This window comes from Halichoerus grypus, chromosome 8, assembly GCF_964656455.1.
Source record: "Halichoerus grypus chromosome 8, mHalGry1.hap1.1, whole genome shotgun sequence".
In the NCBI taxonomy this organism is placed as follows: Eukaryota; Metazoa; Chordata; class Mammalia; order Carnivora; family Phocidae; genus Halichoerus; species Halichoerus grypus.
Genome location: NC_135719.1, coordinates 131,107,743 through 131,179,831, shown reverse-complemented (window position 1 = coordinate 131,179,831; position 72,089 = coordinate 131,107,743).

Below are 72,089 nucleotides of genomic sequence, written 5' to 3'. Positions count from 1 at the left end.
CCTGACCACCACAAAGCTGAAAAGATTTACTTAAGGAAACTTCAATACTACTAAGTTTGTGGTACTCATTCTAGCTTCTGAAAGCTCTGTAGAATTTTTCTTTCCCGGTGTGGTTCTCTTTTTCTACTTGCTGGTGGGGGGAATCTGATTTTAAAGGTACAATTGAAAGGAGCACAGTTGAAAGGACTAATAATTCTACTATTTCAAGTAACATTGAGAATTTGCTCCATAAAAACTCTCCACCAAGATTGACTCAAGAATCTGCTTATAGAGAACACAGCTAAGGTTTTTCGTAATTCTACCTGGTTGGTTTTGAAATATTTGCAGCATTTTGTAAAGATGTTGTTGAACAAAAAGTGGTGGGAATACCTTCTGTGAACCTATCTTTAGCCATTAACTACAGACAACACAACCACTTCTTGAACAAATTCTGCTTCAGTGAGAAAGTCAGATTTCTTTCTCATTTAGCTACAAACCACTGATTTTCTTGTTCTAGGGAGAGATAAATGAGAAAGGTGAAAGTCAAAACAGCATTGTCTCTTCTGTAGTTTGGTGCTAGATCTTTTGAGCTATAAAGATCCTAGGGAGAAACTTAGACCTACTTCACCCCCCAAAAAGGAGAAAAGAGCAAGAGAATGGAGTATAAAAATCACAGAAGAGAGTAAAGCTGTTAATCATTTTTATTGTTCTTACCTGAGTTGTTCTAAAGGGTCACATTGAATGGTTATCTAAGCAAAGTAGCTTATTTTTGATGTTTAAAATAGAATAAAATGTAGATACTGACTGGCTACTGCAATGGGACATCTGAAATTGCCCAAAGGGTGATAAAACGCATCTGAAGAAGGACCCAGGAGAAGTAGCACTAATGTTGGTATTTGACACTCAGACCGATACACACACCAACGGCTTGAAAATGAGGTTGAAGTCAGAAAATGAAAATAGCAAGTTAAAACATGAAGGATAAGGAATGAGGAAGCTTAGAGAGGCTGAACTTTTTGTTTGCTTTGTCTGAATTTATAGTGTGGATTTATATATTGCTCTGAAAGAAAACCAGATTGGAAAAACTTTGGAAATCGTCTCCATACATACCTCAGTGTTCTGATGCCTTTCCAATGCACACAAGCTGGGTGCTAATGGCTCATTATAGCATGCAAGGCACATGTATGCTCTCACGATCCACAGGCAGTTACTCCACACTTGTCTGTAGATGGTGAACTTCCATCACATTTAATCGCCAGTTTTGTCAACCCCGGCTGGTTACATTCCCAGATGTTGACTAACTGTGAGGATTGATTGTCTTCCAGATGTGTTAGGTTTTCACACATCTCTCTCAACTCCAAGAGAGTATGTGAACGCTTGTTTGCATCAGTGACCACTGATGGATCTCTCCCAGATGTCTCCTGGCAGAAGTGCCCCCTTTTCTGAGAAATCAAGTTGAGCAGTGGCTTCTATAAACATTAAAACACATTCACCACCATTCTCCCCAATGTCACCAGTTGGTTTTAAAAAATGAAAAACAGATGCAAATCAGCATACCTGATATAAATGATGACTTGATGATGTTATAAACTAAAAAATAAACAAGCCTCAAACTTAAACCCAAAGGAAGTAATATCAGCAACACAGAGAGCTGTAGGGAATGGAATACAATGTTTCCCAAAACTGTGCAACTACTGTAGTTCGGACCTAGAGATTTCATAAAATGTTGATTGTTTTTTGTTTAAAAATCACTTTTTGATTTCTATTTGCCTTTGATTTTTTTTAATTTTATGTGAAAATACCAAGTACTTTCATAGAGGAGGCTTGCGATGTCCCAAACCAGACAAAAAGTTTGAACAAGTTTCAATTAAGCATCCAAGTTTAACCATTCTAAACTTGGTTAGAACTCTGGGCTATTGCAAATCCTCCATTTTTGATAAATCTGACAATGTCCCCACCGAGACAACATAAACAGTCAAAGGATAAACCAAAACTTGGAATAATCCCAAAGTAAGATTTCAAGAGTTTTTCTTTTCCAAAGCAGGAAGGCATTTTTGTTTTGTTTTGTTTTTTCCTCTGCCATAGAGACTTCTTTTCAATCCATGATAAAAATGAAGACACCAAAATGTTATTTGGTAATTACTCTTACAGGTCATTAATATGGAATCAAGCAATTATACTACAACCAGCTTGCCACTGTAACAACTGAACTAATCCACTCTGTGATGCAGAATATCTGGATGGACAATGAACATCTCAATTAATTCTAAGCCTTTCCTAACATTCTGGATATCTAGAAAATTCATCATTTTCCCATTTTCTTTAGGACATTAAGCATCAAATACATAGCAACTTACTGTGAACTAACTTCAGGTAGCCATCAAAAAAGAGTTCCCAAACTCTATGTGTTTGACCCAAAGCATTTTTCTCATCCTGATATTTATTAACACAGAGTTAAAACAGAGTTTTATTAACAAAGAGTTATTAACACAGAGTTTTTAGCTCAGAGTCTGCATTTACACCCAGTTAACACAGAGTCTTCAGAATAATTTATGATGGGATCTCATATAGAAATGCCATAACTTGACTGAATAAAACATCAAAAACCAAAGTTTTAAAGAAAGATGTGCAAGAACAGACCTAATCACTACACCACATCACTGGGGAGAAAAAAGCAGAAATCAAAACACAAGTTTATATATTCTTGGCCAAAACATTTGCCCAGCAATCTACAAGCTCTTCTAAAACCATTTGACTGGCTTCTTTATCAAATAATTTAATTTAACTCAAAGAGAGAGAGAGAGACCCATAAAGAAAACTATAAAATTGTGGAACCAGATTTTCCTCTAGATTCATGATTTCCATAAAAATGTTTCAGGAGCAACCACTGGGAATGAGCCAGAGGGCAGAGAGTAAGGTACCTTGCAACCACCTCCACTTTTGTCTGTTTTATACATGAACATTCTATATAAGATTTCACATAAGAAAGGGGTGATGCTGCCTGCAATGAAAACCATTTTGAAAGTGGTCCTCAAATTATGGTCCCTGGACCAAGAGCACAGCATTACCTGGGAATTTGTTAGAAATGCAAATTCTCCGTCTCCATCTCAAATCAACAGAATCAGAAACTCAGGAGGTAGGGCGCAGCAATCTGTGTTTTAATAAGCCCTCCAGACAATTTGATGCATGCTAAGGTTTGAGAGTCACTGTGTCATATGATCCTCAGGCATCACCTCCTCCCAGAAGCCTTTTGTAACCAAACACTTTACCTGCTTCTTCAGCCACACCCCACATACGCTCACTCTACATGCTCACACAAATGCTAGGTTAGGTGTATATTTTAGTCTGTTTGAGCTTCTATAAAAATACCATAGACTGGGTGACTTACACAACAAACATTTGTCTCACAGTTCTGTTGCCTGGGAAGTCCAAGATCAAGGCACTAACAGATGTGGTATCTGGCGAGAGACTGCTTCCTGGGTCATAGATGGCCATTTTTCTCTTGTATCCTCACATGGCAGAAACAGAGTTCTCTAGGGTCCCTTCTATAAGGGCACTAATTCCATTCATGAGGGCTCCACCCTCATGACTTAATCTCTTCCCAAGGTCCCCATCTCCACATACCAATTTTTGGGGATTAAGCATCAATATATGAATTTGAGGGGGACACAAATATACAGTCCATATTGATGCAGTACCCTTCTGGATTTGTATTAATCAAAGCAGGCATAACCTTTTTTAGTGCTGTTATGTTATGTATCTACCTCTCCTACAACAATTTGAACTTATGAAGAACAACCATCATAGAGTACCCATTTTTTTTTCCATTTCTAGCCTTTAGCATAGTGGCTGACACAAAATAGGTGCTCAATAACCATTTCTTAAATGAATGATGGATACATTGATATTTATGTATTTGATTTACTTATTTACATTATACTTTCTCCAAATAAACAATTTGAGGTCTTACACAAGCACACTCACACAAATATAAGATGACTAAAATTAAACCAAGTAACCAAGACAAAGACAATGAAGATCAGAGGGTTTGATCAGTCATCCTAGGAGTCATGCTTCTATGTCTATTAATGTTTGTAGCACCCGAGAGTCTCTGCTCATGACTGTTTAGTCCTTCCAAAAAATTCTCTGACCCTCAGCCTTCTTGTGAGAGCAGACTATGCTGCAGGCTACTGTACTAAGTAACACATAGGGATAGCTGTTTCATTAACAGTAGTAATTCTGAGAAGAGAGGACTGGGCTATGTATTCTAACAAATGGATAGATGGGAGTCAGCAGTACTAAGGAAAACCCTGGGTGTTTTTTATACTCTTTTCACCATAACCCACAATAAAATAATACAATTTCCCTTTTGCCAGAGTACACACATACATGGATATATACACCCATGTTTCCTGAAGCCATTCATCCTTACTCCATACGTTGCCCTCTGGTATTTTCTATTTTATTTTATTCTATTTCACTAAAATTAAAATGTTTGAGATATAATAAAGAAATTTCATGAATCAGTATTGGGTTGCAAACAACAGTTTAAAAAGTACTATATTTTATTATATAATGTATTGGATGATTTTAATGTAATTAAGTGGTTTTTGATTTGTTTTCATTTGCTTTTAAGTAGATCATTGTTTTTCAAATTATCTCTTCTCTTCTCATACTTAATCTCTTCTTTATCTTTCAAATATAGAGAACATTAATGGGTCCCCCAGTATGGCCAACTCTGCAGGTGAATTTTCCAGAACTCCCAGGGATAGTTACTAAGCTATCACACCTTGGGTGTACAACCTGAGTGTTGCTTTCCTGAGCTGTAAAGCAAATGTCCTAATACCCCTCTTGTAGGATTGTGATCAGGATCAGGGAAAAAAATACACAAAAAGCATCTGACCATAGGTATTCAATCAATGATAATGATAACTGTTCTTATCATCCCAGACCCCTGAGAGGACCACCAGTTAACTACATTTAAGGCATTCTCAGATTTCCATGTTAAGAGGCACATCAAAATTCTATGCTTCAGATCAAATTGTGCAGAAACAAAAGTTCCTACCCAAACTGTGATTCCATCCCACAGGAACAATCTTTACAACTCCAAAACAAGTCACACCTGTCAGGAGCTGGCAAGGTCTCTTTTGTGATGAATAGAACTTGGATCTCTTAGGCCTTTCCCACTATCACCTTGCATCATCAATAAATGTATGATGCCCTCTCTCCTGAGATTCTTTGGAGTTTAAAGAGCCATGTGCCACACAATCATTTGCTACAGCTACTGGTGCAAATTCCATGTCCTTATTGGTCTCATCAAACCTGGTGCCTAAACATTACTGTTACATTTCATTTTCAGAAAGATAGCTCTGAAAAAAAAATTAATAAAAATTCAGAGGATATATCTGCTCATGTGATCCCAAGATACTGGATATTTAATAACTGAGTAGAATTTAAAATGTCTCCTGTTAAAGCAGACGAAAACAAACAGGAAGCAAATTGTAATACAGGCTAGTCCTTAACTTAAAAACTCAGGTCCTACATTATCAAACAGATGCCCACCAGCACTCTAGTCCTCGATGTTAACTACCCCGTTCCTCCCAACTTTCCCAGAGCTTTGGAACCTTTTTGAGAATATTGAAATAGATAAAATATGTGTTCAGACATTGAAGGAATGGAAAAGGCTATAAAGCAAGCACAGTTTAGAGCAACCAACTACTGGGGCCATGCCCTTAGGCAAAAAAATACACCTAATATCCGAGCAAATATATTGCCCAAATATATTTTCCAGTGTGTCTCCAGATTATGTTCATCCCCTTTTTCACTCTTCTTGAAATTTCCCCATTCAGAGGTTTTATCGGTTTGATGAGCAACATTTATTAAAAAAAAAAAAAATAGGTTGTTGAGCTATCAGTTACACATCAAGGCAAATAAAGTAAATGAGATGATTTTCCTCATAATGCCAGGCTAAAATCAGAAGATGAATTTAGGAAATTATAGAGCATGATGATGCTTCCAAAGAGCTTCTAGAATTAAAATCCCCACAGCACTGAAAGCCTGAAAGTGACTCTTCCTTTCCTAGATCCCTAAAGCAGGACTTGGGGTACACTGATGGGGTGGTGTCAGTTGGAACAAGTTGATTTCCTAGAGCTAGAGTGTTGGGGAGAGTCAGCTAGTGGAAACTGGTTTTCATGAAAACCAAGAACCTCTCAAATGAAAACCAAAACTGAGCTGAGTTCTCAGTACAGCTCTGGTTTTTGGAGACCTTTCTTCTTCTCTGCCTGTGTGCCTTAACAGCTTCCTACTCATAATTAGAAGGGTAGCAGAAATAATAGCCAACATGAATTGAGCATATTCTATGTGAAAGACTCTCCCATAATAAATTTATACATGGTATCTCATTAAATCCTCACTACAGTCCATGAATATGTGTCTTTATCATCTCTACCATACAAATAAAGAAACTGAGGTTTTGAAAGGTTAAGTAACTTGTCCGTCAATACACTGGAGGTTTAATCTAGAACTTGTTGAGCTATACTGCTTCCATTCTTCATTCCCTATGGAAGGATCTGGGAGAGATAATGTAGTGGAAAGATCTAGGAGAGGAGAGAGAAGCAGAAGGGCCAACTCTCAGGAGAACACTTGGGTACTATGTAGGTTGAATGGAACCTCCCATACGGTTAGGAATGCCTCCTAACAATGTCCATGCTCACGTCCTAATCCTCAGAACCTGTGAATATATTACCTTATATGACAAAAGGAACTCTGCAGGTGTGATTAAATTAAGAATCTTGTGATGAGGAGATTATCCTGTATTATCAGGGTAGGTTCAATGGAATCACAAGGGTCTTTTCAGAGGGAGGTGGGAGGGTCAAAGACAGAGAGAGAGAAAGATGGAAAGATGTTACACTGCTTTGAAGATGGAGGAAAGGAGCTGTGAGTCAGGGAATGCAGGCAACCTCTACAAAGTAGGAAAGACAAGGAACAGATTCCCTCCAAGAGCCTTTAAAAGGAGCTCAGCCCTGCTCACACCTTGATTTGGTTTCTTCTGACCTCCAGAATTATGTAATGAATACATGGTGCTTAAAGCCACTAAATTTGTGATAATTTGTTTACAAGAGCAACAGGAAATTAATACAGGTGCCTTTACAAAGAAAATGCATGGTTTTTTGTGGTTTTTTTCACGCAAATAACATTCAGGTTTGTTTGCCTTCCAGCCCCTGGCAGAAGCAACTCAAAGCTGCCTACTTCAGACTCTGGGTGGGAAACACCTAGCCTGCCTCACATGGCAGTCACACCTCTGCCTCCCCCAGCACACGTGGCACAAGTCTGGCACCCAGGATTCTTTTCGAAATTGCTGAGACCTTTAGTTCCTTGGTGCTCCAAGCTTTCACAGCAGTTACTTATTCACATGTATTGTAGTTTCAAGGCCTTGTAACTTTTCTGATTTCACGTCTCCCTCTTCCAGTGACTTACACTCCTCAAGAGAAGGTATCATCTTGTCTTTTTCTCATTTCTGCTTCTCCAGCATACCACCACCCATGGTAGTGGTATCCAAGTATGGGGTGAGGGGGTGGGAGGGGGCCGTGGGAAAAAAGGAGCATGGGAAGATGGCCCAAAGCCCATCCATATTTAATGGTGAATTCCTCAAGCCAAGTATGTGCTTTGCCCTCACATAATCTGCCCTGAGAAACAGAGCTATCTCTACCCCAAGGTGGAAAGTGATTGCTACTTTCCCCACACCATCCTCAGACTTATATCTTCTGTCTCACTGTGACCCATTCTGTATTAAAAAAAACTAAGTCTATAGAGCCTGAATTATGATATTTCTTGTGTAAAAAACAAACAAGATTTGTGGTATCTTTTTGTCTAAGCTTTGAAACTGATTTCTATCCGTGGGATCTGAAATGATTTTGACACTTGGATTTCAGCTGACCCTTGGATTTCAGCCATTTGAAGTAAATGTCCTTTTGTCTGGAAAATCTTACACTATTTCTGCCCAAAGAAAGCCTCCATCTCAGAAGTTCTCTAACAGTTACACTATGCTCACTGATTTGGTACCAATTTTATATATCTTGCATTGGGGGGCATCTTGGTGTCTTCTCTTTTTTTTTTTTTTTTTAAAGATTTTATTTATTTATTTGACAGAGAAAGACACAGTGAGAGAGGGAACACAAGCAGGGGGAGTGGGAGAGGGAGAAGCAGCCTTCCCGCTGAGCAGGGAGCCCGATGTGGGACTTGATCCCAGGACCCTGGGACCATGACCTGAGCCGAAGGCAGATGCTTAACGACTGAGCCGCCCAGGCACCCCCCTTAGTGTCTTTTCTTAATACCTAATGTCTCTCTAACTAGAGACAAAGCCAATTGACATCTCTGGAGGGACTCCTGCATGCAGGCACCGTGGTAGACTCGGGATGCAGTGACTTGAAAAAGCCACTGTTCAGTCTCACACGGAGTTGACAGAAAACAAGAATCAAGGTTTTTTTTTGTCCCTTCGTACCCTTCCCATCCCCTCCACAGAGCCTAGCACACAGAAAGTGCATGACCTATTTGTGTTTGTGGATTGGCTTCTTGACCAAAATAGATAATAGGAGATCTAATCATGGACATATTACACCTCACGTGGTTAACTAAAACCACAAGGATTACAGGTAATCAAGCCCAAATCTTTGATTTTCTAGATAAAGACACTGAAGCACAGATAAATAAAGTTATACAACAAAATACACAACTAGGGACAGGATGAAGGTTGTATCCCTGTCTTCTGGCTCCTAATCCAGTGTGCCTTCTAATTGGACCTGAGGTGACAGTTATACTAAATTCTGGGGACAGCTCAGTTTGACTCAGCCTGAACTTGCCACAAACAGCTCAGTTTGACTCAACCTGAACTTGCTACAAACGTTCACTAAGCTGTGCACATGTCTGATGACACCCCCAGTCCTTACCCACGCCCGTCCCCTCACTGTCATTCTCTTGGCAGTACGAAGCTGCAGCTGGTACTAATGACCTTCAGGGTCCCTGGCAAGCAATTTATTTCATTTTTTAAAAAATAAAGGAAATGTTAATATCACAAGATCTATGTCTAAAATGCCCCTGGGCAAGTTTCCTCTCTGACTTTATTCTCTCTCATTTTCAACTTCCTTTTTTTTTTTTCCTTTCTCCACATCAAGCTGTCAGGATGACTTTGATCTTGGAGACACGTGTCTTCTCCTTCCCTGACTCTGACAGAGCTCCCACCGGCCATCCTGAGACAATTCCACAGAAACCCATTAATTCTTTCACGTCTAAGATCAGTCCCTGTGCTCCGTCCACTGGGGCAGGGAGTGTCCCCAGCACAAAAGATAGGTGTAACTCGAAAGAAAAGTGTAAGTGCATACACATATCAATTGGCCTTAAAAACCTAAAGCAGTTTGTCTTCATAGACCCAAGATCACCATTTCCCACACTTACTATTTTAAGACAACCTTTGGAAACCAACTTTCATATCAAGCCAAAAACATAGCAAATAGAGCTCTGTGTGTTATTCAGAATAGTAGCTGCACATCTGAGCTGTGGCCCAATTACTTCCAGTTGGTAAGAATTGCATTTCAGATTATGAGGACATGGTTTCAGGTTAGGGAAGTCCTTCGGTTACAGGCAAATGGAGCAACTTGAAGGGATATTGTCCCTTTTAACCTTCCATTTTCATAAACAGTATAGTTAATTCTGGGTAATAAAACTGTGAAGTTTAATCAATGGCAAACAAACATTTTGGCAGGAAACTGAAGATGGTTTACTGGTGAGGACTAAGCAAAAAGTATTATCCGTTGACCAGTCGACCCCTGCCAAGTTTTCTTCACACCTTGGTTCTTACCTCTCCTGCTCCACCCCCCTCCCCCCACCCCCTAGCCCTCTCCAACCCTTACTCCTCCACCCCCCTCCCCCATCTGCTCCAGAGGACATGTGAGGACAGGAGAGAAAAGGAGAGAGATGCAGACAAGAATCAGAAGAACTGGATGATTGCCTTACAAATAATGAACTTCTATTTGTAAATTACCTACTTTTTGAGAAATTTCAGTTCATTTAAAATGTTTAATAGATGTGAAGAGCTCTGAGTTCTATAGAAGACAAGCAACTAAGACAAAATATCTTTGAAAACAAACGAGAGGGGAAACATCCATCACATGCTTGCCCTTCCATCTTCCAAGAAGTTGCAGTCCTGGGAGGGGAACCATAATTTTTATTTGAAAACTTCTCAGGATGGTCCTTTTGTATTTTCCCTTTCTTTCTTCACAGATCACAGCAGCAATTTTCTTTTATCATCACCTATTTATAGTTTTCTTTTCTCAAAACCTTGGCCAGAAGGAAACTGGGCAGAAAGCATTTCTTTCAAAAGCCATGTTATTTTGTAGCACTGTTCAAAACTATTAAGTACAATCGTAAGATGCAAAAAAAAAGAAGGAAGAAAGAAAGAAAGAAAAAAGAAAGAACCCCCAAACTTGTTTGACTCTTTTTTTTTATGTAGTCTGTTCTACCTTAAGAAGTGAAAGCCAAACAAATATTCTCCTCCTGCCCCCAGAATGGCTGTAGATAGAAGCACCACTCAAATACTATCTTTCCTATTCAGAAATGAACATGCCCCAGTAAAGGAAAACACTCGGTATAATGAAGTTGGCATAAATCTCACTCCTATTTCCTATATCTCAGACATTTCACTGGAGTTTCAAAATACTCTGGAAAGATTGGGGTGTATATGGTCAAGATTTAGAGACCTGTCAACTAACAACATCCCCCTGGCGTTTAGTCATTTCTTTTGGACCCATGGTAGAGTGGTTAAAAGATTATTTGTAGTCAGACATGTGTGACTCCACATTCTGCCTCTACCTCTTGCTAATTTGGTGACCTTGGGGAAAAATACTTGGCCTCTCTCAAGCTCAGTGCCCCATTCATAAAATAAGGATAATTTAGACCTTAGCAAATAGAAAAGGCTTAGCAGAGTGTGACCACTTGAAGCACAAACAATGCTTATTCCCTGTTGTACTGCCTTGTCCTGGGCTTGCACACAAGAAGGTGATACTTCACAGGCTACTATTAGGTGGGACCATGTGACTGAGTTCTGGACAATGTGATGTGGATAGAGGTCATTTCAGTCACTTCCAGACCTAGCTATAAAAGTTCTCTCTTCCTCCAGATCTCTTCATGACAAGCCTCGAAGTCAGGTACAAGCTTAAGCTCCTGTCAGCTTGGGTACTCAGGAGGCGCAGAGCCCCCCAAAACCTGCATTCATTGAAGGAAATCCCTATGATAGATAAAGAGGAGAGGGAGCAGGAGTATGCAGGCAAACCTTCAGACCATGATGCAGGTCGGGTCTGACACCCAGAAGGGAGAGGGGGAAGGGAGGAAGGCTGGGTTGCAGGAGTCTCACATGGTGGTACAGCTCTGTGAAGATCTAGGTCAGGGGATGCGGAGCTCCCAAGCAAAGAGTGCCCCCCACCACAGAGGAATCCTGTATTGGGCAGAAATATCCCTACTGTCCTCAGTCACTGGCTAGGAGCAACCCAGGAATGGGGCGGCCTCAGCATACATACCACAGTGGATCACACACGTATAGCAGCTGGAGGTCATCAGCTAATATATTCCTTGTCTTGGGATGCCTTTTGAAGGGGGATCTGAGTAGTGCACCTCCAAAGCTGCCACAACCCCTCAATAAGTACTAGCTATTTTTTACCATCCCATAACCCTTTGCCTCTCTCTATCTCCCTTTGATGGCATTAATCCAAGATGTCTGCTCACTAGAAAGTAAGCTTCTTGAGGGCATCATCAATGACTTACTCATCACTATATGTCAGTGTTTGGTTGGTATATAGCAGGCACTTAATAAATGCCAAATGATGGAGTGAGTGACTGAGTGACAGAGTATGAATCCTTGGAGGAGTAGAGGTAAATCTGAGGAGGTTAATGTTGAGGGGAACTAATTCTGAGCATCGTGGGCTACTTCATCCAGAGAGATTATTCCCCCCACCCCACCCCCCCACCTAAAGTCGGGATTTCAGGGCTGGGCCCAGTGGAAGACATTTATATGCTCCAAAGGACCTAAGGTTATGGAGAATGGGCAATGCAGTGACATCCCCATCCCCTCACGCTGAGAAGCTCTATGCAGCTCTCTTGGGGCTTTAGATTTGCTGCATTTGGCTAGGAAAGGTAGGATAAAGTGGGAGAGACAAGAAGAGGAAAGATGAAGAAGCAGATAAAATGGGAGAGAGGGAGCAAGATGGTGGAGGAGTAGGAGACCTGGATTTCGTCTGGTCTCAGGAATTCAGCTGGATAGGGATCAAACCATTCTGAACACCTACAAACTCAACAGGAGATCGAAGAAAAGAATAGCAACAACTCTCTGAACAGAAAAGCGACCACTTTCTGGAAGGTAGGATGTGCGGAGAAGTGAATCCGAGGCGATATTCTGGAGGATAGACGGCGGGGGAGGGGGCCTCCGTCAGCCGCTTCTGGGAAGTGATAGAGCCGCGGAGCACAAAATCGGAACATTTAGAGTCTGCTCCACTGAGGGACGTCGCTCCAGTGGCTAAGCGGGGGGTGGAACCCTCGTGGGACAGTGTGCTCTCAGGACCCTCAGGGTCACAGAAAGACGGGGGGTGCCTGAGTGCGGCAGAGCTCCCAGGTATCGGAGCGGGGAAGCCGGCTGCAGAGACGGAGCCCAGGCGTGGGCTCTCAGCTCGGGGTTGCCATAAACCGTGATCCGCGGCACAGTCGGGCCACTGCTCCTCCAGCAGGGACCCAACAAGCGGCAGATCCGGGCAGACTCACCTTCCTTCCCCGGGAGGAGAGGTGCGGGAGTGCACCGCAGGGATCTGCTGGGTTTGGAGACTCCACACAGGGTCGGGTGCCAGAGATAGAAATGCTCGGTCACAGGCCGGGTGAGCACGGAGTGCGGCCGGAGACCGGGGAGACAGGAGTGACTGACTGCTTTTCTCTGGGGGCTCACTGAGGAGCAGGGCCCCGAGTTCTCGGCTCCTCCGGGGCAGAGATTGGGAGGCCGCCATTTTTACTCTCGGCCTCCAAAGCTGTACGGAAAGCTTGCAGGGAACAAAAGCTCCCGAGAGCAAACCCGAGCGGATTACTTAGCCCGGACCGGGCAAGGGCGGGGCAATTCCGCCTCCGGCAAAGACATTTGGGAACCACGGCAACAGGCCCCTCCCCCAGAAGATCAGCGAGAACAGCCAGCCAAGACCAAGTTTACCGATCAATGAGAACGGCAGAACTCCAGCGCTAGGGGAATAATGCACATAGAATCCATGGCTTTTTTACCATGATTCTTTCGTCTTTCAAAGTTAATTTTTTTTTAAACTGTCTTTTTTTTTTTTTTTTGAATTTTTCTTTTTCCCTTTTTCAACCAACATCTTATCAATCCCTTTTTTAAAAAACATTTTTATTTTTCATTTTTAGAGTCATATTCTATCCCTTCATAGTAGTTACCCTTATTTTTGGCATATATATATAAGTTGTTCTCTCTTTAAAATTTTGAGATAGTTTCTTCTAACAGAGCAAAATATACCCTAAATCTCTAGTGTATGGTTTTGTTCTACTCTCCTGCCTGATCACATTCTCTCCCTTTTTTTCTCTTTTTTTCTATTTTTAAATCCTCTTTTCTTTTTTCAAACAACTTCTTATCAATTCCTTTTATAAAATTTTTTATAATTTTCATCTTTACAGTCATATTCCATCCCTTCATCATATCAACCCTTATTTTTGTACATACATAAGTTTTTCTTTCTTTAAAATTTTGGGAGGCACTATCTTCTAACAGACCAAAATACACCCAAAATCTAGTGTGTGGCACGGATCTATGCACCAGCCTGATCATATTTGATCATATTCTGGTTTTTTTTTTGTTTTGTTCTGGGTTTTTTTGTTTTTCTCTTTTTCTTTTTCTTTTTTTTCTTTTTTTTGCTTTTTCTTTTTTCTTTCTTTCCCTTTCCTTTTCCCCCGGCTTCAGGTCTTTTCTGATTTGTTTAGAGTATATTTTCTGGGGACATTGTTACCCTGTTAGGATTTTGTTCTCTCATTAATCTATTCTCCTCTGGACAAAATGACAAGATGGAAAAAATCACCTCAACAAAAAGAACAAGAGGTAGTACCGACTGCCAGGGACCTACTCTATACGGACATTAGTACGATGTCGGATCTAGAGTTCAGAATCATCACTTTAAAGACACTAGCTGGGCTTGAAAAAAGCATGGAAGTTATTAGAGAAACGCTTTCTAGAGAAATAAAAGAACTAAAATCTAACCAAGTCGAAATCAAAAAGGCTATTAATGAAGTGCAATCAAAAATGGGGGTGCTAACTGCTAGGATAAATGAGGCAGAAGAGAGAATCAGTGAGATAGAAAACCAAATGATGGAAAATAAAGAAGCTGAGAAAAAGAGAGATAAACAACTACTGGATCACGAGAACAGAATCGAGAGCTAAGCAATACCATAAGATGAAACAACATTAGAATAATTGGGATCCCAGAAGAAGAAGAGAGAGAGAGAGGGGCAGAAGGTATATTGGAGCAAATTATAGCAGAGAACTTCCCTAATTTGGGGAAGGAAACAGGCATCAAAATCCAGGAGGCACAGAGAACCCCTCTCAAAATCAATAAAAATAGGTCAACACCCCGACATCTAATAGTAAAACTTAAAAGTCTCAGAGACAAAGAGAAAATCCTGAAAGCAGCTCGGGAGAAGAGATATGTAACCTACAATGGTAGAAACATTAGATTGGCAACAGACCTATCCACAGAGACCTGGCAGGCCAGAAAGGACTGGCATGACATATTCAGAGCACTAAATGAGAAAAATATGCAGCCGAGAATACTATATGCAGCTAGGCTGTCATTGAAAATAGAAGGAGAGATAAAAAGCTTCCAGGACAAACAAAACTAAAGGAATTTGCAAACACAAAACCAGCCCTACAAGAAATCTTGAAAGGGGTCCTCTAAGCAAAGAGAGAGCCTAAAAGCAACATAGACCAGAAAGGAACACAGACAATATACAGTAACAGTCACCTTACAGGCAATACAATGGCACTAAATTCATATCTTTCAATAGTTACCCTGAATGTAAATGGGCTAAAGGCCCCAATCAAAAGACACAGGCTATCAGATTGGATTAAAAAACAAGACCCATCGATATGCTGTCTGCAAGAGACTCATTTTAGACCCAAAGACACCCCCAGATTGAAAGTGAGGGGGTGGAAAACCATTTACCATGCTAACGGACACCAAAAGAAAGCTGGTGTGGCAATCCTTATATCAGACAAGTTAGATTTTAAACCAAAGCCTGTAATAAGAGATGAGGAAGGACACTATATCATACTTAAAGGGTCTATCCAACAAGAAGATCTAACAATTGTAAATATCTATGCCCCTAACATGGGAGCAGCCAATTATATAAGGCAATTAATAACAAAAGCAAAGAAACACATTGACAACAATACAATAATAGTGGGGGACTTTAATACCCCCCTCACTGAAATGGACAGATCATCTAAACAAAAGATCAACAAGGAAATAAAGACTTTAAATGACACACTGGACCAAATGGACTTCACAGACATATTCAGAACATTCCATCCCAAAGCAACGGAATACACATTCTTCTCTAGTGCCCATGGAACATTCTCCAGAATCGATCACATCCTAGGTCATAAATCAGGTCTCAACCGGTACCAAAAGATTGGGATCATTCCCTGCCTATTTTCAGACCACAATGCTTTGAAACTAGAACTCAGTCACAAGAGGAAAGTTGGAAAGAACTCAAATACATGGAGGCTAAAGAGCACATTACTAAAGAATGAATGGGTCAACCAGGAAATTAAAGAAAAATTTAAAAAATTCATGGAAACCAATGAAAATGAAAACACAACTGTTGAAAATCTTTGGGATGCAGCAAAAGCAGTCCTAAGAGGCAAGTATATAGCAATACAAGCCGTTCTCAAGAAACAAGAAAGGTCTCAAGTACACAACCTAACCCTACACCTAAAGGAGCTGGAGAAAGAACAGCAAATAAAGCCTAAACCCAGCAGGAGAAGAGAAATAATAAAGATCAGAGCAGAAATCAATGAAATAGAAACCAAAAGAACAGTAGAAGACATCAACGGAACTAAGAGCTGGTTCTTTGAAAGAATTAACAAGATTGATAAACCTCTGGCCAGACTTATCAAAAAGAAAAGAGAAATGACCCAAATCAACAAAATCATGAATGAAAGAGGAGAGATCACAACCAACACCGAAGAAATACAAACAATTATAAGAACATATTATGAGCAACTATATGCCAGCAAATTAGATAACCTGGAAGAAATGGATGCATTCCTAGAGATGTATCAACTACCAAAACTGAACCAGGAAGAAATAGAAAACCTGAACAGACCTATAACCACTAAGGAAATTGAAGCAGTCATCAAAAATCTCCCAAAAAACAGAAGCCCAAGGCCAGATGGCGTCCCAGGAGAATTCTACCAAACATTTCAAGAACAATTAATACCTATTCTTCTGAAACTGTTCCAAAAAATAGAAATGGAAGGAAAACTTCCAAACTCGTTTTATGAGGCCACCATTACCTTGATCCCCAAACCAGACAAAGACCCCATCAAAAAGGAAAATTACAGACCAATATCCTTGATGAACATGGATGCAAAAATTCTCACCAAAATACTAGCCAATAGGATCCAACAGTACATTAAAAGGATTATTCACCACGACCAAGTGGGATTTATCCCTGGGCTGCAAGGTTGGTTCAACATCCACAAATCAATCAACGTGATACAATACATTAACAAAAGAAAGAACAAGAATCATATGATCCTCTCAATAGATGCAGAAAAAGCATTCGACAAAGTACAGCATCCTTTCCTGATCAAAACTCTTCAGAGTATAGGGATCCAGGGTACATACTTCAATATCATAAAAGCCATCTATGAAAAACCTACAGCGAATATCATTCTCAATGGGGAAAAACTGAGAGCTTTCCCCCTAAGGTCAGGAATGCAGCAGGGATGTCCACTATCACCACTGCTATTCAACATAGTATTGGAAGTCCTTGCCACAGCAATCAGACAACAAAATGAAATAAAAGGCATCCAAATCAGCAAAGAAGAAGTCAAACTCTCACTCTTTGCAGATGATATGATACTTTATGTGGAAAACCCAAAAGACTCCACCCCAAAACTGCTAGAACTCATACAGGAATTCAGTAAAGTGGCAGGATATAAAACCAATGCACAGAAATCAGTGGCATTCCTATACACCAACAACAAGACAGAAGAAAAAGAAATTAAGGAGTCAATCCCATTTACAATTGCACCCAAAACCATAAGATACCTAGGAATAAATCTAACCAAAGAGGCAAAGGAACTGTACTCAGAAAACTATAAAATACTCGTGAAAGAGATTGAGGAAGACACAAAGAAATGGAAAAACGTTCCATGCTCATGGATTGCAAGAACAAATATTGTGAAGATGTCAATGCTACCTAGAGCAATCTACACATTCAATGCAATCCCCATCAAAATACCATCCACTTTTTTCAAAGAAATGGAGCAAATAATCCTAAAATTTGTATGGAACCAGAAAAGACCCCGAATAGCCAGAGGAATGTTGAAAAAGAAAAACAAAGCTGGTGGCATCACAATTCCGGACTTCCAGCTCTATTACAAAGCCATCATCATCAAGACAGTATGGTACTGGCACAAAAACAGACACATAGATCAATGGAACAGAATAGAGAGCCCAGAAATGGACCCTCAACTCTATGGTCAACCAATCTTCGACAAAGCAGGAAAGAATGTCCAATGGGAAAAAGACAGTCTCTTCAACAAATGGTGTTGGGAAAATTGGGCAGCCACATGCAGAAGAATGAAACTGGACCATTTCCTTACACCACACACAAAAATAGACTCAAAATGGATGAAAGACCTAAATGTGAGACAGGAGTTCATCAAAATCCTAAAGGAGAACACAGGCAGCAACCTCTCGACCTCAGCCGCAGCAACTTCTTCCTAGAAACATTGCCAAAGGCAAGGGAAGCAAGGGCAAAAATGAACTATTGGGACTTCCTCAAGATAAAAAGCTTTTGCACAGCAAAAGAAACAGTCAACAAAACCAAAAGACAACCGACAGAATGGGAGAAGATATTTGCAAATGACATATCAGATAAAGGGCCAGTATCCAAAATCTATAAAGAACTTATCAAACTCAACACCCAACGAACAAATAATCCAATCAAGAAATGGGCAGAAGACATGAACAGACATTTTTCCAAAGACATCCAAATGGCCAATAGCAACATCACTCGGCATCAGGGAAATCCAAATCAAAACCTCAATGAGATACCACCTCACACCAGTCAGAATGGCTAAAATTAACATGTCAGGAAATGACAGATGTTGGCGGGGATGCGGAGAAAGGGGAACCCTCCTACACTGTTGGTGGGAATGCAAGCTGGTGCAACCACTCTGGAAAACAGTATGGAGGTTCCTCAAAAAGTTGAAGATAGAGCTACCATATGATCCAGCAATGGCACTACTGGGTATTTATCCCAAAGATACAAATGTAGGGATCCGAAGGGGTACATGCACCCTGAAGTTTATAGCAGCAATGTCCACAATAGCCAAACTATGGAAAGAGCCAAGATGTCCATCGACAGATGAATGGATAAAGAAGAGGTGGTATATATATACAATGGAATATTATGCGGCCATCAAAAGGAATGAGGTCTTGCCATTTGCAACGATGTGGATGGAACTGGAGGGTGTTATGCTGAGCGAAATAAGTCAATCAGAGAAAGACATGTATCATATGACCTCACTGATATGAGGAATTCTTAATCTCAGGAAATAAACTGAGGGTTGCTGGAGTGGGGGGTGGGGTGGGAGGGATGGGGTGGCTGGGTGATAGACACTGGGGAGGGTATGTGCTATGGTGAACGCTGTGAATTGTGCAAGACTGTTGAATCACAGATCTGTACTTCTGAAACAAATAATACATTATATGTTAAGAAAAAAAAGAAGAAGATAGCAGGAGGGGAAGAATGAAGGGGGGGAAATCGGAGGGGTAGACGAACCATGAGAGACGATGGACTCTGAAAAACAAACTGAGGGTTCTAGAGCGGGGAGGGGTGGGAGGATGGGTTAGCCTGGTGATGGGTATTAAAGAGGGCACGTTCTGCATGGAGCACTGGGTGTTATGCACAAACAATGAATCATGGAACACTATATCTAAAACTAATGATGCAATGTATGGTGATTAACATAACAATAAAAAAATTTTAAAAAAAAAGAAGCAGATAAAATGGAAGAGCATAGACTGGGGAGTAAGGAAGGCTACAGGATGCTCCAAGGGTTTAGCATCCTGATCCAAAGCAGGGGAATATTTGGGTTGTGTGTAGGTACCCTGTAAAATGTGGCTTTTGGGGAGAGACTTCGGTCCAGACCTCCAACCCTGAATGGCTGTGTGATTCCAGAAAACTCACTTAGCCTCTCTAGTACCAAGAAGCATGTTAAATGAAGGTCAGGATCACATTGTTCCTGTTTATGCTCTATACCCGGTACCCGGCATGACTCTGGGAACATGACTGACACTCAGTTATGTCATAGTAAAGGTCTCAGAACTGGAGTTGGGCTGTCTGGATTTGAACCCTGGCTCTAACATTGACTGAATATGTGGCCTGAGGACCCATGAAACTCTTCTGCCTTGCTTCCTCACCTATAAAATAGTTACATGAATGGTATGGAGATTGAAGATTGAAATGGGCTGTTAGGAAGGTTGATATGAATAATCCAGGTAAGCACAAAAACAATGCCCCACACATAACATGCACCAAATAAATGTTAGCTTTTATTATAATTATTGTTATTTGTTGTATGAGTGAATCTTCCAGACCTTCCATTGTCTCACCCGCAGAAGGAGACTAAACATCTACCCTGTACATTCGTTCAGAGAATTCAGTGAGATAGTGTAAGTAAAAAGCTTCTTTCATTACTTGGCACAAAGTTGGTCTCAAGAAGGATCATTATTCCCAGTCCCATTCCCCCAAATCTTAACCCCAGCATCACTCTGAATTGAATTCTTCCCCTCAAAGGTCTTGTTCAAACCTGCCATAGCCCTTCCTAGACCCCGGAATGCATATCTGGGTGTCTCCATAGCACAGTCCTAAGCCCTGAGCCAGGATGCTCTAGAGCTTAGGATTGCATTTTAGCCCCTTCACTCTATGTACCAGCCACCCTGGGCTCTACCCAGCCATCAGAATTTCCCTCCCTCTGGTCTCAAGATAGGGACTGCAGGCTGTCACTGGTGCATTTTCCGGAAAAGAAGAAAAGCCTCAGCCAACACATCTTCCTTCCTGGCTTGGGTTCCTCAGTTGCTCTCTTCAGCTTCCATCCTTCACAGATGTGTCCATCAAGCTGCGTTCTGTAATGCATTCTTCATTGAATCTCTGCTTCTGGCTGAAGCATATTGTGATGCAGCTTCTATGAAGAACATTATGCAAACCAATGTTGCATTCTACTCTATCTAAATCTCTAACCTCAGGACATTCTTCTAGAAGTGTAGCAGTCCCAAAGTCGATAGAGATCACAGCAACCAAAAATAGAGTCATCTGTTTCCATTGCAGAAGATGCAAACCCTAGCAATGCTGTGCTTCCATTATAGATGAGCTTATGTTAAATGCTTCGGTGAATGCTAGACAGAAAGAGCAAGGGTTAAACAAGAGCCACATGGCTCAGATAGCTGGCACCAAGGTTTGTAGAGCACTGAGACCATCAACCCTGCCTCTCGGAAAGGAAAGCCCTTCCTCTCTCCTTATGGGGACTCTATGATACAATGAAAATACCAGGACACACAGTCTTGCAGGTAAAAAAAATGTATCTCACTGAACAGTGGGCCAAATATGTGGATTTGAGTTTGATATTGATTAACGAGCCACACAAAATCATCCCTATCTCAGATCCTGCTCAGAAGGGAAGGGCATGATAAGAACCAGTCAGTGGGTCTGAAAGACATGTAATAGCTACTTCTTCTCACCTTTCATTCTTGTACTGATTAGGTCCTTGGGGTGTTATCCCAGACATACATCTCTGAAGAGGAATTTGGAAGATAAAGTGTAGGGATTTCTCTTCTTTAAGTTTAATGATGAGATGAAGAGTTTAAAAAAAAAAAAAAAAGATTAAATCTGAAAACGACCAGGAAAGCAAGACTTGTAAGTGGGCATTGCCTATATATACATATATGGGTATGGGGAGCAGGGGAGTGTCATTGGCTCCCCCAACAGGACACCTTCTAAGAAGCCCAGTCATTTCCTTGTTGTTAAGTCCAACGGGCATTATTACCCTCGTTTTATGAGTCTTCCCCACAGCTTCAACAACATTGCATTGTAAAAAGGCACTCTTTTCTTTCTACTCTGACAGAATGATTTTGTCCTTTTACACAACTTTAAACATCATATGCCAATGAAAACCAAAAGTTAATAGCCCTAGTCCAGACTTGTCTGGTAAGCTCATACTCACACCCCTACCTGGCTATCCTACAGGCACCTCATTCTCAGTGTGTCTGCTCTATACCAAACTCATGGTCATGTTGCTGCCTACCACCCTCCTTCTTCTCCTTCTGCCCTCCATCCAGCTGCATAAGCTGCAAAACTTCCCTTGTCACCATATAGATATGTATACATATTTATGTGTGTAAGATTGCAATTTATAATAAGAAATATATATTTGGTCTTCATCACCTTTTCTTTCACAGAGCTCCTAAACCCCTTGGAATTTCCTAAGTGCTGGGAGTACCTTTTGTTATGTTAATGAGGTGACTTTTGGCAAGCACCTAAGAGTAGGATCTGGTGGCTAGTGGAAGCAAGCGTGTGATTAGAAGGTTCAGTCCCACCCGTCCACCTCTGGGGGAAGTAGAGGAGCTGGGGATTGAGTTCAATCACCAATAATTATGAAATATTTTATGGATATTTTTACTCTGAGAATTCTTTTCGAAGGCAGCAATGAAGCCACTGTGCTCATCTGCCTTTAGACCAAGTAGTGCTCCCCATGTGTTCTGGGAAAAGATAGTTCTTCACTTCCAAACCCAAGAAAACACAAGAAATGTCTCTGTCCTGATTCTGATGCAAATCCTCTTCCACTCGTCAGGTTTTCCATTGTTCTCTGATCTGTGTTCTGTGTTCTGTGCACTGGGAGGCCAAAAAAGGGTACAAATACGTGAAAAATCTGTGTAGCTAATATCAGCCTCCCTGGTGAGAAACCATGTCTTCTGTGCCCTTTCGCATGTTGCCCATCAAAGGCCCTAACCCAACGATGGCTCCTCAGGCTGTAGTTTGACTGTTTTCCCTCCCATTTGCCTGTATGCTACAGCACCTCTCAAGAATCTCAGAAAAGGTTCTGCTTCTAGACACACTGTGTTACCCTCACCGGCCTGTGCCTGTGACGCAGACCATGAACTGGACTTTACCTCAAGAGAAGAAAAAAAAAAATTCTTGGTTTGACTCAAGACTCATTTTGCTTCAAAAGCAAAGTAAACAATGAAACCAAAACTTAAGATAACTTTTATTCCCAATTCCCTTAAGCCCAGGCACCTGATACCCAAGTGTGGTTCAGAGTTCATCCCACCCACAGACCTCTCATGCTCAGAGCCCTGCTGTGCTTTTGATGATTGCTGACTGCAAAATAAATCTGAGAGAAGTGCAGGTCTTGTCCTTGGGGTGGTCCAACAGCCCCTTTAGATGCACTGTTCTTTCCTCCATTGTGTGAAGCCATTGACCAATAGAAGCATTGTTCACTCCTACAGGCCCCAAGTCCCTGCATTTGGCCATCAAATATTATTTCAGGTGGTGTGAGGGTCATGCCGGAGCCCCTACAGGCCGTAAATGACATGGAAGAAACAGACACTAAAACCACAAATGCCTGGTGTTCACTAAACTAAGCAATCTGGCCTCAAAGAACTCACAGATACTGTCACCCTTACACAATATTTTTCTCCCACTTTCTTTAGGCACAGCCGATCTCTATGTTAACCCTGTATATGCATGCTTTCTGCCTCTTTCCTCTACCTGGTGGATGAAATAAAATTCTTTGGTAAATTTAACTTCATATTTTGTAAGGATTAATAAGTTCATACTTAATGAGGATGAATGCTTTGTGGAAAGGAGTGCAGGTGAAAAGAAGGCTGGGTTTGGATCCCAAGACCTAAATTCCAGGACTGGCTCTGATAATACCTGGCTAGGTCAATTGGGTGAGTTCCCCAACAACTCTGAGTTTAATTAATCCCATTTTACAACATGGAAACAAGATTTTCCCTTTCCCGTCTCCCATGTATATTGTGGCAATCAATGGGAAAACAGTAAGAAAATTGCACTGAGATAAAGGCAATGTATGAACCCAAGGTTATATGCCTCAGTGGTCATCATCACCATCATCACCATCATCATCACCACCATCATCATCATCACCATCATCATCATTACCATCATCATCACCATTATCATCACCATTATCACCATCATCGCCATCATCATCATCATCATCATCTTAACACCATGTAGTGTCTTGATGCTTTTCATGTTGTACTGCTGCCACCTAATGGCAGAGCTGAATGAACCTGAAGCTTTCTTAAAGTTGCACAGTTGAGTTTTTGCTTAAATTTGTATTCACCTGGACTGAAGTCAGAAAATGTGCAGGCTCAAAAAAGAAAAAAAAAATTAAACAGAAATGATTGCACTTGTTATACTTGGCAAGTGGAATTCAACCCCAACTTTGAATAAATGGGGCAGAAATGAGCCCAAGGTCTAGATTAAAGGGAAAGCCCACCAGGTGGTCTTATTCATTTTTTATTAGTCCAAATGTGTTTTGCATGTTAGAAACCATGCTCCTATTAACTTCCAGACATAAAGTGAAAACATTTAGGGCAAGCTGTGGACTGATTGTCAGAATTGGAGGGAGCATGGCATTTTGAGACTCTTGAGACAGAAAGCTGGGTCTATTGCTGTGAGAAGTTGTTAGCAGCAACTGGTTGAAGCAGCTGTGTGCAAGGCCTGGCAGAACATCTTTCTGAGGAGGTTCAGACTCTACCCTCACTCCCAAAGGGGCAAGAATTTCTCCTCACACACTTTATGAAGAAACAAATGCTCTGACTCCTTTTTGGTCCCCTTCTCTAAACATTCTAGTTAGACATTCCACAGGGCAATAAAAAACTAATAACTAGCCAATTGCACTTTTCATTTCCATGGTAACTTTCCTGTGGAGGTATTCCAACGTTCTTATGAAAACTGGGAATGCTGATTGAGCTATATCCAGGAAATGAGGCGATGGCTTCATTTCGGGTCCAAAAGCAGAAATCTTCCTGTATGAATATGAATATCTGTCCGCCGAAAGTCAATGAAGCTCCGAGTGCATGGACAACACTTGGACAGAAACATGTCTCATTAAGACAACTAAAAGAGATTGGTTAACTCAGGCTTCGCTCCAAAGGCGTGAAAGACCAAACCAGGTTGGTAAAATGATTCCTCTGTCCCAGTGTAACTTGGAACTTTATAAAGATACCAGAAGATATTAGAGAATGACTGGTCTTATTATCCTTCAAAACAAGAACTAGACATATTCTACTATATCTTTAATTAAGAATAAATTTTCAATATGATGGAACGTCTTGGTGAAAAATGAAAACTATAGTAAAAGAAAAGTGGAAGACAAAAATATAAATTGTTAAATTGGAAGAATCTACTCAAATTCATTATTTTAAGCAAGAAATACATTTTCCAACTCGGTAAATGATTCAAAAGCAACAGCTTCAACTTTTCCCAACATTCAGGCATAATTCTGGTCTGTACAACCAATTGGTCAACAGTCCACACCCACCATCTTGGCTGGTCTGGAAAGGTATTGTTTTTCAAGTGAGTCTGGTAAAATTACATGCATAGGATGAAAATAGAGTATATAATGCATTTACTATAAGCCTAGAAAAGTAACCCTAGGAAGGAATCAAAATAAAGGTAAGAATAAGAATATAAAAAAGAATTACAATAAAAATGGAAATAAGATTAGGAATAGAAATAAGAATAAACATGAGAATGAGAATAGGGACATGAAAAGCCACATTTTAATTCATTCTATTTGCATTATGATACTAAGTTCTATTGTAAGCATAATAATTTGTTAATCACTGAGACATTTTGTTTGTGTTCTATCTGCATCTTAGCACGTTTAAGCATTTTTGAAAACTTCTGGAGATCTGCTTTTAATTAAATCATCAGGAGAGCTTTATGAAACAACTTTAACTTTGCAGTCAATGTCTAAGTATTTAGGGAAACTTATTTTATTAAATCCATAAGTTTTATTTAACATGACCTAATAGTATGTGACTACTTAGAAGAGTGTTTATTGTTTACTGGTCAAAAATTATTTGATAAATTCATAATATCAATAATTTGGACATTAAATAAACATCAAAGAGGTAATAAAAAGGCTTTTCTGTATATAAGAGTCATCTGGGTATTGAGAATCTATTCACAGACAGTTATACAATATCCCTAATAGATGGTGGATTTTGTAAATGCTCGGCTTTTCTTCTCAATAGAACTGATAGGAACCTTACTTAGCCCATTATCCAATCAAGTGGTCAGTTTCTGGTGATCCTTTCCTGAGAGTCCTTACCACCTTTGGGGAGATGTTACTTTTTCATTTCCAGGCTCTTATGACTATTATTGTTTTTTAAGTTGTCCATAGTTTTGTATCTATGATTCTAACTGGGTCTGTGTTTTATTTCCTCCATCCTATCATTTTCAGTGTTTTCTACCATGTTAACTTCACGGAAAGGATATGTCCCTATTGTCACTTTGGTGTGAACTGGGGTTTATGTTAATGAAGGACTCCCTGATTGCTTGTCAGAAGTCCCTACTCAAATTACCTTAAACAAAACAGACAAACAAAAAATATTGGCTCATGTGCTCTGCACAGGCAAGGGTATCACTGGGGTGATCAGATCAGGCACTCAAAGGCTGCTGGATCTCTCGTCTCTGCTTCTCTCTGAATGAATTCTGGCTTTATTTTCTCTTAACATAAACAGGCATCCTCCACACTATGTAGCTGCCTGTGTCAATGGACTCACATTCTAACAGTTGCCTGACTAAAAGACAAGAGTGTTTTTCTCTCCCAACTTGAGTTGGAAAGATCCCGTGGAAGGGCTGTTATTGGCCAGACTATGATCATGTCCAGCCTATGGCTAGAGAAGCTGGAGGACTATTATTGGCTCACTTTGGCTCATATATTAATGTTTACCATCTAACAAATGAGGTCTGTTTCCAAATTAAATAGGATAGGCTCAAGTATGGTCACTGGGGAAACTGTCATGATCTGGAATATCATGAACAACCTAATTTCTACCCAATATAGGGTGTGCCAACACCCAGCAGTACCATGACAAGTTAAAGATCCCAACACTGATAACATCTGCTAATGGAGATTAAGACCCAACCACTTAAACGTTAAGTACCTACAGTCTACATAAGGATATATAGACAGAAAGTTAATAATAACCCAAATACCCATGATATCTATTTTAGTTCATTCTAATACACAAAATAATATATCTTTGAAGTATACTTATGTGGCTCATCTAAAATGCTTTTTTGTGTGTAAATGAACAAATTTCTATTTTTGAGCTGTAATTTGTGTAGGCAAGGCAAACTCACACGTGTTCAAAAGACTAAGAGGTTGGAACAAATTTGTGTAGCTTCTGCCACTGCCAAGGCCTTTAGATGAATTTCAATGAATTAGATTAAGTCCCTTGGCCATATCTGTTTCCCCCATGTCATAATAAAACCTGAAATTACACTTAAATGTAATCATATAAAGATAAAATGTAAGTTGCATTAAGTCTTCAGGCTCCTTTTTGGATTGAGACTGGGAAAGACAATTAAAAGAAAATATAAAGATATCTGGATGCAAATTAAAATTCTGAGTGAGTGGTAAGAAGCCCCACAAGCACCAAAGAAGTGAGTACAAAGTCTTAGTTAACCACTTGATTGGAAACTATGTGGACACCTTGCAGATGTTTTTTGCCTAAGAGAACTGCAAGTCTTGGTGGAGCTAAAACAAAAACTTTGTGGTGTGACTGGCCCCCCTCAGTAAATTAGGAGCTTTGATATGTGCTTCTTGCCCTCTGAATTGTTTTTCCAACAGGAGGAATAGATTTTTACTGAGCCTGCTATATTTTATCCAATCTCTGCTTTTGATCAAGGTCACACATTTTTAAAAACACTGGCTAGGACTCCTTGATGCTTTGTCATTCTAAGCCCAACTCAGACACTGGAGGAGAAATGTTAGTTGTAAATTTCAGCACTTACTTCCAGAAGTCCATGCCTAAAGCTAAATACTCAGCCTCACAAAGACTCGAATGCCTTTTTACCTTATTCTTGCAAGCACCCTCATCTTCCTACTGGAAGTCATAGGAAATGGGACAATAGAAGATGGATTTCCATGAAAACAACAATTATTGAGGACCACCATTTGGTGCCTTGACCAGACCCCTGCCAAAAATTTGCTTGGAGTCCGGGAAACAGGACTCAGACAGGTAAAAACCACATAGCAGATGATCTAAGAAGGATATTTAAATCTAGTTTTCTAAAGCCACGTTGAGAGGTAGAAGTTAGACACCACTGTGCGAGACTCCCATTATTTTAGCCTCTTGCCTTAGACTCGGGAGCCCATAATGGTTGATGTGTTGGGTACTGGGCGGCTGTCAATACCAGCAGTGACAAAATGTACACCCACCTCTACAGAAATCCTTCTGTTTAAGATCTCTGCTGTGTATCTCCCCCCACTATTCATTCCCCCAAATATTTATTGAGCATGCTCTATATTGCAGCCGCTGTTCTTGTCAATGGGAACACAGCTGTGAACAAACACAGATATGTTCCCTGTCCTCCGTGGCATTCATGTCCTGGTGGGGAACGCTGGGAAATAAACATCGAAACCCACAAATTAGGTAACTGCAGATCATTTCTATGAAGTAAATAAAACTGCTTTGTTTTTCAAAATGGAGGTGAGGGGATGTGCTACTTTAGACTAGAATGGTGATGGAAAGCCTTTCTAGTGGAAGACTAAGCTAAAATCTGAATGATGAGAATGAGCCAGCCATGTAAGGACCACATGGATGAGCTTTGCAGGCAGAGGGAACAAGGGACAAAGGCAGAGAGACTGAGAAGGGGAGAGGTTGGGTGGCTGAAGCTTACTGGAGAAGTTGGGGGCAGGGTTGCAGTGTGTAGATTAAGTGGGGGAGGACGGAGAGGTGGGTAGAAGAGAGAACATGCAGAGCCCCAGGGAGGCTACTCCATTACCACCTACATCCTTTCATTATTATACATATAACAATATATTATAAAAGTTAATTTACTCTTCTTTCTCTTTGAGTAGATGGTGAGTTCCTTAAGTACACTATATCTTATTCATGATAATAATTATAGCTCCCATTTGTTGAGGAATAGCAGGCACTAAGCTAGCTACTTTGCATACATTATCTCCAATCTTCACAACAACCCTGCAAGGTACGTATTAGCATAATTTTAACAGATAAAAAAAAAAAAAACAGCTAAGTGATTTACCCAAGGCCAGACAGTTAGCATGTGGCAAAGCAGGCATTTAAATCTCCATCTCGTCTGGCTCTGAAATCCGGCCTCTTCTTACTATCTATCCCACATTGTCTTCAAGTCATTGTGCTTATTTATCTTTGTAGTCCCGGCTCCTAGCACGCTGCCTGGCACATTCAGTAGCCTCAGATAATCCAGAAACGTGTATAGCACTGAAGTGGAGTGAACTGAACGTAAGCCCACACAAGAGGAGGCCGCAGGTTTGGGGAGACTTTACAGGATGATGCATGATGGTAAAGATAGTCTTCTGTCTCAGGACAAATGGGAAAAATGATAGAAAGTGGCAGAGAGGAGACTGCACTTAATAAAACTAAATGAAAATGAAGTGGTTTCCTGAAAGCGAAATGTATGACACATGGGCACAGCTACATATCGTGTTCAGAAAAAATTAATGGGATTTTAAACAGAGAGGCTGCTCAATGTGCTTGCAAAATGGAGACACAGAAGAATGCGCCCCGAAGATGAGGAGAAAAGAGCAGGGAGGGAGGAGGATGGCACCGTTGTAATTGCCTGTAATTCTCACCCCCTCCTCCTCCTGACTTTAATTAGGACACTTGCGAGACGCACATATTTGTAAGAGTGACAGAGCTAATTGAAGAAAACCACACGTCTCATCAACAACCAAATCAGGAATAATAATCAAAGCAGCAGAAGCAAAATTGGAAGGCATGGAGCTGTCAAAAGCAGGAGGAACTCAAATACAATGAGGCATGTAATTTAGAAAAAGCGAGAGGTTTCTATGGAAGCATTAAAAATGGGACATGAAATAAAACAGGTAACTAGACTCAAACTGAAACTTTCACACCCCCAATCTGGTCACAATTAAATCTGGTCAAAATTCATCTAGTCCTTTCAGCCTGTGTTCTGGGATGGCTGCATTATTCCATTTCACTGGCTAGCATGGCCCAGGTGAGTGAAAGAACCCACTCTCTCCCTAAGTTCTTCACGACTACACATCGCTCTCCTATCATCACAGTGGCCAGTGCCGTCCTAAGTGGAGATGGAAAACAACAGGTCCTCAGCCTTGATTTTTAACACTGCTTACACTCAGAGGTCATTAGTAAGTCATTCCTCAATCCTTTATTTGCAAACCTATAGTAAAAGTTGAATTAGCAGATTCAATTGAGGAAGAATCCTCCTCACTCATCCCATTTCTTACCTGACTGGGCATCTGTTGCTTGCCTCCCCACCATCCATTCTCCCCTCTCTCACCCATTCTACCCCCTGGGGCTCCATCCCCAGGCAAAATTCAGTGCATGAGGGTGGTTCAGGGTGGGCAAGTGACCCAAGCTGACCGATCAGAATATCAACACATTCCTGGTCCTGCTGGGACAATGATGCCTGCTCTTTCTCATGATCTGACTCTTGCAACTGTTTAAGCAATTGCAGAGGAGAACACTTCTCCCATACCCTCTTAGGTTCTCCAGCTGGGTCTGTGAAATAAACCAACAGCAGACAGATTAACAGAAGAAAAGGCAGACATATTTATTTGATATTAAAAGTTTTGTGCAGTGCAAGGGGACTTCATAGAAAGAAGAGAAAATTCCCAAAGAAACAGCTAGGCTCAGAGGCTTTTATACCATTTGGACAAAAAAAGGACAGATTTAAAGAGAAGTGACAAGACAAAGGAGAGGGACTTTGAGCTTCTAGGGGCAGCAAATTGTAGGAAGGCAAATATAAGAGAAAACCAATGGTAGATAAGGGCTAGATAGTGAGGTTTGTTTGTGTGGACTCTTTCTTGGTGCCATGTCATTGTCAGTGATGAGGCTGTTATCCTCGTCCTGGTACAGGGAAGGCAGGGGGAGGTAGGGATACCTTCATAAGTAGAATTTATGATCTATTTTGGGGCAGATAGAAAGAAAGCAGAGAGGTCACCCTGTGTCTGCTTTTCTTCTCAATTGTCTTCAGCTCAAAATAATCCTTATGCCAGAGTAGCATATTTTGGGGTAGCATATTCTGATCCCCTATGTAATCTTGCTGCCACATGGAGATTGAGAATGAACTAATTACATTTCAAGAAAAAGCTGGCGGGACATCTTTGTCACATTGTATAAGCCCTGGATCAGCCATTCCTGAAGTCTGATCTATTCCTGAATTTCTCAGTTTTATTTACATATAAAACCAGGTGAATATTGGTTTTCATTGTTTGCAGACAGGAAGTCTAAACATAATTTATTCGTGAAATAGTAAACATGGCCATAAAAGAGTGATGAAAATAACAGCTGGTACTATCGAGTGCCCTTTAGGTGCCAGACACGGGGTCCTCAATTCTCTCAATACATCCAGTATATATTATGATTCACATTTTACCAGCACAGAAATTGTTGTTAGAGAGTTTATGTAATTCTCCCAGGGTAAGCAATGACATTAAGACCCAGGATTTTCTTTGGAAGTAAATATTCTCAAAATTCATTGCAATGGCAACAAAAGAAGAGAGTGGGTCAAAATGTCAATTCTAAACTTCTTGTGTTCATCAGTGAAAAAATAGAGAAAAGTGGTCTGCCTTTCTTTTTGCTTTTTCTCAGAATACTTCTAGATATCCCTGATAAATTCCATCAGGCTTTTCATCAAACCTCTTTCTTCACACATATCACAGATATGCCGATGTTTTCCTTAATCACAGTTCCACACAAGAGAAGCACACTGCAGAAATTGGAATGTTTGTCACCATTCACATTGGCAACCACCCAAATGGATGTGTACGAGCAAAGGTCACACTTCCAGAGAGAGCTGCTGAATTTCAAAGCTGCTCAGTAGCCACTGCAGTACATACAAGTTCCCCAAAACTAACCACACAGAGTCATAGCAGAGTGCTATTGTCTAGGTCAGGTGCAATATTCCTTCATGTTCTAATTCCATTACTAGAGTCAGAAGTTACCAGGTGGTTCCTGACTTCCTTTACCAGTATATGGCATCATCTGTAAATCGTACTTATACCTCCTTCCAAATCTACTCCACTTTCTTTTCATCTTGTTCCTCAGTGCAGGTATGTCAGCCCTCACCACATCCAGCCTGCCACTTCTCAAATGTGTGGCACCGTGGAGGGCAGCGCATGAGCTAGAACAGCGAGCATGGACCTTATTTCCCTCTTTGCTGTTCTGACCAAAATGCTTGAGTTGATCTAGGAGTAATAGAAAACCTGAATTCACATAAGAAAATGAAGAACGATGTCATGAACATGCAGGAAAGTTTGAGAACATTTTCACAGATGTAGCACCAATGGCACATATGCTGAAAAGAGCTTGACTTCCATGAGAGGTAAGTGAGGTGCTAAGGAAAATAAATAGGGGAGATCCCAGAACCAACAGCACTCCTCACGTGGAAGATTATAGGAGGAGGCATAGGAACCCATGGAAAAGATGGGGAAAGCTCATGTAGCATTTCTTAAGCCACCATAGCTCAGCACCATTTAGGGTAGCCGTGAGGTAGGCTTCATTCAGTTTACAAGCAGCATCAGTCTTGCCCTGATGTGGCAGGCTCAGCACCAGGAAGGAAATGGAAACACAGAAGTCCTCCTATGTAGGGGAAACTCTATACAGAAAGAAAATCCCCTCCTTCTTCCTTCATACTGATGGATCACCAAACTGGTAGCCAACCCTATAGCTTAAAAACAAAAAAGATTCTCACAACATTCTAGTGAAAAATAAAGAGTACTTTTTAAAAGAAAATGCCACATCTGGATAGAACTCTAATCATTCTATGAATATGAGTTAAATATATATATATATTATATATCAAATAAAAAGATTCTGTAAAATGAAGAAAAGGGAATATGCACTCAAGATACAGAGACAAAATGTGTGTTTGAAACATATTTATTTCAAGAAGCATAAATAAGAATTAACATTTACTTTCTGCTTACAATAAAATAAAGCAATATTCTATAAAACAAAAGAAAAAAAGATGAATATCCTCAACAGAAATGAAAACAGAGCTGAATGAGAAGCAGCAGGTAGTAAAATGAGAGCCAGATGGGATAAAATAGAATACTGATAAATTAAAAATTACAGCAGAATTTGAAAATGGATTAGAAGTAGTAAGTTGACACTAAGAGAAATAAAATCAGTAAAATAGAAGACAAACTTGTTCACCCAAATCCAAAGAAAAGAAAAAAGAAATAAAAACGACAAGAAAGATGATGATAGCTTTGGGCACAGAATAGAGATGCGACCAAGAATTTACTGGGGAAGAAAACAATGCACTGAAAGAGAATCAAAAATCAAAGATATAATGGGAGAAAACTGTCCTGAGGTAAAAGATCTGAATCTGCAGATTTAAAGAGAAACCATTAGTGTACGGAATTGAGTTTAAGTAATTGCTATTAATATGGTTACAAAATATAAGGTTAATGTCATAAATACTGAAAAGAATATATAATCAATATTCTAATTTAATTATACGAAACTAGGAAGTTTTGCCACAGTTGAGGTTCAGATTCAGCAACAATTCTGTGGAGGTCTCAAAATGAGTTCCAACCACTCTCCTTTCCCAACTACAACCCAACCATAGTCTATCTCTTCTAAGAAAAATGCCAACCAAGAGACCATTGGGGTGATCATGGAAAGGGGGTTTAGGCCTGGGGTTCTGATGGGGTCCCACAGGATAGCTCAGGTACAGGATGTTTTCCTTCTGAGGTCAAGGGAATCATGCAAACCTGAAGTCAAGAGACATGAAACAAGGTCTGGACCTCATGTTCCCTGAGAGTTTGGACTGAAGAAATCCACAGAATCCAAAGAAGAAAGGGGGTGCCAGCCCCTGTGCATGGTCTTGGGAGAACCTGCTGATTTCCCTGTTGTATGAAAGCACCACACAGGTGGACTGGGTTCCTCCTTGACTCTGAGACTTGGAACCATAGCAACCAAAGATATCAGAGAGCAAAGAAGCTTTCTCCTGGCATTCACCAGAAGACTGACAGCTTGCCATTTGCTAAATCCTTGACCCACAGGGAAGAGGCAGGTGTTGCTGTGTCAACCATCACTCAGGGGCTTGTCACCTCTCAAAGTACTCGCTAGCTTTACCCATGCACCAAGGATAAATAGAGCATAGGCAAAGGAAATTAACAATGCACCCAAGGGAACCCCACAATTCAAAAGCAGAGGAAAACAAAGAAATTTCCAATTGTACCTTTAAAGGAGATAAGATTCCTAGAGGATATAGCTAAATTTTTAAGAAAAATTCAATGAAATAGCATTTAAATAAGTAATTTTAGCACCAAAAGAATATTTTGCAACCAGAAAACATGGCTCTCCTATTTGTAAAGTGAATATATTGATGTGAGGAAAGGATCGTCATTATTGAAAACTAAATTAGTGACCTAGAAAATCAATTGGAAGAAATATCTCACAACCTAGAGGAAATAAACTTAGAGATGGAAGTAATGAACAAAAAATAAGATTCTTAAAAGATGGACAACTAATGGGAGTTTCAGAAAGAGAAAGAGGAATAGCTAGAGGATAGCCAAAAATAGTAAAGGAAAAAAATGTTCTTGGTTGGAACACTTGAGTCTGCAGATTAAAAGGGTTGAGTTGCAGAGTGATGAGGAAGGGAAAGGGGAAAGGAAGAAAAAGAGATGGACTTCGAGGGAGGAAGGGAGGGAGAAAGAGAGATCACTTCACAAAAGGAAAAGAATAAAACAGTTAAGGGTTGACTTTAGTTACCCCAAATTCATATGGTGAAATCCTAACTTCCAGCACCCAGAATGGGACAATATCTAGAGATAATGTCTTGAAAGAGGGAATTAAGTTAAATGGCATCATTAGGGTGGACCCTAAACCATTATAACTGGTGTCCTTGCAAGAAGAGGAGATGAGGACATAGACACACATGGAGAAAAATATGTCAAGCCAAGGAGAGAAGCCTCACAAGAAATTGATGCTGCTGACACCTCGGACTGTACTTCTAGCCTCCGGGATTATGGGAAAATAAATGTCTATTATGTCAGCCACCCAGTCTGTGGTACGTTATGCCAGCCCTAGAAAATTAATACAAAAACTAACACTAAATTTTTCATCTATAATTTTAGATGCTAAAAAACAGGAGAATGATATCAATTGGTTAATGAGAGAAAAGGATTGCAACAAAAGAATCTTATATCCAGACAGCGGAAAGGAGTATATTTATAGATATATCAAGGATTTGGAAAGCACATCACCCACAGAACCCAACTGAGGAAAATACTTAGGAAAGGACGCTAATCAAATAAATGAACAGAACAGATGGCAAGATAAGGACGATGACAAGGAGAGAAAACAGCAGGAGGCAATAAACTTTGAATGGATATAATGATAGAATCATTAGGAATTTGTAACATTAGAATTCTTGAACTAGCTGAAACCCACAATAGCGTGGAATTAAAAATAATAAACTATCTCAGCAAAACTTTTGACTTGGGAGGGAGCAGAAGCTCACAATCAACATTTTTATGGCACACTAATACGCATGGCATAGGTTCTGCTCTAGACACTTTGATTAAATCCTCACAACAACCCTATGAAGAAAATGATATTACTATCCCCACTTTACAGATGGGAACACTGAGGCAAAGATGCCCAAGATGACACAGCTAGTCAATCACTCTAGAGTCTGCTTTTCACTGCTGGGCCATGATGCAGTAAGGAGAGAATTAAAGGCACTCTAGTGGGTGTGTACGTGGGAGGGGAGTGGGGAGGTCAAAGTAATCTAAAACATTTAATTTATTACGCTAATCATACACATATAATTTATTATACAAACGGGGACAGTTTTAGATTAAAGGGGCACAAATACTAATTGTGCCAAGAAAAGAGGAACAAATCAGAACTAGCACAAGCAAACCAGCACATATAGTCACCCTATTATCTTTACATCTCAGCTTAATACTCAGAAGCAATACATAACCTTGGTTGAGGGGTATGGTTAATATCTTTATTTCATATAATAGTAGAGAAATACAGGCATACCTTGGATATACTGCGGGTTTGGTTCCAGACCCCTACAATGGAGCAAGTATGACAATAAAGCAAGTCAAATGAATTTCGGGGGTTCCCAGTGCCTAAAAAGTGACATTTACACTGTATTGTAGTCTATCAAGTGTGAAATAGCATTATGTCTAAAAAACAATGTTCATATCTTAATTGAAAAATACTTTATTGGGTGCCTGGGTGGCTCAGATGGTTAAGCATCTGCCTTTGGCTCAGGTCATGATCCCAGGGTCCTGGGATCGAGTCCCGCATCGGGCTCCCTGCTCAGTAGGGAGCCTGCTTCTCCCTCTGCCTCTCTCTCTCTGTGTCTCTTATGAATAAACAAAATCTTTAAAAAAAATAAAAATAAAAAACACTTTATTGATAAAAATGCTAACCATCATTTGAGCTTTCAGTGAGTCATAATCACTGATCACAGATCACCATAACAAATATAATAATGAAAAAGTTTGAAATATTGTGAGAACTACCAAAATGTGACACAGAGACACAAAGTGAGCAAATGCTTTTGGAAAATGGTGCCTACTGACTTGCTCCACAAAGGGTTGCCACTGAACTTCAACTTGCAGAAATATCTGCAAAGTGCAATAGAGAAGCACAATAAAATGAAGTAAGCCTATATCTATTCAATTACATGTGTCGGGAATAACAAGATTGCAATTGATAGAAGACAAAAGTACCAAGAAACTTCTAAACTAACACAAGTAAAAAAGGAAACACACAAAACTTGATCAAAGGCACAAAAATAAAAAATAAGAAAAAAGAGGAAACAAATTAAGATGGAAAGAATAAAGCTAAGGCTTTCAATTCTTAAATTAAATGTAAACCACATATATTTTCTTATCAAATGACACTGTAAGATTAAGAACAACAAACAAATACAAAAAACAAAGCAGAAAACAGAAATTTTAAATAAAGGTAGAGCACTGACCAAGAAAGAAAAACTGATAAAATGAATTCTGCCAAAATTAAAAGCTTCTTCTCATCAAAAGACATCGTTGAGAAAATTTTTTAATTTATTTATTTTAGAGAGACAGAGGAGGGGCAGAGAAAGAGAAGCAGACTCCTGTAGAGCACAGAGCCCAGCATGGGGCTTGATCTCACCACCTTAAGATCATGACCTGAGCCGAAACCAAGAGTCCCATGCTTAACCGACTGTACCACCCAGGCGCCCCGACATCACCAAGAAATTAATAAGCAAGCCACAAACTGGGAGAGAACATATGCAGTGCTAGCTGACAAAGGACTAATATCTAGAATATATAAATAATTCTTACAACTCAATAAAAGACAAAAGTACAGTTTTAATCATGAGAAAAGAATAGGCACTCCACAAAGGAAGATACACAAATTGGCAATAAGCATATGAAAAAGTTCTCTTCATAATTAGTCACTAGGAAAAGCTAAATTAAATCCACAAAGAGATATTGCCACACACCTATTAGAATGGCTAAAATAAAAAAGACTGACATAGTCAAATGTCAGTAAGGATACATTGGGGGCGGGGGGGATGGTAAAACCACTTTGAGACTCATTCTAGAAGTTTCCCATAAAGTTCAATACACATCTACCCTATGAAGAAGCATTTCCACTCTTGAGTATTTGCCCAAGAAAAGAAATGGGAGCATATGTCCAAAAAAAGACTTGGACATGAATGTTCATAGTAGCTTTATTTATGATAGTCAAAAGCTGGTAACACACCAAATGTCCATCAACAGAAGAATTGACAAATTGTGACTTAGTCACACATGGGATGCTACACGGCAAAGGAAAGCAATGAATTACTGATACATACTTTACATGGATGAAGCTTCTTTCTGGTGAAAGAAACCAGACACATGTTCTAATTAAGTTCTACAGACAAAACTATGATTAAAGAAATCAGAACATCGGCTATCTTTGGAAGAAGGAGTAGGGACTGATTGGAAAGGAGCACAAGGTATCTTCCAGAGATGATGTTCTGTGCTTGTTATGAGCATGGGCACTTGCTAAGCACATCAAACCATGTACTTAAGACCTGTGTGCATTGCACTGTACTTAAAGTTCTATGAAACTGTGCCTTGTAAAGTCATAGGCAAAGAGTCCTTAGGTAAAGAAAACAAAGCAGACGCAGTAATTAATTACTGATATTAAAGGAAACAAGTTTAAAAGTACTAAACAGAAACAAATTGTATAAAAGTAACTGGGCTGGTTATAGGGCAGAACACAGCAGGTCTAAGGCTGCAGCAGTGAGGAACAAGGAAAATTGTGTCGCATCATCTTCCACAGGATGCAGGAGTTTCATTATTACATTCACAGGAAAAATATTTTTTGGCTCCACAGATCTTAAGAGAAACTACTAATAGAATGAAATATACTGTTTTCTTATTTATGAAGAAAAGCAACTTAAGTCCAGAAAACAAAGAAGTATCAAGAAAGTGTAAAAAACACAGGAAGCATGAAATAAGATGTTTGCTCTAAGACCTAGCAGCGGTGATATGGAATGTATATGGGGTTTTTTGATGTGGGGGGAATCAGAAAAAGGGATGACAGATGATAAAATTGGCGAACTCTTGTCTAATTGATAAAAAAAGGAACAAAGAATCAAGATGAAATAAGGAATGATTTTTTTTTTAATGTTATTATGTTAGTCACCATACAATACATCATTGGTTTTTGATGTGGTGATCCACGATCCATTGTTTCCGTATAACACCCAGTGCTCCATGCAGTATGTGCCCTCCTTAATACCCATCACCGGGCTAATCAATCCCCCCTACCCCCTCCCCTCTAAAACCCTGTTTGTTTCTCAGAGTCCATAGTCTCTCATGGTTCATCTCTCCCTCCAATCCCCCCCCCCCATTTTTCCCTTCCTTCTCCTAATGTCCTCCATGCTATTCCTTATGTTCCACAAATAAGTGAAACCATATTAAGGAATAATTTCTAAAAGATAATGCTTTTTTGTAGAGCTGCACGTCAGCACCATCTCCTCCACCGTGCGGCCGGTAGCCAAAACCAGAGACGGGTGTGGGGAAAGAGCCTGGCTAGCAAGCCAGGTTAGCAACCCCTGCCCAGACCAGGTCACTGTGAGAAGGGGAGGAAGGAAGGGAGGGGAGCGAGGAGCTGTGCTTACTCCAAGGTCTCAGGTCTGCCTAAGAGACAATACTATTCAGCCTCAGCGTCTTATTAGCAGCAGGGAGTAATTGAGAAGGGGAAGAGGCTTCAGGGAATAGAGAAGAAGACTAACAGCCTTGTAATCAAATCATCTCAAACTCAGTTCTCAATTTTGCTTGAAGAATTATAAATTTCCACATTAGAAATATGCATATTTTAAAATTAAGAAGTCTATACTATTATCCCAATTGGCTTCTACCCCTCAAAGCCATAAGTGGGCCATCAGTTCTTGTTACTTTAAGTCTTAGCGTCAAATTATTACCAAAGCCAAATGCTGAATAAGACGGTACATACCTGGTTGATCCAAGCTGTTAAAAGTCCGGCAAAATGTTCATTGTTCATGTATAGATACAATTTTATTTTGCACTAAGGGTGCATATTCTAGAAATGAAAAGAAGAGCTTAATGATGTAAAATATTTTTCACTGTCCACACCCTGTGGGTCTGGGTCTGAGATACAGCTGAAAGTGAGGCCGTCTGTCGCTGGGTTTCCTGCTTCAAATCACCTTAAAGGTTTTTATAACTACATCTGTAGCAAACAGTTCATCACAGGACTGATCTATTTTCTGCCCCATTACCTCTAACTGATGAATTGAATCTTTTTAATGAAGCAAATTTCCTTAAAACTCAAACTATGAATAAATAAAAGTGTTATCCTGGAAAAAAATTGAAAAAAAAAAAAAATACAGGCTGACTTACAGGCCTTCAAGCCATTGTGCTAGGCCAAGATCCAGAATATAATTTGATTCTTCAAATAAGTATTGGGTCAAGGTTATGGTCACCAACTCCAGGCACTAACTCTGAAATACAGATTTTTAAACCTGGCAATGATGGGAGAAGGTGGCCAAGAGGCTTAATTTAGACGTTTAAAGATAGGGTAGGGGATAGGTAAGGATGATTGCTATTCTGGGTTGGCATCAGGAATGTAGAGAGCTAACCTAGAAAATAAAGCCTTGTTTAATAAAGAAATTTTGCCAGAGGGGCTTTTGAAGATAACATTCATTAGAATTCCAACCAATAGAGAATGAAAGGAGAGACTATGTGAAAAAGCAAAGGAAAAATCAAAGAAAACACCATCAACTAAATTTCCATAAATATAGCCTGTAAGGAATTATATTTTTTGTTCCCTAGGATACAAAAACCACCACAGACAGCCACCAAATAGAGATCCATCCTTGTTTGACTTGAGGTTTGCTGTAACTATTAATCCTGGACAGTTGAATAGGCCCATAAGCGCCCAAGATATGAGGGGAGATAAATAAGCAACTAATAACAACTCACTAACTCAATGCATTCACTTCATGATGAAGAGAATCTGTTTTAGGGCAAGAAGTAAAGATGTCCCCATCCAACAAAAATGACACACACACACAAAAAAATCCAGACCAGGGGCGCCTGGGTGGCTCAGTCGTTAAGCGTCTGCCTTCGGCTCAGGTCATGGTCCCAGGGTCCTGGGATCGAGCCCCGCATCGGGCTCCCTGCTCAGTGGGAAGCCTGCTTCTCCCTCTGACCTTCCCCCTGCTTGTGTTCCCTCTCTCGCTGTGTGTCTCTCTGTCAAATAAATAAATAAAATCTTTAAAAAAAAAAAAAAAAAATCCAGACCAACTGGGTGTGATTATTGGACCCCAGTTATTATTTGGCAAGAACTCTCAAATTCAATGTTCTTACCCACATATGAATATAGAGAATCCATTCAAAGCACAGCTACTTCCCTGTTTCATTCCAAATGGAAGTCCTGGGATCCTAGAACTTGCAACTGATTCAACACCAACATAAAAGCTTATTAAAAAGTTAAAACTTATTACCGCCCACTTTGGTACGCATGACCTGGATTATTTCCGAATACTAAGATGACAGTCGAGGACGCCTGGGTGGCTCAGTCAGTTAAGCGTCTGTCTTCGGCTCAGGTCATGATCCCGGAGTCCCAGGATGGAGTCCTGCATCGGGCTCCCTGCTCAGTGGGGAGTCTCTTTCTCCCTCTGACCCTCTCCCCTCTCATGCTCTCTCTTGCGCTCTCTCCCTCTCAAATAAATAAACAAAATCTTTAAAAAAAAAAAAAAAGATGATAGTTGAATGCTGATTGTTTGTTTGTTTGTTTTTATATTCTGAAAATCCAGATTGGTAACCTACAAAGGGTACCATATCCTGCTTCCAGACTAGACATTCTAAATATGGCTTAGGTAAGAACAAAAAAATCTCAATGCAGTATTTCACTGTTGTCTCAACTCTTTCAAGTATCATAACAAAAAAAATTTTAAAAAAGAAAAGAATACCAAAAAGTTGCCTGCTATCATCTTCATCATTTTCAAAAAGATACACATTCATCCTGGGAGGTTTCCATACCCTGTTCTAGCAGCTCAACATCTTGGATATCTCTGGAATTCTGTATCAAAAGGCCAAATGAATACAGAAATTGTATAATCTGACTAGAATATAAATTCCAAGAAGGCAGGGAGCATTTCTGTATTTCCCACTACATCCCCAAACCTCACTCATATCAAGTGCTCAATAAATTTTTGTGAATTGCATGAATAATCAACTAAGGGAAGTATGAAGTCCAAATGTACCAAAGCAGGAAGTTTTCAGGTTATCACTTGGACCTCTAACTGACAAAACGTTCAGTATGTCAAAGGGAATGTTGCAACATTGCTCAATCATGAAGCATAGTAGGGAAGAAGTCAGTTCTGGAGAACTTTGAACACTGGTGCTACGAAAGCTCCTCCAATTCTGATTAAAGTCATCCTGAATATATAGAAATAAATGTTTATAGCAGCAATGTCCACAATAGCCAAACTATGGAAAGAGCCAAGATGGCCATCGACAGATGAATGGATAAAGAAGATGTGGTATATATATACAATGGAATATTATGCAGCCATCAAAAGGAATGAAATCTTGCCATTTGCAATGACGTGGATGGAACTGGAGGGTGTTTTGCTGAGCGAAATAAGTCAATCAGAGAAAGACATGTATCATATGATCTCACTGATATGAGGAATTCTTAATCTCAGGAAACAAACTGAGGGTTGCTGGAGTGGTGGGGGGTGGGAGGGATGGGGTGGCTGGGTGATAGACATTGGGGAGGGTATGTGCTATGGTGAGCGCTGTGAATTGTGTAAGACTGTTGAATCGTGTAAGACTGTTGAATCACAGACCTGTACCTCTGAAACAAATAATATATTATATGTTAAAAAAAGAAGAAGAAGATAGCAGGAGGGCAAAAATGAAGGTGGAGAAATCGGAGGGGGAGACGAACCATGAGAGACGATGGACTCTGAAAAACAAACTGAGGGTTCTAGAGGGAAGGGGGGTGGGGGGATGGGTTAGCCTGGTGATGGGTATTAAAGAGGGCACGTACTGCATGGAGCACTGGGTGTTATACACAAACAATGAATCGTGGAACACTATATCAAAAACTAATGATGTAATGTATGGTGATTAACATAACATAATAATTTTTAAAAAGAAATAAATATCCACAAAATCATGTACCAAGCAGACAACAAGATAACCTTGTCATGAGAGCCCCCTTGGACATTGCCAGAGATGATTTGGACTGCAAGTAATAGACTACCAAACCAAGAATGGCTCAAGCAATAAAGACATTTTACTTTCTCACATGATGAAAGGTCTGGAGTTAGGTGGTCTAGGGTTGGGAGAACTGTTTAGCAACACTGTCGAGGACCTAGGTTCTTTTCTATCCTTCTGCAAGTCTCTCCTCAGCATATTGGTTCTTCATCTTGAGGCTTCTAGTCTCATGATTTCAAGATGGCTGCCATAGCTCTAATCATAAAATCCTTGCACACCACTTCATGGCAGAAAAATATTACCATGAGAGATTTTCTTCTATGCATCATTGCCTGGAATCTGTTCTGCTCACCCCTAAAGCAAGTACTAGCAAAGGGAATTAGATTATGCTGCCTGCCTTAGACAAAACATGATTTATTCTTCTGAGGTTGTGAAGTTGTCTAGTTTTCATGGTGGGAGAAAAGCAAAGCTTTATAAATAAAGAAGGATGGGGTGAGGATCAAGTTTAGATGAGCCACTAAGAGTAGCGGCCTAGATCCTGAATTACTTTTAGAGCCTTGTGTGGCCTCTATGTAAATCTTGGCTGCTTTTCTCCATGAAAGATTTCCATCTCGGGGGTGCCTGGCGGGCTCAGTCAGTGGAGTGTGAGACTTTTGATCTCAGGGTTGTAAGTTCGAGCCCCACATTGGGTATAGAGATTACTTAAAAATAAAATCTTAAAAAAAAAGATTTCCATCTCTCTCATTCTCACTTTTGTCCTTGAGATAGGCTGAGTGAGCTTCAGGCTTTTGTCATAACCAAATAGCCTAATCTATATTCTAGGGAAAGGGAAAGGAGCTATGTTTTTTAATGCATATATTTATTTTTAACGCATATTTACATATGTGGTGGGGGTACACATACATAGATATGGGGGATGTGTATGTATCTAGACACACACATAAAAGTTTATATCGACATCTATCTTTACAGCTGAACTTAGAAAATTATGTTGAACTCTCTAACAGAAAAGGCTTCCCTTATATACTTACTCAACTATGTGACAGACAGTGTGATGCCTTCAGTCTATTTACCCAGGGATTTCCCATCAATCAGCACCACTGAAAATAATTACAATTTCATTTAAATAAATGCTAACTACCCCAAAGCTAACAAAGGGTGGAATTAAATCCAATTTTGACATCCTCTCTTTCAGTTTGCAAAGAGCTGTTTCCACTGCTGTCCACTGCCTTGGAAGCTCTCATTTCCTTTGAAAGTCATTAGACTACAGCTATCCGCTAATGAGGCAGTAAGTGTTTGGAAGCAGCCTGAACTACTTCAGCATGTCCAAGTTAAAATAAGGCAAATTAGTAGTGAAATCAAATTGGTTTAAACTGTGAAGTGAGTGTGAAAACTATTCTCCTGAAAAGTAGTATTGGGTCAAATTGCTACACTGGGACATTGAGAATGATTTCAACTTGCAAGGGAAAAAAATGTTACTTTTAATGAATTTCATTCTTTAGAAGGCAGTGTATCTTAATTATCTTAGAAGTCCAAAAATTTTATTCATGGAAGAAAAATGATACCCTGAGAGGTAAGAGTACATGGTTTCCCCATCAAAGAGACAAAATGTACTAACACTGGGACACACTGGGGAGAGAGAGAAGGGGGTGGATATTAATAATTGCTCTGAGATAGCAGGTGTAAAATAGGGTAAATATATGGTCGCTCTTAGTATCTGACCCCTTTAGGAAGGGTGCCAAAAACATGAAGACAGAAGAGAATCTCTACCCCTAATATTTACAAAAATCTAGAAATCCACTTCTTCGGCACACTTTGAAGGGAGGGAAAGAATGAAGTATTACTAAAGTTACATGGTACTTGCTACATGATAAGTGTTACACAAGTTACATGGTACTAAGGACAGGGAAAACTAAGTTCCCTCCACTTTCTCCTTTCTCACCCACACACAAGACGTCCAGTTCCTCTCTTAAGCAAATGGTGGACTTATATTAACAGAGATGCAAAAAAAAAAAAAAATTATCACTCTTCAGGGGTGTCTGGGTGGCTCAGTCAGTTAAGCATTTGTCTTCAGCTCAGGTCATGATCCCAGGACCCTGGGATCGAGCCCCGCATCGAGCTCCAAGGAGTCTGCTTCTCCCTCTACCTCTGACCCCCCCTCCACTCTCCCCCTCTGCCCTGCTCCTGCTCTCTCTCTCTCCTCTCTCTCTCCAATAAATAAATAAAATCTTTAAAAAAATATATCCAAAACTTCAGATACAGGGATTAGATGACTCAAATTCATGTCCTTTTAGCTAAACCTGGCCCAGAGATGTGTTTTGTCTCGCTTCAGAGGTCATTCTTTTCCTTAAATCGGAATTATTTGCCAATACAGAAAGAAAGATTGGAGTATTTCACTTACACATTTGCATTTCCAGCTTGTACATTGGGTCTGGAGCTGGCTAGTCGCTGCCCCTTGTCTTGACTGTCTTTGATTGAGATGGAGTGTTGTATGCAAAGGGTTTCCTGGAGGTACTCCTGGGAGACACACTGTGAGAAAGTGAGAAAGAAAGAATCTGGCAGAAGGAAAAGTGGCCTGAAAGGCATTTGGTTTTGAGGCCTCGGGCAATCCTATGGGGAGCGCTGGAGCGGAAGCAGACCTTCAGGATTGCTGCACACTGAGGCACAGGAGTCAGCTCCTTGTACTCCCTCATCTACCAGAATTTGGCCACCAGCCACCCCACGGATGGGGCATAACCTTGGATGAGGTACTTCCTGTGGCTGAGGGCAATGCTCAGAGAGGAATGCAGCTGTCAGCCATTAACGATCAACATTTCCAAGGCACACTGTCCCCGAGGATGAGGATCTGGGTAGAGCAGTACAACATACACTATATCCACCTGAAACTAGCTAGCCCTCTCCAGTTCACCAAGCCTCCACCAGCCCCATTTGCCTCATTTCCTGGTACCCTTGGCATCGATGTTTGCAACCCCCTCTCTAGATGGATCCGCCACAGTTTCCATTTTCTGCACATACTTCCATGAGCTCCACTCACTCCACCTCTAGAAATGGAACGTCTCCAAACCACCTCCCACTCGCCTGCTTCGCCGTTCCTCAAGTTAGGTTTTTTCCATTCTGACTTTCTTATGTTGGCTCTAAACCTCAATTTTCAGTGTCCCTTAGCCCTTAGCCCTTTGAATGATCCACTTGATTTGGTTGCTATTCCTGTTAACTGCTCTTCCTGTTAACTGACCCTCTGGCTTCATACACCAAGACTGCAATTAAGGGGGCCAGGTTTTTAGGACCAAATCATAGGTTCCACCTGTCTCCCTCTCCCACCTGAGAGGGAAAGAAAATAAATGTTCCTTGGGTAGCTCAAAGCAGATTTCTCCAATATTCTAGGTATTTGTTTGTTCCAGACTGATGGAATTAGTGCATAGATGGACTACAAGCCTGGACTATATTAATTACATATTGTTGTGTAACAAATTACTCCAAAAATCAACAGCATAAAACAGCAAACATATTACCTCACAGTTTCTGTTGATCAAGAATCTAAGCTTGGCTTCGCTGGATATTTCTGCCTCTAGGTCTCTCACAGGGTTGCCATCAAGGTGTCAACCAGGGCTGCATTCTCATGTGAAGGTTCAACTGATAGAGAAGCTGCTGATAAGCTCACTCAGGCGATTATTGTCAAAATACAGTTCCTCACAAGTAGTTAAGCTGAGGGTCTCATTTTTTTTCTGGCTGTTGGCCAGAGGCTTGCCTCAGCTCCTGACCATAGGACAGCTCACAACATGGTGCCTGGCTTCCACCACATGGAGCAAGCAAGAGTGAGCCAGAGAGTGCTAGCAGGACAGGAGTTATGAACTTTTTGTAACCCAATCTTGGAAGTGACATCCTAACACTTTTGTCTTATTATATTCATTAAAAACAAGTAATAGGTAGGGGGAAGGGATTACACAAGAACATAATAGGGAGATATGGGGCTCATTGGAGGTTATCTCCGAAACTATCCACAACCTGGACCTTAACAAGAAGTTCACGGTCTAGTTAGATAAAAACAGACTATATATCAACATTGATTAGCCATGTATATGTTAATGATAAAACTAGATGAAAATATAAGTTTTATTTATGAAGCATTTATATATGAATGTCGAGTGAGAGGTCAAGGCAATTGGGGGCATCCAAGTAGCTCCGATGAACCACTTGCGGGGAGCTGGAATAATCAGGAAAGCTGCATGCCCGTGATGTGCCTGGATGTGAGCCATGGGAATGAGGGTCCCATAACTAAAAAGGTAGTAATCAAGTATCCTTTAATGACATTAGGAAAGATGAGACATACAAATATGACACAGACATATGGTATATGGTTGAATGCCAGAAGTTAGTTCAGATGGGCCTCTAATTGCAACCCACCCCCCTCCTTGGTATAAAGCCTATTAAGACTCTTTTAGAGTCCTCCCATAAGCAAAGGACTGAGGAGTAATGCAAAGAGAAAAATGTTAGGATGGGGAGAGGACAGAGAAAATGGAATGAGAGTGATTTTTGAGGGCCTTGATTTTATGCACAAGGCACTGTAGCTTCAGAGCGGGGACTCTGCAGGTTTATCTCCAAAATGGCATAACCAGTCCTGAACCTGCCATAACTTTAAATCAGAATAATTAACATTGAGAGCTTGCTATGCATCAGACACTTAAGTGCTTTCTGTCTCATTTTGAAAGTGAACCAACAAATAAAGTTAGCTGGCCACTCTCTGGTCTTCCCTTTCTACTCCCCTCTCCCTGCTTATATCTCTTTCTTCCCACCCAAGCAAAAGGCTCTTTCTTCCCTTAATCATTAAATGTATTCTCAAGAGTCCAGATTCCAGTCACTCCTCACACCTCAGTGTATTCTGAAGTCACACCTAAGGTACTTTCATTATGAACCTTATTACTGACTTCTAAATGAAAGGCATTTTTCCTATAAAAGACATTTCAGGCATCAGTGGGCACATAGGAACCATATTTCCCATTTGGAGGATCAAGGGAGCGGTATTTCAGTTCCCCAAATGAAACCATATGAGGAGTTGCCTACCCATCAGGCCGGCCTTGGACTTGACCCATGTAATGGCTATTTGGTTAATAAATAGGGCCTTTCAGTCATACACACATTGACCTCCTGATCTGGCCCAAAGGGGCCACTGTTTTCCATTGGTTAATGAGGTAGACGTTGGCGTCTCCCTGTGCCAGTTGCAAGTGTGTGATATTTTGTTTCTCTTTAAATCCCTAAAATCTGAGAGAACAAAGTTGTCAGAAACTCCTGCTGGTAAGTATTGAAGACGATCTGAGCCATTAGAGAAAAAATTTGTTTTTCCTCTTCCCAGGGAAGCTGGTGAGGATCATTTAACAAGCCAGCGAGAGACCTGGTACTGGCTGCGGTCACCACCACCCCTCCTGCCCACGGCTTTCCCTGTCAAATGTGCAGGCTTGCAGTGGGGCTGACACCAACTCTTCAAAAGCCCCCGCTTCTCCTCACTAGGAAAGAGAGACCCACTCATCTGGGTCCCCACCAAGAGTGTCCACGGTGCAGCTCTTCTTTTTGAAAGGAGCTTTTTCTAGAAGAGGTTGGAAAGGAAGCCAAATGTCTACTTTTTATCGATAGTTATCTCCGAGGCTCTACCTTTACACCTATCGCGACCTTTAACAATCTATTATGAACAAGGGATTATTATGTTGAACACTTTTTGTTGAAGCTTTTTGTTTTATCACATTCCTGTTTAAGGCTGTGTGTGTAACTGACAGAAGTCTGAGTGGCATCTTTAAAATAAGAAACCTGTCCAACCACACACCTTCTCTCTCATGGGCACTCCCAGCAGCACTAAACTTCCTTGGATAGGAGCTGCTATGCTTATTTTAAGTTCTTAAAATTCTGTAAGACTCGAGTAATTAAGTCTTGGACTCTGCTTTGGCCAGAGCAATGGTCATGATATGCCTGCTTAGCTCACAAAATGCTATTTTAATTGGATTGTGCATTTCCAAGATGGAAAATTTAAAGATCGCTAACTCCAACCTACATAGAATGCAAAGAAGGAAATCACACATTGGATCTTGTGGGGTGGATCAAACCATTTTGCCCTCTAACATTTTGGATTAATTCCTTTCTATGGGTCCTCACTTCTCCCTGCCAAACTGGTTCCAGAACCTAGACATACACATTCACACCCATAAACATACACACATGCATCCATGCTGCTGTTAGGAAGAATCTTCACCTTGACTTGTATAACATTTTCTGGGCTTCCACCCAAGAAAAAAAATCTTACTCCACTTTTAACAGCAGGACTTCTTCACACGTCTGCAAAAGCTAAACATCACACAGTTTATGGTATGAGCCTTAAAAAAAAATCTTTGTGTTTTTCTGACTAAAGGGAAAGAAAGGTCAACATAAATATTGAGAGGGAAGAAATTGGTTCTGGCAGCCAGGCAAAGTGAGAAAAAGGAGTTAGCATTTGCTTAGTACCTACTGAGTTCTGAGCTTTATTTTTGTGTTCTCATTTCGAGAGAATTTCTTCGTTTTTGTTTTGTTTTGTTTTGTTTTGCTTTGTTTTTGTATATTACGTTCTGCATCTGAACAACCAACAGCACTTTTCTTAGAGCAATATTGACCTACGTGTCCACTCAAACTAGTGTTTCTGCCTCAATCGTCTCATTTGGTGGGAAGAATGAATTCAAAATGTTCGTGTGGAATTTATCAGGCTAGGAGATTTGTAACCACATTTTAATCAGAAGGAAAAGGGAACTGGTGGTATCCTCTCTTGTGTTAATCATAAGGTAATGAGGTCTTCTTTCAGCAGAAGTTCTCATTTCTGGTACTCTTAGCATAAATCAGATTTCTAACATAGGAAACTAAGCTATAGACTAAAAAATGTGAATCTATGAGAAGACTGGATCTCTATAAGAGTCTCTTTCAATTCCTGGTTTATCAAGAAAGACACAACTCAAAGCAATTATTTGTAATCCAAAGAAGGAATCTAAGAGACACTGTAATATGGAATAAGACTCTTTTTCTAATTTCTTATTTATCAAACATAATATGGGGCACCTGGATGGCTCAGATGTTTAAGCGTCAGCCTTCAGCTCAGGGCATGATCCCAGGGACCTGAGATTGAGTCCCACATCGGGCTCCCTGCTCGGTGGGGGGTCTGCTTCTCCCTCTGCTGCTCTCCCTGCTTGTGCTCTCTCTCTCTAATAAATAAGTAAAATCTTAAAAGTAATAATAATAATATAGTGTTCAGACACTGCTTGAAGCATGTCAAAAATATTCTTATTTAATCCTAAAACCAGTAATAGTATTCTGTTCCTCATCTTATAGATGAGGAAACTGAGAACAGAGATTAAGTAAATTGTCCAATGTGTCACAGCTGTTCAGTGTCTGAGGTGGGATTAGAACCAGGCACTGAGGGTAAAGAATCCATACTCTCAATCACTGTGTGATCTTGCCTCTATTCTAAAATGATTGTAAAATAAAGAGCAGATCAATTAAAAGCCTTTTGTACAATGAGTACAAAGCTCTAGATGTATAGCTCTGTGTATTTGAACGTGAGCCCGTGGATTGAAGCAGAGACCTGCAGGCCAGGACAACTAGCCAGGACAACTGGTCAGGTGCATGAGAGAGAAGTCTGGCAGTCCCGAAAACAAAGACCAAGTAAGTGTAAGACTCCCCCCATAAAATGAACAATGCATGGTGCAAAGGCACAGAGAGCCTGACTTGAGGACATGTTTGTTATTCTGGTTTTCATGCTTCATGAACAATTAAGGACTTGAACAAAGCCTAGAAAGGGTTAAGGAGAATGGTCACTATTTCTGTAGATAAGCAAGGAAGATAAGACTCCCTTAGGCTAGAGAAATGGAGGAAAAAATCAAACACGTGTTCTCTGGATGAACACACCAGACAAATAAACCAAGATTCTCCTTTCACAAGACTTCTAGTTTGTTTAACTTACTGGCTCAGGAGATGACATAATCTAAAAGTATAACAACGATTTGAAAAACAAATCTAACAAGAGGAGTTAAATTCAGAGGTGATACATTAATGGTGAGTTACTTTCTATATCTCACTTTCCTTTATCTTTTATAATTCTAGAGTTAAAGGTCTGTAATGTCATGAATCCATTTGCTGCCTCATTTAGAGTCTCCCTTGTGCTCCATGAGGTCCCGCACTAGGCTGTAAGCATCGTGAGAGCACAGACCCCATCTCTAACGTCCTCGTGTTCCCCTGAGCGCGCTCAGGCGTATATACACAAAGTGCTCAGACACAATCATAAAAAAAAGATGGAATGAGAATCCCAACCCAAAGTTAGAGCGTTGGAAATATTAATTTCATCGTTGGGGCACCTGAGTGGCTCAGTTGGTGAAGCGTCCAACTCTTGATCTCAGCTCAGTTCTTGATCTCAGGGTCGTGAGTTCAAGCCCCATATTGGACTCCATGCTGGGCGTGGAGCCAACTTAAAAAAAAAAAAAAAAAGAAAAAAATATTAACTTCATTTTTATTTACCTACTGATGTGCAGGCCTATAGGTCATTCCTATGATATATGATATTTGATATGATATTTCCCCAAAAATGAAGGTTATCCTACTTCCCACAAATTTATCCAACTCTTGTTTATCCATGAGCATCAGATAGTCGGTGGATTACCCATAAGAACAGACCAGAAAGATTTGAAATTTTAAAATTCTATAGGAATAGTAAGCAGGATTTGAACCTGGGTCTGCCACATTCTAAAATACCTGCTTTTTAAGCTTCACCATGTTGCCTTTCTTAGAATCTTTACTAAACTCTACCTCCATTGAGAGTCCAAAACACGCCTTTCACTACTAAAGACTATTATTTATTTCTTTGAGAGAGAGAGAGAGAGCACAAGCAGGGGGAGTGCGAGAGGGAGAAGCAGGCTCCCCACTGAGCAGGGAGCCCCATATGGGGCTCGATCCCAGGACCGCAGGATCATGACCTGAGCCAAAGGCAGATGCTTAACCAACTGAGCCACCCAGGTGCCCCTGCCACGCCTTTCATTTCTTACCCATCTATCAACCCACCTTTTGCCCCTTCCCAGGAGCACCCACAATGTGCCTCAGAGCTCCCTGCAGGTGGATGAGGTAGGAAAGAAGAAAGGCTGGAAGGATAAGTCTGCAACATAATTGACTGTGTGCAAGTGAGGCTGCTGCCGTTGGAAAGGCCTGCTGCAAGGTTGTCCCCTGACTGACATCCAGGAACTCACATTTGGGGAGGGTCCCCACAGTTTCCAAGACTGGTAAGAATGGCTCACCGCACCTAAACAATCTGTGCAATAGTTTATTCTCAACACCGTTTTTATACTGGGAGTCTGGAATTTTAACCTGTCAGGCAGAGGATGTCTACACAACCAGCCCTCAGTTACAAACCTTGGACATAGATTCTCTAAGAAGCTTCCCTGGAAGGCAGTGTTTCACATGTGTTGTCACAATTTGTTGCTGGTGGGGGGGTGATTAAGATCATCCCATATGACTCCACTGGGAGAGGCTTGAGCCTGGTGTCCTCCAGACTTCACACCACGTGCCTTTTTCCCTTTGCTCATTTTGCTTTGTAACCTTTCACTGCAATAAATCTTAGCCGTGAATGCCACCATGTGCCGAGTCTTGCAAGTCCTCCTAGCAAATTATTGAAACTGGGGGTGTGTGTTCTTGGGAGACCTTCAACACAGTATTCTTTGCAACTCTGCGGAAAATTTTCTTGGGGGGAAGAGAGAAGATTGAAGAATGAGTTGAAGTTTGAAGAATCTGGAGATTCCTAGGTCTGCGCTGCCCCCTTTCCAAGGGTTATTCTGGAACTCTATTGCCTACACTCTGCTATTTAATATGTTTATGGGGGAAAAAATCCTATTATCCTCAAAAGCATTACACATTTTCTTAACTACAGAATAAGGATTTGCTGGCACTGCAAAATGGCCAGAAAGCATGGGTATAGAGCAGCCCCCAGGATCTGTCCTTAAGGAGATAGGCAACGTGAATGCTCTAAAAACAGCTTCAGATACAAACCATGGCATCCTCTGGGATGGAAAAGCTCTCTATAAACAAAAGGTGGTTTGCCTGTGCTTTGTTCTCAAAATAAACATGTTTTTGATGAAAATATGGCCTTTCTTGCTAGCAAAAAAATTTCAGGAGAGTTTCCTTTTTCTCCCTCCCCTATGATTAAAATAAGTACGTATCTGGATTTGTATTTCTGATGACAGCAAAAGATGCACAGAGCCATCACCAATATCTCAGTCCTTGGAACATCTCCTGGGGAGCAAGGAAGGGCAATAAACATGACTATGTCAAAGAATGCTGTGGAGAATGAAACTATCTTCACGAGGAAAAGCAAACTCCAGAAACTTTTTCCCTGCAAATATTAGATTGGGAGAAGCAAGCAGATAGATAAAAGAAAAGTCTATAATCTGAGTTCAATTTTCTTGATGAGTGCAGTTGAGTTAGTTGTTTTGTGGAGGCAGGTTTTTTTTTTTTTTAATCGTTTTGCTGCAATGCAATAAGGTTTGCATGGATTTTATCCAAACCAGGCTAGGGAGCTAGGGCTTTCTGCATCTATTGCCAGATTAGATCCTTGCCTAATAAATGAGTTTTGTGAATCTTGACTGCGGCAATTTACTCCAGAGAATTTCCTGCTGTCAATTTATCTGGCGTAGGGAGATGGTGGAGGGGAGAGGGAGTAAGATGGGGGGCTGGGTTTATTACTCCCAATATGCTCTGTGCTGTTGTGCCTGGCTGTGCATATGCCTAGGACTCACGGCATATGGCCCAGGGGCTGCCAGTGGCCCGCTTAGCAGCTGTCTCCAGCATATTTTGACATAAAAGCCATTATATTTTTGGCTGGCTAATTGCTTTTTATTAAACAATTGTTGGAAGTTGGCTGATAACTTTTATGAATTTAAAATGAAAGTCTCGCTGAGAACTTCTGAAAGCAAACAGTGCTTGGTCCACCTGGGAAAATGTGAAAGGGCTGGCATTCCATCTGCCAAATAGAACTCCTATCGGGCACAGCAACCAAGAGCTAGTGGGTGACAGTTTCCATGTCTCAAAGTACTAGGTTCCCCTGAAAGGCTATTGTATGGCTTTGGGAAAGGACACACAAAACGTTACCCTCTTCAAGGTCTGTGGGGCAATACAATTTAAAAAACAAAATCTTCTTCCAACCCAGAAATCCTCTCCACAAAGGTAGTACAGAAAGAAATCACTTCTAATTATTAAATAAACATTAAGCCAGAATGTGAAGTACGTTACAGGCAATTAATTCACCAAGAGATTGCAAAGACAGAAGAAAATCTACCCTTTTATATAGCCAAGCAGATACAACCCATTGTATACATGTTTTCAAGAGAAATCATAACTAGTCCTCAAGTAAGGGGAGTGGACAGCACCATAGTGCTTTGTCACACAGAGTTCATCCTGACTTTACCTGGTAATTGGGGTGACCATCTCTGTGAGCTTAGTGACTTTATCTAAAAGGAACGGGGTTCTTTATGACAGAGGTAGTTTTACAACTTGGAGCAAGGCACTCACTGAAGTTAGTGACTTATCCTCCCAGAGAAACCAGGAGACAGGGATTCTACCTCCTTTGGTGCTTACATTTCAAGGAGTTGCCATTTCCAGGTCCTTGAGAAAGATATCCCTGGGTCATAAAGTTAACAAAAGGCTATTTCGTTTCTAAAAATAAAAAAAAATTACATTTCAAAGCGACAGAGAAAGTACACTTTACAGTTTTCTAAGGTAGATGTTCTTACAAGAAGGGAAGGGAAGGAAAGTGTTTAGGAAAGTGTTTCCCTTATTGTCAACAGAGCAAGTAAGCCTCTAGTCTTCACTCCTGTTTGTCCTCATAGGTCTTATTTTCCAATGACATGTATTAGGATTTCTCTAGGGACCTATACTCTTCCTCAGATTCCCAAGCCACTGAAGATAAAATTAAGTGCAATGAATTATTTTGTTAGTTTTATAGCTGAGTCCTTCTTCAGAGAGAAAAAGACAAAAGAAAGGCAGGGAGGGATAAAAGAAGAGAGGAAAAAATATAAAGAAGATAAAAGGGAAATAGCATAGTAGTTTATAGATCTTTTTTCAAGTTTTATTTAGTAGTTATTACATGGGTATTTAGCAGAGAGAGGAGAATTGGCCTTTAACAAGGAAAAAAAAATGAAGTAAAGGTTCTGTTTCCGTCAGTTTTCTTCTATTTCCAGGCTATACATGGATTCTGTCCTTAATTCCAGTTTAAGCTCCCCCAAATGTGGAGCACAGGGGGAGGCAGGAAAGCCTCTGGAGCAATTCATCACAAATCCAAGAAAAACTCTTCAAACCGCAGGTCCTCTGGGCACACCTCTCCAGACATGCTGAACTTTCCACTCCTATAAGACACCAAGTCTTTCTTGTTAGAGCCTCCCACATGGACCCCTCCACCTGAAACACCTTCATCCCCTTGCCCATTCCATCTCCATCTTCAACCAGTTAACTCCCTCTCAACCTTCATGTCTTAGCTTCAACACCATTTCCTCTGAGGTCCCACAGGTCAGGCCCCCCTCTTCCATGTTCCCACGGTCCCTGTGCCTCCCCTTCTGTAATACATCACACGTCTGGAACACATCACAAGTAAGGCAAATTCAAGTGCAACCAGGGGCCAGGCAGTAACATTGTGTGGGACCTGAGACCAGAGTAGTACATGCCCCACATAACAGGATACAATTCACTTTCTTCTAAAACATACACTGGCCAAAAAACCTGCTGGTCCAATTCCACTAAGTGGTTATGGAGCTATGGCCAAGGAGGGAGATGCCAAACGCCAGATCATGTAGCTAGAGTGAAGGGATGGACTTTATTGGGGAACTTGCAAGTGGAGGCTCCTCCAAAAAAAGTTCATTGTCATTCTCTCAGCATCTCTCAGAGAGCATGCCCAGGGGAGGGGGAGGCTTGTGGACGCAAACATTTCTGTTCTGGGAGGGACACTGCGCTCCTGCAACTCTCCCTTCTTATAGTGCAAGCAGGAGCTCAGCCTCACCAGAGGAGAACACACAGATAGGGAGTAGGTCCCAGGCAGCAGGAAAAGGGAGGGGGTACCTGCAAAGAATTGTCCGAGTACCAGCTGCCAGTGCCCGGCCACCTTGGGAGAAGGTAGATGTAGGCTGCTGGAGAGTAGGGACCCAGTCCCTTAAGAAATTGTGTTGGGTGGGGGGGGGGGGCGCCTGGGTGACTCAGTCCATTAAGCCTCGGACTCCTGATTTCACTCAAGTCATGATCTCAGGGTTGTGAGATCGAGCCCCATGTGGGGCTCTGCGCTCAGCAGAGAGTCTGCTGGAGATTCTCTCCCTCTCCCTCTCCCTTTGTCCCTTCCCCTGCTCACGCTTGCTCTCTCTCTCTCTCTCTCAAATGAATAAATAAATCTTTAAAAAGAAAGAGAGAGAAAGGAAAGAAAGAAAGAAAGAAAAGAAGAGAAAAGAAAAGAAAAGGAAGAAAAGAAATTGTGTTTGGGTCAAGAGACTCCCACTGGGGAAGGAGAAGCCTTTTTCCAGGTGCTAGGAGCTTCTGGGATTGTTCGCCAATCTGCTCTCTCTTCCACAGAAGGTCCCCAGCCCCCAACTCTGATCACTCTCTCTTCCCCCACGAGATTGGACGCTTTCCATCTTTACATAGTCATCTTCTTGGAGCCCGACGCAGTGCCTGGCATATAATAGGAACTAAAAAAAAAATGGATTTGTGGAAAAACATGAAGAATCAGCTTTATAACAAGAGGCAGCCGGGGACTGCAATCTAGATGTCCTGCTCTCTCTCAAAAACGGTAACGTCGGGGGCAGGGAGGAGAGCGTGCGCTGTCAGCGGGCTGTTCTGATTCCCTCCCGCCCTCCTCCTTTTAGTCAAGCCTCCTTTATTCTCCTGGGCTGTGCTATACCTCATTAATGTTAATATCTTATCTAACCTTTCCGCGGCTCACCGCCGTGATGGCACTTCTATTCCACTGCCTAATCGCTCTTACTTTTCATCTTTCAAAATGTCCACCCTAAACTTTCTCCTCTAGCTGCAGGCCATTTCATGCCTCTTCTGAGACTTAATCATCTTTCTCTTTGCCTGGTTTAGCTCAGAGAAGTGGACTGAAAAATGCAGAAGGGCTTTAGAAAATAAAGGAGAAATCCTGTAGCGGGCACATCCCTACAAGCAGTAAAACGCTCATCCATCACTTATCTCCCTTTCCACCGGGAGCCGAGGTCCTCCCGGAGGAGGATTTGAGGTCCAGTCACGGGCAGGGGAATGAATAGATCTGCCTGCCAACCTGATCCCAGAATAAAATTAGAGCTGAGAGCTTGCAATTTCTTCTAAGTACCTACACTGCCAGCAAAAGACCAGTACTTTTCTATCCAGGCCACCCTCTCTTCAGGTCAATAAGCAGAGGAGATCTCAGATTTTAAGTGCCCTTTTGCATAGAGTTAAGACCACGAGGGAAGCATAAGGAGGTGAGAGAGTTAAGACCTGGAGTTGGCAGGCATTTAGATCTCAAATGTTTGTAGATATACTGCAGGAGCATTCAGCTTCCTCAGGCTGCCCCTGTATTCGGGCTATTTGAGTCCGCGGAAAACTATGAAGCAAACCATCAAAATAGGACCATGGCCATTACCACAACCCAGGTGCCTCCATTACTGAGCACTTTGAGGCACCCGGGGGCACTGGACAATGGAGCTGAGTAGGGAAAGCAATCAGCTGTGAAAATTTCAGTCCGGGAACAACTTCAGATTGCTCACCCTCTGATTAACTGCTCAGAAATCGGAATTCTGACTTTATATTCCATCCCTCACTCTGAGTCATGATTGCCCTGTAAAATGTCCTTATCAAGCACGAGGGGGAAAAAATTAATAAGCTCAAGGAATGACTGGGGATCGCTTCAGCCAAAGAAAGGAGGTAAGAAAATAATTTCTCTGATGTAACTATTAAGGTCAAGGTGGGGATTGGAGAGCAGATATCGACATTCTTAATGATACTCAAAATGCATAGCCTCAAGAAGAGAAGCAAGAAGTCTGGCAAGAAGCAGTAGAGGGAAGGGGACAGAGGGAACCGAAGTACTCCGAAAGTAAACAGTGACTCTCAGTTTTGCCTAACAAGTCCATGTCAGTAATCTTGATAAACTGTGAATAGGAGGAATCGTGGGCATATGCTGTGACTATGTATTTATTCTTGTTTTTCCCTTTCCCAAAGAACACTAAAAGCAACACTCTGAGCTCGCCTTCGAGAAAGGCAACATAAAAAGGCAATTTCAGAACAGCAGGGCAGGGCTGCTGACATCTGATAGACAGCCTGAACGCATTTTATCTTATCAGTGCCTCTCACTCCGGAGCTCCTCATTTTCCTTTATTCCGCAATGCAGCCATCTCTTGTTCTTCCTCAACTCCCTGATTCCTGCCTCGCTCGCTCATGGAAGATTTTCACAGAAAAACACGTTTTTTATTAAAGTCATATACAAAGCACCCCTGTGTCCCTGGACCTTCCGGCAGGTGTATATACTGGTTCGCTTTGTTGAGGAAAAGAAATCGGTGGCATTTTGTTCCATACCTGGACACCAAGATAATTAAACCAAGTATCTTCCTGTCCATGATAATCAGCATGGCTTATTTTTCTTCTTTGGGCTCTTTGAATGAACACAGTTTAAAATTGTGTCCCGAGAATATTATCTTCTGTAGAAAGATATTCCAGTATGAACAAAATTCAACAAAGTTGAGAAAAGAAATGAAAACCGTGACCAAGGTGCTTCAAAAGAAATTGAACTCAGGAAATAATGAAATTATCCAAATTATTCTGGCCCGCCAGTAAATCGGGGTGGGGCAAGATGTAAGCTAATGCTTTGTGGGCTATCTGATTTAGCTACATACATCAATCAAACTCAAGGGAGAGTGAAAGAGAGAGAAAGAACTAATTATTATCAAATTAATAAACTGTGCCTAGAGATACATGTATTTTCCTACTCTTTCTTCAGACTAAGGATTAGCTTCATTGATCCCTGCCATAGCCATGACTGAATGACAGCAAAGCAAAGCAATATTTCATTCTGCATGATGAAGGTAGATACCATGCTATTGCTTCCTACTTTATTCTCAGAGACGATGGGAGAAGACAAAGGGTACAGCACAAATGTTAAGAGCACAGGTTTTGGAGTCAGACCACTGGGACTCAAATCCCAGCTCTGTCATTTACTAGATTTGTCAACGTGGATTTTGTAAAGTCACCTTTCCAAGCCTTAGTTCTCCACGCATGAGGTTAGATAGTAATAGTTCTCACCTCCTAAGGTGCAGTAAGACTTAATAGATTAATCCATGAAAACTCTTCTCAGAGCTGCTGGAGCGCACACATGGCCACACACACACATCACCACTCAGGGAGTGCCCGCTGCCATTTCTGTCATTACTAGCACCCCCAAGTGTAAACATCTTGGTGAAAATAACATACTGAGGGCAAACTGAATAAACAGATTGTCATAAAGAGAGCAGAAATGTCCCTCTATATACTAAAGGTGAATGGCATTTTTCAGATTTAAGGCACAGATATGTATGTATGTATGTATCATAATGAGCATTTTTTTCTCCATAAATTTGTTGAACAAATAATTCCTTCTAACAAATCCACCATGTACAAAAACAGATCATTTTAGCAACAGCAGGGCAGGGCTGCTGTTGGGTAATGACCCATTTGTAGCATCAATGAATTTTCCAAGTGTGAAGAGGTGAAACTATTAGGTAGAGAGGCCAGAGGTAAAAGTAGAGATTTGGTGGGTTGAGAGGGTGGTGGGGAGAGTGAAGAGCCAGGCTGGATAGGGGAGGATAGTTTTAATGGAAATCATTTTTTAAGGCAACAAATACTCACATGGGTTCTAAACTGACTGACATGTCACTGATATCAAAATGAGCTATTGCTCCATGCTGGCTCCTATTTTCCCTAAATAGAAATGTTCTCACTGCACGATACAGTATAGTATAAAGAACTCTCTGCCTCTAACCGCTACCCTTTTTTAAATCCTTATTTCAACATCATGCAGTTCTCCTATGTCCCCCCAGCCTCGGAGTCTCATATGTTTGTTTGTTTATTTATTATGTAGTCAGGCTTTATTGACTATCTTGTGTCAGGGACTGTGCAGAGAACACAATGATAAATAGGAACACCATTAACTGCCCTAAAGGAGATTGCAGTCTAAAAGAATATACAAACATCGGTTATTATATCTTACTCTACATAATGTGTGTGCTTCTTCCTCATCTCTCTGTCCACCACCCCTACCTCCCTCCCCCTTCTGCTGAAGGCAAGGAAACCAATTAGCCAAGCTGGTTAAAATTATATTTTTAGTGGAAGCAAGCACATTCTGAGTCAGGGGTTCTCCTTTTAGTAACATTCATGAAATTTATTTTTAATGACCTTGAAGCATCTAGTTCAGCTGTTTGGAAGCCATTTGTTTTACTTTATTATTTTCTCTAGTGTTCCAAATAGATGAGGTTGCCAGAGTAATGACCTCTGGATAAGTGAGAAATTCATGTATTATAGTAAATAAAAGCCGATGCAGTTAGCCACCACTTCCAAATGAGACTGTATCATAAAGGGTGGATACTAAGCAATGTTTGTGGTCTTTCTGTAATAGCTTTGGCAACAAAGACTGTCCTTCAAATTCTCACTTTAAAAATTGGTATCTAAGTTTAGAACAGTCATTTGTTCCAGATCACACACACATACATTTTTAAACATTAGCATTTGAGGGAAAATGAAAGGAGGTATTACTTCAAACAACAAGAATATCATATTAACTCATCACTCCCAGAGGCTGCATGGGCTGCACATAAAAATACGTTAAAAAACAAATTGGGGACAGAAGGCAATATGGCAGTGTAGCTAAGGTTTTGGATCTTTCCAAAACAAACACAAACAAACAAAAATGGCAATTAAAATGCCAAACAAAAAAATCACCATAAATATTTTTTAAAATCTTTTTTTTCTTATCTTAAGACTCGTTAAAAAATAATTGGGTCTTTAAAGCAAAAATAGTGATAACAAATTGTAAGGTTATTATAACATAGGTAGAAGTAATATATAGGATATAATAGCACAAAAGATAGATGGGAAAATCTAGAAGTATACTAGTGTAAGATTTGTCACATAAATTACCATAATATTTTTTGAAGGTAGATTGTAATGAGTCAAAGATGTATATTGTAAATCCTAGAGCAATCACTAAAAATTAAAACAAAAAGGAATACCTAATAAGCCAGTAGTGGAGATAAAATGGAAGCAGAGAAAATGCTCAGTCGATAGATCAAAGATAGGAAAAGAGGTCACAGGGAACAAAGAAAGGGTGGAGCAAATAGACAACATATAGCAAATATTAAATTTAAATTCAACCAGATCAGTAAATGGGCTAAAAAAAAAAAAAATCAAGATCCAGCTATATGCTGTATACAAGATATCCACTTTAAATATAAAGATATAGACAGTTTAAAGGTAAAAGGATGAAAAATATATGCCATGCAGATGGTGGGATGGTTATATTAATACCAGACGAAGCTGATTCCAGAACAAGCAATATACCAGGATAAATAGGAACATTTTATGAGGATGAAAAGAAAACATAAAAATCCTAAATGTACCCATTTTTAATCTACTAAATAACAGAGTTTAAAATATATGAAAAAACATCTTATACAACTGAAAAGAGATACAGACAAATAATTATACTGGATCAGTACTCCTCTCTCTATGATTCATAAAACAATAACAAAAATCTGTAGGTATATGGAAGATTTGAACAACACTACGAACCAACTTAACCTAGTTGCCATTTATAGAAACTCAATCCAAGGAGAGTAAAATACACATTTGTCTCAAATGCACGAGGGAATATCACCATGAGAAACTCCATTTGGGGCCGAAACAAGTCTCAATAAATTGAAAGAATGAAATCATATAGAGGAGGTTATCTGGCCCCAACAGAACTGAACTAAAATTCAATAACAAAAAGATATCTGGAAAATCCCCAAATATTCGGAAATAAAGCAACACACTTCTAAAGAACCATGAGGGAAAGCAGAAATAACAAGGAAAATTAGAACTGAATGAAAATAAAAACATAGTTTATCAAAATTTCGGGGATACAGCTAAAACAGTTCTTAGAGGAAAATTTATAGCATGAGATGCTTGTATTATAAAAGATAACTAGTCTAAAGCCAATGAATCAAACTTAACCATAGGAAACTAGAAGAGCAAATTAAATCCAAATTAAGCAAAGAAGGGAAATAACAAAACATGGAAATCAATGAAATAGAATGAACAAAAAAATAGAGAAAATCAATGAATCTAAAAGCTGTTTCCTTGGTAAGTTCATGAGATTGATAAATGTTTAGCATGATTGATCAAGAAAGAAAAAGGAAGGTGAGGGGAGAAAAAACACAAGGAATATTCCCTACCCCCAGAGTATATTTTATATCCAGCAATGTTTTAGAATGGCTAAGAACCAGTGACTGTTGGTTGCCACCCATTTTTCTCTCCAAATGAGAATGTTTATTGAACACTGAACATGTTTATTGAATGTTTATCCTGTCCCTGTTCTATCAAAATATGCTTGGGGGAGAGGAATAAATGGATAAATCATCCTTTTGTTGTGGTGGTTTTGAGTTGTTTTGTTTGTTTCTTATTTGATGTTTGGTTTGATTATAATTTTCCCAATGAAGAATCACATCTGGAACTGATGAAACACAATCATGAAATCCCGGACTTTGAGCCATAATTGGCTCATGACATGATTGAATGGGACTTTGGGGGTGTCTATTTTGGGAAAGGTGAGTGCATTTCCATGTACGAAGAAAATGGAGGGCAACCACGTAGGTTGTATTATTTTCCCCAAGTATTTACTTCTGTCTCGGTATATAATCCTCTTCAGGAAAGTATGCCCATAAATGATATATAACCTGTTGCCATGACTTGCAGGTCCTTGAAGGAAGGACACAGTGTATTTCCCACCAGAACTCAGTTTCTAATTGCCTGGTTTGTTACTGAAAGTCATTGAATATATCACTCCAACAACTAAGAGCATAGTACAGTTTTGCATGGTTCCAAGCCTATGCAATTTGGGAGCCATATTTAAGACAAAAATACAAAATTATATAAAGTTAAGAATAAATATTTATTTAAAACTAAAAGAGAAGTTAAAAAAAGTCACAAATGTTAAAAAGCTAACAAATTCATCAAACTTCACAAAATCCAGACAAATGGATGGTATTTTTATTAATTTACCAGCCTGATACGTATCCATGACAATTTTTCCTACATTATTTTGGCTTCACACTCTGACTGCCTCCTCATGTGACAGTGATTTTGTTAAAAAGAAGAAGGAGGAGGAGAAGATGGAGGAGAAGGAGAAGAAGAGGAAAAGTTTCTTTCTAAAGAAGAAGGAGGAGGAGAAAAGTTTCTTCCTAAAGAGAGAAAAAAATGACTTCATCTTTCCTTAAACACATGGTTGATCAAAATTTGTGTTTTCACTATGGATAGTTTAGAAAAGTTTGTTTCTACTTCACAACTCCTTATGACTAATTTTTTACAGTGACTAGTCATAAATACTTTGGATTTATGACACTAATTTGTCATTGATAACCTTGTTGTAACAGCCTAGTGAAAGTATTGTGTTGGATCTTGAAACCTGGTATCATGATGATGGTGAATTGGCACATTGGGTGGAAGGAACCCTCTTAGAAGGGCATTTCTACACTGAGACAGCTAGGAGTAATTTAACTATGCACAGACTGATAGGAAACTACATTACATATATCCTACTAAACTCAAACTAAATGCATATTAAATTCAGTTTCCCCTTGACAAAAGTGTTCTTACTCATAATATCTTTTGAACCAGCAATTCTATTTCTAGACATCTACCCCAAATACACAGAAGAGAAACTATTAAATAATTTCTGTGCAAGACTATTATTTGTAATAGAAAAAGATTGTAGACAATTCAATTGTCACTAATAGGAGATTGGTTTAATAACATATGGTACATCCACAAATGGAATACTATGTAACTATAATGAGGAATAAAGAAATCTCTATATACTGCCTTGCAGTGGTCTCCCAAATAAGTCAAGAGACAAATGCAAGCTGTAGAAGACTGTGAATGATATACTCTATTTTATGTAAGGAAAGGAGTCGTATTAAAAGAGAGAGATTCCATGAACTTAGATACACGTATCAAAGTTTTTACAGATGAAGTGATACCAGATCCGGGGTTGGCTTTACAACAATCTTGTATGCATATATGGGAGAAGACCAGGGAAGGGGGAAGGAAGAATAAAATGGTTGAAAATATAGATGAACATAAACTTTGACCTAGTATTGTCTTAATCCTACAGATAAGCAAATGTATAAATATATATCAACAAAGATATACAATACAGCATTGTTTGTAATAACAAAACAAAACTGAAAACAGCTTAAATTTCCCTTAATAGAGGACTAGTTCAATTAATTAGGCTACATACACACAGTGTAATTCATTCCCTTATCAGGCATGATGCTCTCGGGCCAAGATGAGTTCTCTGATGAGTTTCAAGGGTCATCTCACACAACAGGTAGATTATCAGCTAAAAAGCATCTCCTCCATTTTATACCCTAAAGAGTCAGAGTCTACATGACATTCTCCAGACAGTAATGCCTCATATGTCCCTGGATTACTAATTTGTTTACCATAAGCAATCCTAATCCAGAGATACCCTACTCAAACATTCCACAGATACTCTAGCTAACAAGTATTATTAGCCTATTGCCCAGAGGTCTAGTTGTCGTGCTTATAAGGAGATATGGTTGGATCATCTGCTTAAGTTTTTTTTTTTCCTGGGTGTGTCCTCCCCAGGAATGAAGACATAAATGATCACAGGTCCCCATATATACATACATGCTTAAGTATGCATGAAACCATTCTGGCATATGCACAAAAAATTATTAACGATGGTTATATCTGAGAAGTAGCCCTAGGGAATAAAATGGGAGGAAAGGGAAACTTTTACTTTTCTTCTATACTCATCTGCACTGTTTGACTTTTTTAAATAACACAATATTGCCTTTAATACTTTTTCAAATTTATTAATTTTTTAAAGAAATAATTTGGATAAATTAGTAACATATGATGAATAAATCCATGATGGGTAGTTTAAAGAAGCTGGAATATATCTGGAGAGAATTTTAAGGAAAACCAACATCCCTGTCAGGATGCATCTTTGGTGCCACCATCAGGAATACAGCCCTAAACAGTATGACCTCAGGTTGGATCCACGACAGCATATGAAGCTCTTGACAATTTCTTTTTTTTTTTAAGATTGTATTTATTTATTTATTTGACAGAGAGAGACACAGCGAGAGAGGGAACACAAGCAGGGGGAGTGAGAGAGGAGGAAGCAGGCTTCCCGTGGAGCAGGGAGCCCAATGCTGGACTCGATCCCAGGACCCTGGGATCATGACCTGAGCCGAAGGCAGATGCTCAACAACTGAGCCACCCAGGCGCCCTGGCTCTTGACAATTTCTGAGCTCCAGTTTCCTTATATGGAAAAATATAAAAAAGGCCACCTACCTCATAAAATTGTTGTGAAAATTCAGAGAAACGATAGTTGAACCAGAATATGTACTCAATGAATAGTCTTTATATCATTAATTATATTCCAGCTAAAGCCAGGCAAATTGCTCAGCAGTTATTTTCACATTGCTGTCCTAATTAACATTTTTCCACAAAGACCAGCAGGCCTGGGAGCCAACTCTGGCCTTCTCACCTCTGGAATTCAGTAGCGGAATTCCATCTAAAGTCTGGAATAAAATTAAACTTGATGAGTTGTCTCTATTCTCTTTCCTTTATATCAACCACTGCCAATAGCCCTCATGACGAACGTTTCCAAAACATTTCAGAACTGAGCAAGCAAACTCCCACAGCTATGAGGTTGAGGGTGACAGGGATCTGGAGTTCAAACACAGGACTTGTGCCACGCTGGGGGCTTGGGGGGGACCCCTAGGCAGAATCACAACCACTGCTCAAAGGCACAGAAAACAATCCCTGAGGGAGCAGACTGAGTGTGTTTCTGTCTTCACGTGCTTCTCTTTTCACTGACAGAGAAAAGAACCATTTTGCCAATCAAGCCGAACTTTTGCTCAACAGAACACTTCACCATGTCTGCCTACAAGTCTCTCTCAATGCTCTGCACAACTAAGGCAGAAACATTCAGGTGGCGGGGCTGGGCAAGAAGAAAGGAGTGGTGGGGGAGGGCAGGAGGGGGGCGGGGATTAAATGCTTTAGCTTAAAGTATTTTATTCTTTTGCTGAGAATAAATACAAGACTGAGCTGCCTTCAGAGCTATTGATCCAAAGCCCCTTAAACACTGAGAGTCTTCTCCATTTAATAAACAAAGTATTTTAAAACAAAATTCACTTAACGAGCACTTGAAGTAAGAATGGAGAGGACTGTTGGGGTGGTTTTCTTTTCAAGTGGAGTCTTTTCTGAAAGCTACAGACTCACCAACAATAGCTGTCTGTGGCATAAATTGAATAAATTCATGTCTTCCTTGTTTTTCTCTAACGAACCTTCTGGAATCTTACACTCCAACCGACCGAGGCATCTCTTCCCTTGTACTGCAAACCCTTAACATACACACACCACCAGCCTTATCATCAGAGATAAATACTTCCCAACAGATGGTTCTCTGCTGAAAACTTTGATGCTAAATGTGGAAATCATACACAAGGCATCGAGTTCCAGGTATTTGGGAGAGGATATGGAGTGGAGGATGCAGGGAAGGAAGCTGTTGATAGCATAATAAAGTCTAGAAAACAGGGCTTCAGATCACAAAACCATCTGTTCAAGTCTCAGTTCTTCCAATGACTGCCTCTTTGACAGAAACATAAATAAGTTATTGAACCTTGCTAACCTCCATTTCCTCATCTGTAAAATGGACCTTAGAAACGTGCTTAATAAAGGCAACTCATATTGGGGTGCCTAGGTGGCTCAGTTGGTTAAGCATCCAACCCTTGGTTTCAGCTTAGGTCATGATCTCAGAGTCCTAAGATTGAGCTCCCATTCGAGCTCCATGCTCAGCGGGGAATCTGCTTGAGATTCTCTCCCTCTGCCCCTCCCAAGTCATGTGCTCTCTCTGTCTCTCTTTCTCTCAAATAAATAAATAAAATATTTTTAAAAAGTTAACTAGTGTTAACGGTTATTATTAAAATTTTAAAGGAAATATTATTTAAAATAAAATAAAAGGGCTTATACACATTAAAACATGGGCTCAGCAATCTTAGAGATAAAGAAAGAGATTCGACGAAGGACAGAAGGAAAGAAGAAAGCAAAAGAAAGAGGGAGGGGGGGCTCCTGGGTGGCTCAGTCAGTTAAGCATCTGCCTTCGGCTCAGGTCATGGTCCCAGGGTCCTGGGATCGAGCCCCGCATCGGGCTCCCTGCTCATCGGGAAGCCTGCTTCTCCCTCTCCCACTCCCCCTGCTTGTGTTCCCTCTCTCGCTGTGTCTCTCTCTGTCAAAAAAATAAATAAAATCTTTAAAAAAAAAAAAAAGAAAGAGGGAGGGTAGGCAGGGCAGAAGGCACAGGGGTGATTCTGGAAGGAGGGAGCCTCCAGGTATGTTCTCTATTCAGGCACTGTATGTTCTGGGTCTTGGGGAAAAGAGGAAACAACACACACGCAGGAAAAGAAGGGCATGTTTCCTCCAATAACATCTAAACTGTTGAACTCCTGCCTGTCTCTAGATTTACATGTGACAACTAATGCTACCTTCCTCCCTTCCTCTAGTCGGACCACCCAACTTTAAATAGTTTCTTCAGTTTGGCAGGCTCAAGTTTTCCCTATTTGGGAGAAAAATTAAGCCCCAAATAATCAATATTTCCATGCCTCCCCACTCCTGCTCCACAGTCCTAACCCACAACGGGTTTTTTTTCTCAACCACTATGCCTACTTCGAAGGAAGTTGTGGGGGGAAATGACACATCACATTTCCCAGACTTGCTTAGAAGAAAAGGTTGCAGTGAGGAAATATGGGGGGTGCGGGGAGAGTGGAGAGGAATTAAAAGTCCTTGCAGAGCTGAGCTGTACAGGGAACCTTGTCAGGAAGACATGATCAAGCAACTAAAAAATATCTGCAAGGTACTATGTCCTTTTTGAAGATTAGAGTTCTTTAAATTTAGCATCATTGTTACAGGGATAGAGCAAAGAGCCTGTATTATTTTGTAAGAAATTTCCACCTCCCAAATCATATTTTCTAAACCTGGGAAGAGGAAAGGAAACGTTTTAAGGGGAAAAACACTGAGCCCTTTCCAATCCCTGTTTCCTTTGGTAATGACATTGCATTTCTTTGTCCTGGAGTCTCCCAGAATGACACAGGCAATAAGGTTAGCTTTGACAATCATTCCCACCTTTTCTGTCAAACTCCTTTCCTTTAAATTTGCATGCCTTGAAACAAACTTTCATGTTAGATAGATTTCCACCAGAAGCAAGAAGCTGGGAAGCTGTTTTATTCTTGAGCAGTTTTATTCTTCCCCAATTGCCCCCTTATTATCCCTACCAAGAGTTTCAGTGTTCTCTCTATTAAAACTCAATCTGCCACTTTAGAGGTTAATGATTAACTTTAATACGTCTGTGTCTTTAATTACAATCTAGATTCTGGATCTAAATCAAATGTAATGGAAAGAATAGAATTAAGACAACTGGGCTCTAGTCCCAATACTCCCAATAACTAGTTGTCTGACCTTGGGAGAGCCTTCAATTTCTCTAGAACTCTATCTGTAAAACAAGGTGGTTCAAAGAGATGATCTCTAAATATCTTGTGGCTCTAAAATTCTATGCCCATATGAATAAGGAACCCTCAGGCTCAAAAGCAAACTGGTTGCTGGTAGTCATTTTCTCAGCTTGTTAATTCAGATCTAACTGACGAGAACCTGGTACCAGGTTCCTTCCTTCACACACAACTGTCCTCTGGAAGAGTGACAACACAGGGGACAGAAGCCCTCCCTTCTACTGAACCATCACCTTCTGAAGAGCCAACAGCCAGGCATAGGAAAATGGGTCAGTCATGGTGAAAAAGACTGAAATCGCTTTCCCCATCCACTTCTCTCCATAAGAAACATTGCATTGAGCAGGAAATGGATCACATAACGAGGCCATGCAGAGCCGAGCTACGCAGAAAGATCCTTGAGTTGAAAGTGATCTGACAACTTGAGGGGTTAATCTATTTCCTTTCATCTATTCTGTCCTTCCTTTAAGAATAGTTTACTAAACTCTCTTTGTCTCTGCCTCATTGTGAAGCAAAAGAATATCTGCCCTTTCCTTTTCTTCTTTACCAATTCAAGCAAATGATTCTTCTGCAAAAAAAGAAAAAGGAAATCAAACAGAAAATAAGCTTCCATTGGGGGAAAAGAAACAATTAGGGTGGGTGAGTTATCTAAAAGTGACGACATGGATGGTACACTTATTAAAGCCTGACAGCTTGCAAATCCTCAAATCTAAAAAAGAACTACTTTACGCTTCAGAGGAGCAAAAAGCTGGTGAGGAGCTGAGCCATAGAATGAGCGTGGAGTTTGTTTTGTTTTTGTTTTTGAGTCCCCTAGTGGAGGCTGTAAAAGAAACAGGGAAAAAAAAAACAGGACCCGAACTTTCAGATCCAACAGCTCACACAGCCTTTGGCAAAAAAATCTCTACCTTTTCTTTGTCAGATATTTTTATGGAGGCAGAGGTGACAATAAAAGTCTGGATAGGAAATTGACTCATCTAAGGGCTTGAGTAGAAGTGATTATGTAAGAGCCAATCAGGTGATTTTTATTTGGGAAAAAAAATGATTGTATAAAATGAGATGGGCTCAAGAATGTGGACTGGTTTTCTACTGGCAAGATCAGAATGAGTAATTTTCCTGGTCTCAAAGCTCACATGTAGAGCACAGATATAAGCTAGAGTCTCTTGTCCCTCAAGGAGAAAAAAGATTGTTGTGAATACTCTGTGTGGATTGTGAAAGACCAACCCTTCTCCATGTACAAGATTTCCGCCAATTATAGGGTGGGTGTGGGGAAACTTCCATATTCACGTACCTGACTTTGGGTCCTTATCGTACTTAATGATCTCCGTTAAGGATCTCCCAGTGTTGGGACACCTGGGTGGCTCAGTTGGTTAAGTGTCTGCCTTCGGCTCAGATCATGATTCCAAGGTCCCAGGATCGAGTCCCACATCGTCTCCTTGCTCAACGGGGAGCCCGCTTCTCCCTCTGCATGCCACTCGCCCTGCTTGTGCTCTCTCTCTCTTTTTCTCTCTCTGACAAATAAATTAAAAAAAAAAAAAAAACTAAAGGATCTCCAGGTGTTGTGTCATCCTGATTCACTCTGTGGCAACCCGATTTGCAACTCACCTCTTTCCCTTATTTTATTAATAAACAAATAAAAACCTCACTTCAAGGCAGTACATATGTGTGGTGCCCATGAACACAGATGGCTTTCCTGAAGGTTAAAAGTTGCTGGCCCCCAAAATGAAAGCCACAGGAGCAGACCAGAATTTGACCTACAACCGGGAGCACAGCTACTGCAGTCAGCCCCACAGACCCATGAACAAAAAATAAATGTTTGTTTTTGTAAGCCACTGAGATTTGGCAGTTGTTTGTTGTACAACGTTGTTTCAGCAAAAGCTGACTTATACAAAGAATTCTCTAGCAAAAGGGGTTTATATCACAATAGTACAAACAACTTGAAATTCAGCATTAGACATCCTCATTCTTCAAGATCTTTGGATAACTGACCACTAAGGGTTTGTCAATGTCCACTTCAGCTTAAGGAATTCCCCCAGCCCAGTTCATCACAAGAACTTGTGTTGTTTTCCTTCCAATTCCATTCTCTTCCACACTTTGTCTCTCAAAGATTCCCACTCCACATCCTCAACTCCAAAATCTCCTCAATCTATTATGGAAAACAAGTCAGTGTTCTTCAACCCATGCCCTCACACTCAGCGCTCGGCCACCTTTCCATATTCAAATGAACCAAGGAGTCCAGCAGAACAGGGGGGCTCTCCCATAAGGAAGGGTAGGGGTATTTTTGTCACAGTGGTTTTTCTCCCTCTTATAAACTTATACATGGAAGAGATAAGTAGTGTTAAGTCCTAACTAAAACTAGGCTTCCACACTTGTTGTCAGTTTATACTCTCCTCTCCCTCTCCCCTTCCCTTGCTTCTTTCCATACTCTCTGATCTCTCTTTTCTGCCAAGCCAGTGTCTTCATCCAAGGATGTGGAGAAGACAATGTGTATTACCGACGAGCAAAAAACAATTCCGTCTTGTTTCCCCTTAAAGTTCAACTTCCATTAAGTAATGAGAATTTAGCCATCAATAATTAAGAATATCCCTGGGAAATGCTCCCATAGAAACTAACAGCAGTGCTTTCTGAATAGTAAGGCAGAATAGGATTTTCCCAGCTATAATGATTTTCTTTTTATATTTGCACAATCCCCAAAGAGAAATAAGCAGCCATTTTACCAAGATCCAGTAGCAATTCTGGTGTCCTAGGTAGCATGATTATCACAAAATACTTCAATGGGTTGGCCCAATTTAGGCTAAGTACTACATAACATGTCAATCTTGAAATAAATGACATAATGTCTTTGGAAATGTAAAACCCAATTGATTTTGATTCTAAAATTAGAAGGTTGAGTTGACCTTCATTTTCTCATCAGTGGGGCAGTTCTGGTTCAGCTACAAATCACCACCTGACTGCCCTCATCAAACAGGGAAGAGGCTAGCAGGCAGAGGAAGTAAAACATTGACTTCCCTGTTGCATAATAAAAATACAAGAACATGAGAGGGAAGATATGTCTTCCTCCTTCTGAAGGGAAGAGGAAACTTGAGTCTATTTATTTGTCAGATTTCCAAATACCACTTAATTCCTAAGAAGACAAGAGAATGTTTCAAATTTAAAAATCACAGCATAGACAATCATCTCAAACATCAAAATAGAGCTGCAAAGAAGGGCAGCTGGTTCAAGCTAGGAAAAGATGTATTAGAAAGCTGAAATGCTTCAGAGTCCTTATGGCAGCCAACATAAAAAAAAAGTCAAATGAGTCGGAAAAGGTTGAGAGTGGGACGGTGGGAAGGGAAAGAATCTCAGAGAAGACAAAGAAGTTCAGAATCTTTCAGGAGCCTGGAAAAATGAACTTTCTTGTAATATGTTTCAGTGAGTTACAGTGGTGAATGACTATTGTCCTCTAAGGTCCAAAGTATGTGAGTGTGCTGAGTGGGCCACCTTAATCATAAACCAGGTCTGTGGCTCTAAACTACTCAACAGCCTTTTTGCTTCCGAAGAGACATAGAAACATAAGATATATAGAACACATCTTGTACTTCCATGGCCTGACAGCCTGGAAGATTACAGTGTAGTAGATACAATCATCATAATTTCTTTCCAGAGCTGTTAAAATTGAAGAGAGAGAGAAGGAAAAGTAAAGGCTTCTCCACTAAGGGTATGGGATATTGGAACCATGCTTTGGGAAACTCTGTCATGCTGAGGGAGTAAGGGTTCTGGGGATCTGGATAACTGGGGAGGGTGGCAAGGAGGCCAAAAATGTTCTAGAGCTGTAGACAAGTGGAAAGAAAAAAAAAAAAAAACTCCAACACACTGCCAGGGAAAGCCCCCAGTACTCCCAGTGCTCCTATACCCAAGGCAATATGAGCTGGATGGAGACATTGTCTGTACTCCCATGGCTCCTCATTCCCCTTCCCTGGCCCTCTCATACCCTAAGAATG